Source organism: Protopterus annectens, chromosome 8.part0, assembly GCF_019279795.1.
Source record: "Protopterus annectens isolate FY-2018-M chromosome 8.part0, PAN1.0, whole genome shotgun sequence".
NCBI lineage: Eukaryota > Metazoa > Chordata > Ceratodontiformes > Protopteridae > Protopterus > Protopterus annectens.
The window spans coordinates 655,834,637-655,906,725 of record NC_056741.1 but is presented as its reverse complement, the minus strand read 5'-3'; positions in this window follow the sequence as shown (position 1 = coordinate 655,906,725).

The window sequence follows — 72,089 nt, the reverse complement described above, 5'->3', positions numbered from 1 at the left end:
AATATGCATTACACGAACACTTGTTGCCAAAATTTTTACAATAATAATTTTAAATACCTAAAATTCATATGCATTGATAACAGAATTAGTTTAATAATCCTTACTAGGAAGTATATCACAGCTGTAGTATGAAAAAAATAGGGAATTCAAGTGGGTTTCAAAGCCCCTTTTTCTGTATAGCTAACAAATGCAGCTGAACATTTTTCCTCACCTACAGTTTAATGGAAAGAAATAGTCTGTACTGATATGATATAGCTGTGCAAAATAAATTGTGTGCAGAACTCATTGAAAATGGCATCACCTGTACTAAGCCAGAAGATATAGCAAACCTCCTGGTTAATAAATTCAGCTCCAACTTTACCCCTCTCTCCCCCTCAAACTTCCCTCAGGAAATACCATCAAATATAACTTCCCCTACTATCACTAGGGAACAGGTCCTTAATGTTTTCTCTAAGACCAAGAACACTGCATCAATGGGTCCAGACAATATCCCGGGATGCCTTCTAAATAGCATGAAACATGACCTAGCAGGGCCTCTGGAATTACTATTTAACTGAAGCCTCCAAACAGTCATCATGCCTCATGAATGGAGAACAGCAACAGTCATTCCTCTGCACAAAGGTGGGCCATCTATAGACCCTGGAAACTACAGACCAATAACTCTCACTATTCTTATACGTAAAGCCATGGAAATAATTATCATGGAAATGATCAACAAAAATATAGTAAACCTCCAGACACTGGACCCAACTGAGTTTGGTTTTGTCTAGGGCAGATCATGCCTACTTAACCTGGTGGACTTCTTTGAGAAGATAACCAAAGCAATGGATGAGGGAAAAATGTTTCACACTGCCTACCTTGACAAGGCCAAGGCATTTGACACAATACCCCACCCGGGAATTGTTGACAAACTCAAGAGGTGGATAGCCAACTGGCTCACAGACAGGATCCTGGAAGTTAGAATTGGGGAGTCCACCTCTACATATAGGCCAGTCACAAGTGGAGTCCCTCAGAGATCAGTCCTTGCACTTCTCTGATGCCAAGGCCAATGTCTGTGGTCTCTGGCAGACAAAATTTGCAGATGATTGCAAATTAGGAGCTGTCATTGAATCTCACACTGAAACAAATGTGCTCCAGGAGGGGCTCACACAAACAAAAAACTGGTGTCAGAGCCATGGACTAAAACTAAATGCCAAGAAATGCATAATAGTATCCTTTGAGAAGCCATCCACTTCTGCTAACTATCATATTGTGAACACACCTCTCAGAGTTGACCCAGTAGTCAGGGACGTAGGGACACACATAAATAGTAATCTAGCCTTTGACCATCACAAATCATTCTATGTTGCACAACTTATAAGCAAATGTATGGTATCTAAGTCCAAGGAAGTGATTGTTGCACAGTATTTGGCATTCATCAGACCTATCATTAAGTACAATGTCCGTTTTGGTATGTATGTAACCAGGCATATACAACAATTGGAATGTCCACAGAGGTTACTCATTAAAAGAATCCAGGGTGTACATAAAATGTCCTGTGCAGACCGCCTCAAGGCTCTATCCCTGTATTCTGTCTCCTACAGGCTTTTCAGGGGAGATCTATGCCTGGCATACAGGGCATCGTCAGACCCCACTCTGATGGACCTCCTGCATATGCAGAAAACAAAGAGCACCAGAATTACCCATTCTAAAGATTTAAACATGGCTTGTATGTGATATAAATAGGACCTACTGAAGAGAAAGGTATGTATCCCAGACACTACCCCATCTATGGAACAGGCTCCCCATCCTTATGAAGCAGAGTTCCTCCCTAAACCAATTCAAGTGCAACTTGGACAATTGGATGGGGAATAGGAAATGCATCCCTGGTTTGGTACCTATGTTTCTAATGGACACAGGCAACCTGTAAATGTTTCATCTCCCAAACCCTTGCTTACACTTATCAAGGGTATCAGAACTTGTCAGAGATTTGGAATGTATGGCTAGGCTTAAAAAGGCCATTGTGTTTGTTAGCCTAGTAAACACCTATGAGCCTATGAACTTTGTATTGGAGAAAACTAAACTGCATGTTTGTAGTGTAAACTATTGTAATTGCTTAAAAGAATACTGTACACCCGTATTTATGTTGTTTATCTAAAGTGACAAATGAACCAGTGCAATGAGCCTGTGAAAACAGCAGTTGTAAAGGAAATGGTCTAATAGGTGAGAAAAAATATTACCATGAAACAATAGAGAGGACTTACATTTTTGAAAACACCCTTGTCTACATTAAGATTATTGCAAGATTTGGTACAGAAGCAAACTATTATTAAAATGCAATGCAATAAAATATATTTCTTGATATGCCTTCTACTGTTGAAATAATCTTCAGCTCATCAGAAAAAAATATCACATTACTCATAGGATATTCACAAAGCAACTAGAAACTATAAATGTCATAGTTTTAAAATTATGCATGGCAACTTAACGATTCCTGTAAGTCTGTTTTTTTATTTTTTTTTTAATTAATGCAGTCTCTTCAATGATAAATGCAGCATTAGCATTTAAATGCAGTTCAATGTGCATGTGCATTAGGGAAAAAGGGCATGTTTCTGTAAAAGAAGTGAAGCTCACTATAGAAGCTAAGGCCAAATACTTAAGATTTTGCTGGGATAAATTGATTCCGACTGTGTATTTAAATGTGCCATTCTCAGTGAGCAGGAACAAATTAAGGGTCATATTATAATTTGTAAATGAGATGTATTGTTCTGATTCCCAAATGAACCTGTCAGCAGGATACCTGAACCTACAGAAATGTTAAAGGTTGATAAAAAATGGGGTTTCAAAGTGTAAGTCAAGCATTTGCAAAATAAGCTGTACAATTACTGTGTTAGGCCTGTTGCAAAAGCAACAAAAACAGTGAAGTTGCAAACTTAAGATGATGAAAGGAGGTATGACAAGCATTAATTGAAGAAAACAAAGACTGGCACTTCAGAAAAGCACAAAATATTTCTACATGGGAAGTGAAAACGTCTGTATGTCGTTTTTGTGTGTGTGTGTGTGTGTGTGTGTGTGTGTGTGTGTGTGTGTGTGAGAGTGTGTGTTTGCAAACACTATAACATAACTTCCAACATGTGAAGGAGTGGATGTTGCATTTTTAAAGGGAAAGGCCTGTGCTTATGAAGGTTCAAAGAAATGTACATATATAAATATAAATATAAATAAATATACATGCACACACACAAACATACACATCCTTATTCATGTCTGCTAACCCTGATGCAATCCCTGCTTCTTCCCCTTACACCAAACCTGTAGATAGAATAAGAAAAACCCTTTTCCTACTTTTCCTAACAGAATCATTATTCATACAATGTATATCTACTAATTGCAAAAGGAAATCAAAGGTTTTGCTTTTATGATCAGAGTAGTTTCAACATTTTTTATTTTTGCAGTTAGATAGATTTGATTTGCAGACATTGGTATAGTATATAACAATGTTATCTATATTAATATTTAAGGATATAAACACACACACACACACACACACACACACACACACACACACACACACACACACACACACACATATATCTTTATCTATCTATATATGTATATATATTCTGTATATCATATCTACAGTCCTTCCTCATAAAGCAGAGATGCTGACACAGTAAGCGACAATAATGCCCTACAGGGTGCATGTTATTGTGGAAAATAATGCCCTCCCAGGGGTGTTCTGAGGCGTGATGCCAACAGTGGAGGGGGGTCTATAGCCCTGGAAAGGCATTATTTACACAATAACACACAGCCTGGTGGGCATTATTGCACTTACAGAATTGTCTGCCTGTTACATTGTTTTGTATTTGTTTTTTTATTGCTTTTTTTTTAAGCTACTATAAATATTTTCTGATTTTTTTATGTGAAATAGTTCCTCCGCCTAATGTTTCAAACTTGCTGTACTTCATGTAACTGTTGTTAGAGGAAGTATTTTACAATGGAGTACATTAGTACTATGCATTACTTTGCTTATGCGATAGAATAAAAACTATCCAGAGGCCAAGTAAAAATTAAATTTGCAATTTCATCAGTTTACCATTGCTGTGAAGTTAATGTTATTTTGGGGTAAGTTTTATGCTCCTCAGGTACCACTGACAAAGATTTCAGAAGCTAGTGAGATTCACAGCATTTTGACTAGCTGAATGTTGCCACACAAGCATCAGGAAAAAAAGTGAAAACAGAAAGAAGAGAGTAATAACAAAGTTTAACGTCAGCAAAGGTTTAGTTATGATATAAACCAAACAAATATTCTAATAATCAATATATTGAAAAACATTCAGTAAAAAATGTATTGTAACTCCACCCCTGAAATTAATTCCTCAATAGAGTAATCTGTTCGGAAACATCACTCAGTGACTTATTCATGGTTGTGCAGATGTCATGTTTTGACAAGACCATAAATTGTTTATATAATGAAAATTATCCACAAATCAGTGTTATTTGGGATATATTCGCAATAATAAGAAGCATTTTCCATATTAACAGGGTGGACTGGCAATACCATTTAAACTGTGCCCATCTCCTTTATCTGCTATTTGCCACCATGAAGGAAGTAAACTTGACAGATGAGATAGTCTCACTGTTAGGGAATGCTGCCGCCATACCAGTTTAATGGACAGTTTCTCTTACTGCATCGTATATTTCACAAGTCATTATTTTTATCCTACTCCATGCTGAGCAGCTGATTCTATATTATGGAATTCCACTTTGTCCTTCAGATGGATTAAACATATTGCTCAGCTACCTGATTGCTTTTCTTTCCTGGAAATATACTGGTTGTAAACACTACCATACTGTGCCTGCTGGTCTTAGTACAGAGACACCCTACAGCTTTAGTCTGAGCTAAAGTTCTGGTCAGTCTCATATGAATTCAGTAACAATGAAAATATAAACTGTGCAAAGGTATCAAAATCTGCTGCAGTCACCATTTAATGAAAAAGATATAACTTGTAAGAACTTAATTACATCCTTTGCCGACTATGTTTTATATTGTGAGCTCCTGTACCAACTTTTGAGATGCTCCTTCCAGTATTTGAGTTCACTGTAATATTCAACAGGTCTGAAAAATGCAGTACAGAATATTTTCCTAAAACTGCATCGACTTTATATTCATAGTCATGAACTGTTAACCTTTTCCCCCAAAATTCCTTATGACATTTTACATCATGGATTTTCTATTCTCTGTTTTCTAGCACTTAGGAAGAGATTTGGAATGTATGGCTAGGCTTAAAAAGGCCATTGTGGTTGTTAGCCTATTAAACACCTATGAACCTATGAACTTTGTATTGGAGAAAACTAAACTGCATGTTTGTAGTGTAAACTATTGTAATTGCATAAAAGAATACTGTACACCTGTATTTATGTTGTTTACCTAAAGTGACAATGAACCAGTGCAATGAGCCTGTGAAAACAGCAGTTGTAAAGGAAATGGTCTAATAGGTGAGAAAAAATATTACCATGAAACAATAGAGAGGACTTACATTTTTCAAAACACATCTTTGTCTACATTAAGATTATTGCAAGATTTGGTACAGAAGCAAACTATTATTAAAATGCAATATAATAAAATATATTTCTTGATGTGCCTTCTACTGTTGAAATAATCTTCAGCTTATCAGAAAAAAATATCACATTACTCATAGGATATTCACAAAGCAACTAGAAACTATAAATGTCATAGTTTTAAAATTATGTATGGCAACTTAACAATTCCTGTAAGTCTGTTTTATTTTTTTTTTAATTAACGCAGTCTCTTCAATAATAAATGCAGCATTAGCATTTCAAGGCAGTTCAATGTGCATTAGGGAAAAAAGGGCATGTTTCTGTAAAAGAAGTGAAGCTCACTAAAGAAGCTAAGGCCAAATACTTAAGATTTTGCTGGGATAAACTGATTCCGACTGTGTATTTAAATGTGCCATTCTCAGTGAGCAGGAACAACTGAAGGGTCGTATTATAATCTGTAAATGAGATGTATTATTCTGATTCCCAAATGAACCTGTCAGCAGGATACATGAACCTATAGAAATGTTATAGGTTGACAAAAAATGGGGTTGCAAAGTGTAAGTCAAGCATTTGCAAAATAAGCTGTACAATTACTGTGTTAGGCCTATTGTAAAAGGCAACAAAAACAGTGAAGCTGCAAGCTTAAGATGTTGAAAGGAGATATGACAAGCATTAATTGAAGAAAACAAAGACTGGCACTTCAGAAAAGCACAAAATATTTCTACATGGGAAGTGAAAACGTCTGCATGTCGTTTTTATGTGTGTGTGTATGTGTGTGTGTGTGTGTGTGTGTGTGTGTGTGTGTGTGTGTGTGTGTGTGCGTGTGTGTGTGTGTGTGTGTGTGTGTGTGTGTGTGTGTGTGTGTGTGTGTGTGAGTGTGTGTGTTTGCAAACACTATAACATAACTTCCAACATGTGAAGGAGTGGATGTTGCATTTTTAAATGGATGGCCTGTGCTTATGAAGGTTCAAAGAAATGTACATATATAAATATAAATATAAATAAATATACATGCACACACACAAACATACACATCCTTATTCATGTCTGCTAACCCTGATGCAATCCCTGCCTCTTCCCTTTACATCAAACCTGTAGATAGAATAAGAAAAACCCTTTTCCTACTTTTCCTAACAGAATCATTATTCATACAATGTATATCTACTAATTGCAAAAGGAAATCAAAGGTTTTGCTTTTATGATCAGAGTAGTTTCAACATTTTTTATTTTTGCAGTTAGATAGATTTGATTTGCAGACATTGGTATAGTATATAACAATGTTATCTATATTAATATTTAAGGATATAAACACACACACACACACACACACACACACACACACACACACACACACACACACATATATCTTTATCTATCTATATATGTATATATATTCTGTATATCATATCTACAGTCCTTCCTCATAAAGCAGAGATGCTGACACAGTAAGGGACAATAATGCCCTACAGGGTGCATGTTATTGTGGAAAATAATGCCCTGCCAGGGGTGTTCTGAGGCCTGATGCCACCAGTGGAGGGGGTCTACAGCCCTGGAAGGGCATTATTTACACAATAACACACAGCCTGGTGGGCATTATTGCACTTACAGAATTGTCTGCCTGTTACATTGTTTTGTATTTGTTTTTTTATTGCTTTTTTTTTAAGCTACTATAAATATTTTCTGATTTTTTTATGTGAAATAGTTCCTCCGCCTAATGTTTCAAACTTGCTGTACTTCATGTAACTGTTGTTAGAGGAAGTATTTTACAATGGAGTACATTAGTACTATGCATTACTTTGCTTATGCGATAGAATAAAAACTATCCAGAGGCCAAGTAAAAATTAAATTTGCAATTTCATCTGTTTACCATTGCTGTGAAGTTAATGTTATTTTGGGGTAAGTTTTATGCCCCTCAGGTACCACTGACAAAGATTTCAGAAGCTAGTGAGATTCATAGCATTTTGACTAGCTGAATGTTGCCACACAAGTATCAGGAAAAAAAGTGAAAACAGAAAGAAGAGAGTAATAACAAAGTTTAACATCGGCAAAGGTTTAGTTATGATATAAACCGAACAAATATTCTAATAATCAATATATTGAAAAACATTTAGTAAAAAATGTATTGTAACTCCACCCCTGAAATTAATTCCTCAATAGAGTAATCTGTTCGGAAACATCACTCAGTGACTTATTCATGGTTGTGCAGATGTCATGTTTTGACAAGACCATAAATTGTTTATATAATGAAAATTATCCACAAATCAGTGTTATTTGGGATATATTCGCAATAATAAGAAACGTTTTCCATATTAACAGGGTAGACTGGCAATACCATTTAAACTGTGCCCATCTCCTTTATCTGCTTACTCTATTAGCCACCATGAAGGAAGTAAACTTGACAGATGAGATAGTCTCACTGGGAATGCTGCCACCATACCAGTTTAATGGACAGTTTCTCTTACTGCATCGTATATTTCACAAGTCATTATTTTTATCCTACTCCATGCTGAGCAGCTGATTCTTTATTATGGAATTCCACTTTGTCCTTCAGATGGATTAAACATATTGCTCAGCTGCCTGATCGCTTTTCTTTCCTGGAAATATACTGGTTGTAAACACTACCATACTGTGCCTGCTGGCCTTAGTACAGAGACACACTACAGCTTCAGTCTGGGCTAAAGTCCTGGTCAGTCTCATATAAATTCACTAACACTGAAAAAATAAACCGTGCAAAGGTATCAAAATCTGCTGCAGTCAACAGTTAATGAAAAAGCTATAACTTGTAAGAACTTAATTACATCCTTTGTCGACTATGTTTTATATTGTGAGCTCCTGTACCAACTTTTGAGATGCTCCTTCCAGTATTTGTGTTCACTGTAATATTCTACAGGTCTGAAAAATGCAGTACAGAATATTTTCCTAAAACTGCATCGACTTTATATTGATAGTCATGAACTGTTAACCTTTTCCCCCAGAATTCCTTATGACATTTTACATCATGGATTTTCTATACTCTCTTTTCTAGCACTTAGGAACATATTAAGAAATTTACAGCCATATATAGTAATCATCTTTCTCTCAGAAAAAAAAAAACTAAAAAATGTAAATGTTACTAAAAAAGTATGGGCCAGCTGTAATAACTAAAAGAAACATAATATTGCATCTTTAAAAGATGGGTCACTTTTTTATTATTTTGTTGCAGTATTTATAAAAACTATAAGACCTCACATGTCTTTTAACATTAATTAGACAGTAATGTTTTATAGCAACACATACACTGATGGTCGATAGGGATCACGTGACCCTCCCAATATGTCCATTATGTACTGGAGAAGGTGCAGGGTATGCTTATGTAATAGGTTACCTCTCCACCTTGTAAGCATGGCTTCCTGCCTGTTCCAAAAATTCTTGAGATCATTCACAGTTTTCTGTCATATCTCCAGGAAACCTTCTGTTCTTCCTTTCAGTTAAAAATATGTCCACAACAAGTGGCAGTCAGTAGTCAAGGGTTTGACTCTGCCAGTCACCGTTTACCTAATCCATGTGTCACAGAGCAATTCCATTACCCAGATGCAGTGTGGGACAGTTTGGAACCTGGGCTATGCTCCCCACTCATTTCCTTCACCTCAAGCCTAGCAGCCACCTATGAATCTAAGTAGCAACATGAGGAGTAGAGTGCAATAATTACTGGCATAGAAGGGCAGGAATTACAGGGTCTTAAATCAAAATCAGGCAAGACACAAGGGTGAGGGGCTTACTTCATCTGGTCTTTGGGTGTACTCCAGAGATGGTGGACTAGAGACTACAAAGGTGCATTTTCACCTTTGGGATTAAACAAGGCTAGGCACTAGCAAATCCCAACAGTATTCCCAACCCTGGAAGGTATTATATAAGCAGCAAGACAGACATATCATGCCATCACTTTATATTTTAACTCATCTCATCTTATTCGTATCTCAATATGATATATTATTCACTTCTGTTCATCTCCCATTTCCTTACCTTCAATCCACTGTCACAAACTTTGCCCCGTTCTCTCCTACTCTTTACTTCTTCCTTCTCCCGCTCTTTTGCCTATGTATTAGTTGTACATACTGTAAATTCTGCAGCATTCCTAGAAGTGTTTTTACCAGGCATATGTAAAACATTTACTTTCGTGTAGATATTATTTGTGTTTTTATTAGTATGTATGCTACTTTTATCTATATTGCAAGTTTTGTTATGGCAATTATTTGTTGTATTGTATATACAGAATACACATCACTGCATTTTGCCTTATCCTCCCAGGCTTAACTTGAAAATGGTCCAACAGTTAACAAATAAACATAAAATAAAATAAAAATATATTTTATGAAATGTCTAACTCATACTCTCAAAAGTTGCCCTCTTGTATTGCTGCATCTCTGTTTACAAAATAAGAAAAACACCTGGAATATATCAATTTCATTAAGATACTTAAGTTAATATCACGTTCCCTCTCGAGTCCTACCTTTCTTAGTATTATACATGCTAATCTTTTTGTAGTCCTCTCTCTCTTACTTTTCCCTGTGGTTACTTAAGAATACTGCGCACATTTTTCTTGACTGCCTCTGAAATGATAATGCTTTCCCAATAATTATGCTGCAGAGAGAACTGCAGTTTTACACAGTAATCAAGATGGAGTCAGCTCTGTTACAACGACCACATTTTTGAAGCCAGGGACTTGAGCATCTTGTAGCACATACAGGCTGCCACTCACACTCAAAGTCAACTATGGATTCAGACAAGCAGCCAAGGAGGGGGTAGTAGGACTGCATATCAGGAAGGGGATATAGGTTTAGGGAGGGGTATTTTAGGGTTAGCGTTATGGAGCAGGAATGGAGTTTTGGGTTTAAGGAGAGGGAGGTGAGTTTTAGGGTTATGGAGAGGGAAGGGAGTTTTAAGGTTAGGGAGTGGGAAGGCTGTTTAGGCTTAGGGAGAGGGAAGGGAGTTTTACTGTTAGGAAGTGGGAAGGGGATTTTAGCATTATGGTGTGGGAAGGCAGTCTTATCTTTAGGTCTAGTAGGGTTTAAAGAGTTTTACAGAGTTGGGAAGCTATGGGAGATCAGGCTAGTGGGTGTTAGAGCACTTACTTATCAGATCAAGCGGCAGCGAGCAAATGTGTTGTGAGCTACTAGCACGAGAACATTTGTAGTAGATACATGAAGCCTTATCAACTAAAGCAGGAAATAATGTCTCTTTTTCTAACCATGCTCCTTTATCACAGATGTCCCTATATTCACTAACTCTTTCTTATTACTTCTGAGACCCAAGTTACTTGATATGGCTCCCCAGTTCTTATTCGCCTTTCATAGTTAATACTCCCCTTAGAATATTCATTCTCCTGCCTGAGGTTTCTGCTTTACGGATTGTTACCATGTAGTGTTTTGCATCTGGCATAAACTGTCATGTTTATAGACTTTTTTAATATTGACAATTAATTTCAGATTGCTTCTCTACTTTGTTTTATATATCAAGATCATGTACAATACTGCATGACTGGAGATAAAACTCAAACATTTCGTTGTTGAACATTCTCCTAGGGAACTTAAAAAGATAATGAAAGGGACAAACCTGACCTCCAGTCCTCTTTGTTGCCACAGTGGTGTGAGCATTTCATTTCAGGAAACTGTGTTTACTATACCCACCTCTATCTTGTTGTCTAGCTAAGTGTGTGTTTTTTACTTTTGATGTGAAACCTGAGCCATCAAGTAAATCCAAGCATAGCTGAAACCACTGCTTAATGGTATAGTTAAAATAATACAAATGTGAATTCCTTATTGCTTTTGTTTGATCCCATTACACAGAAGTTATGCCTTGGTTCAAAACTGTCACAACCTGTTATGCGTCCTGTGCTAATAAAAAACAAAACATGTTATTTGTTTCTACTGACCATGACATCTGTTGCAAAATGCTATTAGTTTTTTCCTTTTCTCTTCTTTTTTTTTCTGTGATAATGATGATGGCCTTACTTGTGTGTGCTTCTAGACATCCATTGCAAAAGCTGTTTGTTTCTGTTCTAATATGTATGTTCTTAACTAACTAATCTGAGTTTCATTGATGCAACTTGTTCCTTGTGTCTTTGGCATAGATTATGGCCAAAACTACTAACCTGAATAACAAACTACCTAAATTTATCTCTGATACATTTACAGAAACATATAACGTTATCTGTCTGCCTTAGATAAATCAGCAGTACTTAGCAACACAATCTATATTGCACTGTGACTGCCTCATTTAAATATAGAAGATGAACAAACAATGCAGGTCACAATTTGGGAAATTTTAAAGAAAATGGGATGTAGCAAAAATAACTGTTAACTTTTGATACTTTAAAATATATCCAAAAGCGGGGTCTGTAAAGTAGATTTTAGAGCAGTATAAACTGCCTAGTCATTCTGGTTTTCATTCAATCTAATGCTACATTAATGAAAAATAATCTTTGTGAGGCAACTTATTTAAATTTAAAATGCACACTATATATAGTAATTTGGTAAATATTGATATACATGTAAGGAAACACAAGCGCACACACATACATATATCTCCCTCTCTCTCTCTCTCTAGATATATATTAATACATATATATATATATATATATATATATATATATATATATATATATATATATATATATATGAAATACACACAAAAGTACACAGGGATATAGAGGATTATGGGTAGGTCACCAGTCATAACCTGCTGATTATTGTTCCAGACATGGATGCCAAGAAATGCACTCTCAAGGTGAATTTTGGTATCCATGTCAAGAACACATAATTAAAAGTTATGATCAGAGACCCAATCATAATTCTTTGTAGTGCACGGAGCTTTATCTGATCCGTGTACTACTGGTTAAAGAAAAAAAAGCACTAAATATTTTGCTGGCTTTCAAAGCAATAAAGCACTTAGTGAACACTGTCAGGAAGACAGCGTAACACAGTCTCTTATGTTTACACTTGCCTTGGCATGCCTCTCAAATGTCCAGATTGTTTGCAGAATGTCCAGATTTTTGCCTTTTATGTTTGGTCTTTTCCTCGTAAAATATATGTTTTTCCAACAAATCACTGAAATTGAAGTCACTAAATAATGACATTCATATCAGTTTCACACTTTGTATCCTTCAGAATATCTTGGCAAACATACATTGTGTTATTCTAGCTACTTTAAGCTTATAAGACAAAGTGAGGGACACATTATTGGTACAAAGAGAAGTAAGAAACAAATCTATTTTTATTCTGCCTTTGTCTTTTGCTGGTCAGTGCTGTTAGACTTAAATGCCCAGCTTGAGACTTGACCTTAAATTAAGCAAGAGGTGCTTAACATTTGTAAAGGTCGGGTTACACCATAGTAACTCTTAACTGATTTGTCCTTTTCCAGATATTGGAGCATAATAACCATGCTTCATGCACTACATTTATATGTAATATATATTATATACATCACAAACAAACAAACACACACTCATACAACTATGTGTGTCTGTTGGTGGAGGGGGGTGTCTGTGCTGCATATTGCAAACATGGCTGCCTTATATGTTAAAATGAAACTTGATTTTTGACTTCCAAAAGTAGTGTCAAGTCACACATTGCTGCCCACTTATGTGAAAATGTCTTAAACCTGTAAACAATGTTTGTATTTGTGTGGCATGTAGTTACTTCAGTAACACAATAAATATGCTGCATAGCCTGCTGTGAATACTGCCAAATATGGCAAACCTCACTGAGATGAAGCTACAAATGCAGGGCTAGTTTAAACAGCATTATTACCACATCTTTGATCTCACCTCTAGCTAGCCATCATTTCTGTGCCAGTAAATGACAATTGTTTCCATGACGTAGACTACATCTTACTTTTCTAATGCTTGAACATTGTCACTAAGGTGCACATTAAAATGTGGTGACATTTCAGGCCCTTTTGCAAGTTTCAGTTGTCCTGCTGAAACAGGTGCCTATGTCTGGTGGTTTACCTCTTCCTGTTGCCTTTCATTCTCTTTTATTCAAGTCAAGTTCTGTTCATGCTTAGATGGTAACTTTGCAATGTTGTAGGAAATAAAGCATTAATATGACTTAAATGCAAGTCCATATCTCAACTTGACTTCACAGTCTAAAGAAAAAGAATACGTTATAACAAATAAGTTGAATTTAATGATAAATGGCAGTACTGATTTTAGTGAACAGGAACTGGATTTTTGATTTATAACAAGTTTTATGTTGCTAAGGGTTTTTTTCCTAAGTTCACCAATCTGTTTATTCCATGATTATAATGCAGACAGCAAACATATTCTGAAAAATCACCTTTACTCTTTCTACTTTGAGAATGTGGTATATGCTAATTATTCTTCACATTCCAAAGTCCAGTCTTTAAAGTAAATGCAAGATATTTATACAGTGATGTTTTCAGTGACCTATATAATATAGTGTATTCATTTAAATCTTGTTGAGATGCCTTCAGTAGGAGATATACTATGTTAGAACTAAGAAAAAGCTCATACATACTCTCCTAAGTCTGTCCTTCTTCTTCTTCTTAAGTCCCTCATGTGCAATACATTTCGGCTTATTACATCTAGGGTTGCCTCCTTTTCAAATGGCCAAAGTGGGACATTTTCGGGGCAAACATCAGATTTTACAGGCCAGCACATACCCACAGTCAGTACAAAGGATAGAACTTAACTTTTTTGCCCAAATAAAAACTTATTCTTGTAGCATTTTAGTTGCTTACTCTGTTTCTTATAACATTTAGGTATTTTAGATACAGAATAACTGTTTTATGCAACTATTACATAAAATATAGGGCATAATTATGTCCTACAATCTCAGGACATTTGCCATATTTAATATTTTTTGTCAGGACACAACTGCCCAAAGAGGGACTGTCCCTCGCAAAGTGGGGCAGGTGGTAACCCTAATTACATCTGTTTGTATTTTTATTTTATAATTAGTTTAAGTGACTATAAGATTTATATGTGAATATAAGGTTTAGTCTATTGGAAAGGGGAACTTTGGAACAGGTCATATAGGAAACTTTCTGTTCTTCCATATCACATGCCATGAGATGTCTATGCTAATTAACAGACGTATGGAGATTGTTTCAAAGATACAGAGGCAAGATGGCCATTTGTGCTGCCAGTGATATAGATTCAATGATAAGCCCCAAAGTCTGGCAGCACTAGGTTGGTGTTAGATATGAATCATGTGAGTAAAGGTTCTTTCTCCATTTCTGAAAGTGGGATGGAAAGCCTCACTGTGTGACCTCTAGTGGAAACCAAGGAGATACTGTTCCACTCCTTATCTTTCAAATCTCAAAAGGTAAGGATGCACCTACGAACATGTAAAAGAGTACACACTGCCATTGGCATCACTGCACATTTTTAATGAAATGGGTGGAAGAGACATAACAGTTTTTAGAATATAGCCTCCCTAGGATTAAATATCCCATTTGCAAACAGTTAAATGAGCATACATATAATGGGGGATAATGTTAAGCCACTCTGTTTGAACTGAAAGCTGTCATGCTCCCTGCCGCACAAGTCTTACCGCAGGGAGAATTAATGGGCTAACCAGAATCTTCAGTCAAGAACTATTGGGTTGTAGGATACTGTCCTAACACATGAGATGCATGATTCTCATCACAATGGACTAAATAGGTGAACTGGGCAAATGTAAAGGCAGCATTAAGTTGATTCAGTGGAGTGAAGAAAAACAAAAAAATAAAATAAAATACAAGAAAGTGTAAGACAGAATGGCCACAGTAGAACATTCAACTTATTGTTCACAAAAACACATAGTTCTCCATCTCTAAATCATCTCAATGATCATTTCACTGTTATGAGTTGACTACCATTTGCTTTCACACACAGACTGCCGCCCTATACTCCCACCATGGCAATCACCTCTTATATGAAATCACAAAAAAGAGTGACAGAATAATGGGCACAGTAATGTTTTTCAATTTCTTGATGTTATTCACAGCTGCCCAATCATGATCACAAAAACAAATAAATAAAATGTAAAAAAGAATGGACTGCTGCTCTGGACAGTGTGTGTATTGTTACCACTGTTCCCAGGTATATTTGTCGTCCTACTAGTGTGTATAAAAAATACCTGTAAGAGAAAGAAAATACCTCAGCCAAGCACTGAGATTGGTTATTCTAGACAACTACCTTATATAGGAACAAGACATTCATTCTCTTATAATATCCTTTATGCTAGTCAGGGTTCCAGTACACGCAACCAATCCTGAAATCCAGTATAGAAGCATAAAGTGCTGAATCTAACAAATGAATGTGTAAATGAATCAGGTCCATTGGCTTTATTAGTTAGGTCTGCAGGACATATGCAGCCCATTGGCCAAATGTTTGATTGATAGCCTTAGCACAGTGTACTATACATAGCTATTTACAGTATATGATTACATTCCTAAATATGTATATTCTTAGCAATTTGCTCTGAATGTAAATGTTTCATTGTTATTTGAAAGCATAGATTCCATTCCTTGGTGTGGGGTTTATTAGGTGCCTTTAGTTTTGCTAGGGTACGGGAGGGTGAATACATTTTTTAATGCATGAAATGCAAGTCAAATATCTTCATGCAGGATATGATAAGATGCAGAGTGTAAGATGCTAGTAGTCTGCCGTTGTAAGTCACTGACTTGATTCCCATGATCTTTGCTTGTTAGGAATCTCTGAGATCTTTCAAGCTGAGGAGTATGTTTGGACAAATACATGCCAAAGGGGACATTATATCCATCCCTCATTTGATGACCATGTCTCCACAGTAGCTATTTGATCCAACTAATCTCCAAGGGCATCTCCTCTTGCTCTGAAGAGGTTTTACTAGCCTTATATTCAACATCCATGATGATTAAATGACAGTGAGTAGTTTACATAGTTGCCCAGGTTTCTGATGGCTGATTCAGTTTAGAGGGGTATGTCTTTTATATGATATGAGATAGAGACATTTTATTTCACAAGTAGAACTGCACTACATTTCTTGGCATTTAATTTTAGATTATTGTCTTTACACCAAGAGGAGGGGACCCAACACAGATCCTTGTAGGATTCCACTATTTAACCTTTTACATTCAGAGATGAGCCCATCGACTTTCAGTATATAGGTTCTATCAGTTAGATTTCTATCCAGTGGACAACATAAGCATTTACATTAAAAATTAAAACATTAATAATAATACCTTTGTGAAGAATTGTACCAAAGGACTTAGTCAGGTCAAGGTAGTCAGTAGGCATGGAGTGACAACTGTCCACGGCTTCTGTAACTTTTTCAAAGACTCTCAAGGTTAAGGAGAACAGCTCTGACTCTGCCAAAGCCAAACTATTCAAGGTCCAAGTCTAAGAAATTTCCTGTCTTGATTTATGAGCTCAGAAATTATGTATTCCATAGTGTTGTATATAATATTTGTGAGAATAAGGTGCCTATAGTTATCTGGATCCACGGTAGGGTAACCCTTATGTAATGGCATTGCAGTGGCTGTTCATTACGCATCAGGTACATGACCTTTGGAGAAAATGAGGATGAAAAGGGTAAGCAGAGACTGAGAAAAGCTGTACTTTAAACTGTTAAGCAGACAGCACAGTATGATCTCAGTGTCCATGGAAATGGTATTTTTCACAATGGATAGGGCTGTCAAGACTTGGTCCATGGCAATTTGGAGAGCAGAGAATAGGGTATGGGGGAACAGCTATGTGGGTGGGCAATCTAAAGTTGGTAGTAAATGTATGCACTAGGACATTTACTGTTCCTAGTGGTTTGAAATGCTAGCATGGTTGAGGACAAGCTTAACAAATTGCTGGGTACTACTTTGTATTTTCCTAACATAGGTGAAGTGAGAATTATGGTGGAGGACCTTTGGTAAGGTTGCTTCACTGAGATCATACTTGGCATTTTATTTTCTAATGGCAATCTTGTTATTTTTGCTAACCAAAGTCTGTGCTTTTATAAGGGATTCATGACTTATATAAGTTTATTACAAGAACTTATTCTTAAACCTCCACTATATTTATGGTTGATAGAGACAGACTTATTAATACAACTATTTGGTTGTGAAGAAATTGGAAAAGAAGCCAGCAACTTCAGTAATGGAGTCTATAGTAGGAGGTTTTCTCCGGAATTTTCCTAGACCCTTTATAATAGGTCTGCCCCAAAAAAGCCTAAAGGCAACAGTATTTGTTCAGAGATACCTCAGTTCTAAAAGTGAAATCAACTGATTTGTGACTATGAAAGAAAAGACTCTGGATGAGGTACAGGAAGGAACTATGTTCATGAAGACTGGGTCCAGACTACCTAAACCACTGGCGGAATAGTTGGCAATTTACTTCAGAGAATTAGCATTAACAAGGTATATAAAATATTAGGCTTATTTGTTATTGGTGGTATAACTTTCTCAGCTCGTTACTGGCAGTTAATCATCTAAGATAATAATAGTGAGCTTGATGAGCATTTTTCCAAATGTATTCAAACAGTTATCATGGTCAGCACTGGACATGGAAGGTGACCTATACCTAGTGATGATATGATACTTAGCTTTTTTTACTGCAATTTGGACAGAGAGGTATCCTAGATTCATGAAATAATGAGGTCTCAGATAGAGATACCACTCCTCTAAATTTCCAATGGGCATGAAGGTATGATAGACACTACAACCAGATATAGAGGAAGTACTTTCACTTCACTAAAATCAAACTTTTGGAATTACACATATATAGATGCACTCAAGTTGTAAGAGCACCTCAAGTTCTGGCATCGTTTTGTTAAGGTCACTGGCATTGACTAGAAACACCTTAAAGTGGTCCACTTTTGAATTTTCTTCACTAGAATGAACAAGAGATGGGCTTAGCCTGAATAAAAGGTACTGTGGGGTAGCAAAAGTTTTGGACATAATGCAAAAGCCCTCGTGCAGAAGGTACAGGTCACCCTTGGCAAAGGTGGAAGCACTGCCAGTCTTTTTACCCATCTTGACACATACTGAGTCCCAAAAGAATTACAACAGATACTCAGCCAGTTGTCAAAGCCAATTATCTCATCTATCAACTTTGACATATTTCTTGGTGATGGCAAGTACTCCAGTGTATTCCTGCCTTGGACACATGCATAGCTAGCTCCATGACATCTTTCTGAAACTCCAACTGGGTAGAACGTATAAGATCATTCACATCCACATGAGCAAACACCAAATCATAATGCTATTACCAGGCCAGAGGAACCTAAGAGGCTCTATTACCTCATGAACCCTGACACCTGGCACATCCAGCTTACAGTCACCCTGTTCTTGCCCAGCTGGGTGATGGTAGAGCCATGAGTCTAACTACAGAGTCACCAACCAGTAATACATTATCCTGGTATGATACAGACCTTGTGGACCTTCTCAGTTTAGGTTCACTGCCTTGGTAATTCTTGGGTGTATTTGTATTGTATAGAGGAGTGGATGGAGGTGGTATATGTCAGGTGGTAGGATGCTGCAGAGGAGGTTTAGCTGATTTCTTTATAACTTTGATACATGTTATGGCAGTGGTGATGGACTGATGCTGTTTGACTGTAATCTTACATGACAGACTGGTCTACAATGCAAGTGGATATTTTTGTCTCTAAAGACTGTATTTGTATATGTATAATAGGTGGTCTGTAAGCATGAGATATTGTTTAGGAGTACTATGTACTATTGTGTTGGATACAGAAAGGGTTAGGGTAGTCTGGGATCCCATGCTGACAGAAGTAGCTGCATAGTCAAGATATGCTGAGTTATGCCAGTTGGATTAGAAATTGAAATTGTATAGGTTAACCGCAAATTAAAGATAACCAACACTCAATGCAGTAGTGATGCAATTTATCAGTATAACCAAAGATAAACAGCACTGAGTGCAGTAACGCTAAGAAAAATGAGTCCCTCAGAAGTAAGGTCTGGATACTAGCAATAAAGTTACTTCTGTCAAACAGAGATTCATTTTCAGAAAGCAGCGATCAGAAAACAGTTGACAAAACAGTGCAATATATTCAAATGCAGTGTAGGAATGTAACACCCAGTAGCATCTTGATGCAGTAATGTAACATAGTTACAATCAGCACAACAATGTAGCAGTCAAATAACAATTAGGTAAATCAGTGTGACATACAGCAACAAACAATGCATCAGAAGAAGAATCAGTTTGAAGCAGAAATGCTGTAAACAGCAACTTAGTTTAATAAGTAACAATATGATGTACAGTGCATTGGTACTAAGCAGTAAGCAATGCTCAGAATTACAGTGCAGCAATCAGTAATTTGGCATAACAAACAGGAGAGCAGTAGTGCCAAATGCAATGACTTACTTAAAGTGACACCAGCAATGTAACAGCAACTCAATCAGCAGTTAAGAAAAACAAGGTAACAATCATCCCAATGGATAATCACTCTCTGTAATAAAGGACCAAATCTACAATCATGAATCCAATGATACAAGCTTATGTAGTAGATTGTCACTATAATGTGTATAAGATGGAATAGGAGATAGTTTACATCAGAATATGGACCACACCAAATACAGATTTACTGAACAGGAACCAGGATACAATATGATAAGTGCAGTAAGGCTTACCTTGTGTGGATGAACTAGGTAAGTAAAGAATTTATCTACTGACTTCTGCACAGTGCAGTCCTACATCACATTTTGCATAGCACAGCTGGTTGGAATCAATATCCCTACAGCATTGGTTACCTTCTTTTCCAGATGCTATGTGGTATTGCAATTTGAGGCTCACTATCAATAAAGGTACCCATCTATGCAACACTAATTTACTTGCAGTAAAAAAAGTAAAAGCAATCAGCTAATGAGGAGTGAAGACCATCTATCAGCAAAAAAAAAAATGGATAGAAAGTATACTAGCCAAGCTTGCTCTCACTGGGAGTTGGAGGTACGCAACAACAAAACAAGTGGATCAATTAAACCTGGTCCCCAAGCTGATCTAGTTAGTAACACTGTGGCCCTACTGAGACTGGTACGTTGACTTGAGTAGACTTTTCAAGGGTTTTTTTTTTTTTACTGGGATATAATAATACGCAAATTCAAATTGCCAAATGGTATGGAAGTGATCATTTATCCTCGTCTTTTTAAGGATCTGATTTTATACCCACATTGGTATGTGCAGTATACCACTCAATTACCTCCAGAACTGCTATTGGTCATCTAGCTTCTTATGGCTGATAATTTGGTCATATATTTCTCATGCAGCACAGAGTCATCCAGTTTTTTTGATACAAGGCTTGGATACCAGCAGTCATCAATTTTGAATTACTGTGCTGCATGTTATTTGGTTCTCCTAAACTTCGTTGTCTAACATTTGCTGTAGACCATTTGTGAAGCATTTCTTAAGTTATTTATATGTATTTCTAAGTGCCATAATTACATCTCAAGCTCCTGTTTACTGCAATCAGTTCTTTCCATTACTCCATAATGTTTTGGGCGATAAAATGGAAGAACAAATGTACAAATAATGACTGAGATGTGTATTTCATCTCACTGGTATTAGAACCGTAAAGCGCATCCCACAGTACTCCCATGACCTCCCAACCTCTTAGCTCAAGAATCAGAGACAAATACTAAAATCATGAATAGATTTAAAATCTTTCTCTTAATATTTAGAAAATTGCATTAGCAAACAACTTCAGAAGGACATAACGTATAAAACTCACTTGTCTGTCATTATTTAGTGACTACAATCCACAACAATTTGCCAGAAAGCCACAACTTTTACAAGGAACACACCAAAATAATTCTCAGCTTCTTTACTTAATAATTTTGTACAAAGCCAAAAATAATGGGGGTGACGCATTTTAAATACCATCTCATTTTATCAGTTTATTAACCAGATAAACCCACAGGAAAAAGTGACCCATTTCAGGGATGAGCAAGTGTACCATCATGTAATTTGTTCACAGTCACACAGTCGGCAGATGGACATGAGAGGATTCTAACACTGTACTTTCAACTGCAGAAAGCAGTTTGTGAACAGTTCAGACCCTTAAGGACAAGGCACCACTAATTTGCTTAAAAGGTTAACAGAACACAACATGTGTTGTATAAAAATGCATTTTTTTCAACAAAGAGAACCATGAAACTGTAATGACTGAAACTGACTAACTGTAATCCTTAGCAATTACCCAAAAAAAATATAACAAAAAAATAAAAAGAAGTTTGGCAATTGGCATGAAGGATTAAGATTTCAGGTTTTGCCTTCTCTAGTTTAGGGTATAGATTTCGATTCTTTCTACCTCCATTTGCCTACTCTGTGACTCTGAGCAATTCACTTAACCAGATAGTGCACTTTTTGTTATAAAATGTCATTTCCAATTATAAAAATCCTGACTGGACCATTACTTCTAATTAATGACTGGAATTTTCTTACCATACTAGTAATGACCTTAGTGTTTGGCGCACACACACACACACACACACACACACACACACACACACACACACACACACACACACACACACACACACACACACACCTTGTCAAAGTCTGTCAACTCAACTTGCAATACATAAGAAAAGTGAATACATGCAATCCTGTTTTGCATTTTGTTCTAGAAGTTTTTGAAAATGTATATAAAAAAGCAGGATTACATTTCTGTTCCAGCAAATTATAAGTACATTTAATGAAGCAGGCTTTCTTATGGAAATTGAATAGAACTCATGTTCTCCTACTACATCAAGAACCAAGGTTAGTAACTGGATTTAGTTTATTGACATCCTACTTTACTAGCCATATTTCTACCTTCTCCCTCAAATGTTGCAGTCCTCTATAACCTTGCATGGTAAATATTGCAAAGCACAAAAATTATGTAACAGACACAGAATATCTCTCTATACTATTCTGAAACAGAAACACATAGCAAGACACAGTAGTTGTGATACATGATTATAATGTGAAGGATAATATGAAATTGGCATTATATAGTTCTTTCTCATTTCAAAATGTATAAGCTGAACTTAATAGTGGAATTACTAAAAAGGGACATAACTTTATTATACGCATTGCTTCTGTCCTCTGACATTATATATGGACATTTTGTTTACCTCTGTAATGCTATAATACACAAAGACCTTGAAACAAAGTCTCTTTTGCATTTGGATCTTTGTAGAAAAAGCATGACAAAGCCTGCATCCTATTATCTTGTTTCTTTTACTGGTTGACAACTTCCAGCTTATCTCATGTCATATAAGCTGCCTGACATGTAGTAATAACAGTTTTATGTATCCAAATGTCCTCTAACTCATCAAACTAACAATGCTATGACAATCAACCATGAAAATAATTAAGCTGCAATGTATACGTTATGACACTCAACCAGGAAAATAACTTATCTACCATGTATAACTTCTGGGAAGGTGTGTTTAATTCTAAATATCATTGTCTATTCTATTCATCTCAAAAGGTTATGCCTTCAGATCTTGAGCAGTCTCTTTTAACACGTCAAGAAGTGTTTGCTGAATGATATACTAGACAATAGCTCTGTGCCTGAAATAAGGGTAAATGTGAGTCATGCATTTCTATTACTTATTACAACATGTGGGCTTTGCTATCTTGGCCAGCAAAACAAGATGCTAATGTGAAGCAAAACAACAGTAAAACACAAAAACAGTCAGAGGTCATCATCACACTGATGCATTAATCACATTTCTTCTTTTAATCACTGCTGTCAACTGATTATATGAAATGGGTACATTCACTTAGTGGTTTTAAAAGGTGTCACTATTAAACTGGCTTATAAACTGACACATAATATTGTAATCACCCTGTCACATTAAGATAAACAGGCTGTTCTCAGCTATGTGAGTACATGACTTTCTTGATTCTTCTAACAAGAACGTCCTTAAAAAATAATCACAAATAAAGCCAAGCCAGTGTACTACACAAAACATATCTAATCATATATAGAAGAGACCCTGAGGTAGAATTATTGTCACTCCCTGATATTTGTCTCATCCCTTTTATAGTGTCCTACTCCATGTCCTAGCATACTGCAGAATAAAATCACTGATGTAATCTGTAACCTTCCATTACCACATAGCAACAAAAAGAACACATGGCATAGGTACCTGGAGTCATTTGCATGTACCAGACATGTACAAGTACATATCTGACTGTATTCTTATCTTCGGCTTTTTATTTCTTAATTGTGCAACTGAAAATTATGCAGATTATTAACTTCAGGCATATCCAGTCAGTTTAAAAAGTAAAATACAATAACGGTAGTAAAATAAATATATAAATAAATAAAAATCGCCCATGCGTTCATTTACTTGTTTGTCCATTCATTCATTTAGTCATTCTTTTAGTTATTTTTGCCAGTTGGGTAAGCGATTTGACCCTTGAATTTTTTTTCCCCATGATTAAGTGAAATTTGAATAAAAGAAGTAACAGTATTTCATGTGGCTGTTTAAAAAGACCAGAGCTGTTTACAAAAAATAACGTGACTTTTAAGTACTCACAAAATTAATCCCTTTATTGCGTAACCAAAGAAAAGAACAGCAAATAAAAGGAAAATCAGTACTAAAATACTAGAGTCCTGTGCCATGCATTAAGTTGCTTGTTATTTTATGTGAATCAAACAGGATGATGGTGACAGAAAGAAAGAAAGAAAGAAAGAAAGAAAGAAAGAAAGAAAGAAAGAAAGAAAGAAAGAAAAAGAAAGGGGAGTAATTAGAAAGTTGACTGTTCAAGTGAGGAAGGAATTGCATTTTACTTTATGAATTAAGGAGATCTTTTTTAACTTAATATAGAATTGATTTTCATATGGGAAGGCTCTGATGTGTGTGTTTCAAACTTGGGGGATTAAAAATACAAAAGGCTTTTCTGACATATATTAGTTTGTCACTGAAAAATAACTTAGGGGCACAGACTGACAGTAAATGTTTATAGAGCTGGAGGCTAAAAATAAGTGTGACTGAAAAGGAGGCGATTCATGTAGTTAAAAAAGAAGTCTGAGGATAACTATCTGTATGACCTGGATGTAATGTAGTCCATAGATGTGTTGCATTGCTGACTGTTATTAGGAGGTTTTGCAAACCTTATTCACTTCTTATGGTTCATACCTTATTTGTAAAAGTAGTTTGTGATTATAAGAAAAGATGACCCCATAGGCAGCTAATCATTTATTTTTTATTGACCAGGTTAATCCCACTAGGCATGGCCTGCTTTCAGTGGAGATCTGAGGTGGCATTTATACTAAGGACAATTTAGACAGGAAATCAAGAAAATCCCATACTCTTTTCTATAAGTGCCATGGAATCTTTAATACCCACCTGTGCTCCCACCACTTCAACTAGATGGAACCTTGGCAAAGCATCTCAGCTTAAGGATGGCACCTAAGAAATCTAATATATCCCACCTTATGCTATCCTACAGTATAAGTATTTGGACATAAATCCAAACAAGTAGTACAGGCACAGAATGTCCAAACAGGTAGTATAGGCACAGAATGCATGGCTTCCTGAGACAGTAAAGTTGAGAGTGCTACTTAGCGGCTCATTGTCCCACATGCTGTTTTGTTGAGCATACTAATATGAGATGTCAGGCTGAAATAGAGGAGCCCGTCTATAAACCACTGTATTTGGACAACTCAGTGAATTCACAGAAACTGAACACAAGACAAGTAGCATACTAAATGACAGCATGTTTTCAAGCATCTTCATAAACAGGTTTGTCAACATTTAAGTCTATAAAATTGCATCTGTTATAATTGCTTTTCTTTACATGTTTTTAAGAACTCTTATGCTTTATTCCCCCTTCCTGGAAATATTTTAATGAGGTATCCATTTGTCATTCCATATCATTATTTTCCTGGATACAGTACTGGACAATAACCTCAAACAATGTAACAGCTGTTATTATGAATCAGAAACAAGTAGCACATGTCTAACCATCAGTCATATACACATTATAAAACTAGACTCTGCTAGCTGCCTGCATTAAGATTATTCCAAACACATTGTGATATCATTTGTAGTTGACAATGAAAAAAAATTAATTAGGTTTGGGTGGCCTTATCTGTTTTTTGACTAGGATCACCAGGGTGCCAAAGGAAAATTCCATGTAAAGACTTGTATCCCCCAATCCTTTGTGTATAGTCTTTGCATCCCTACATGAGGCAAAAATACACACTGTCACACTTGCATTTTAGCTGTCACCAGGAGCCGTTCTTTAAAGTACCCAAAATCCAACCAAAGGATAATGAACATACAACTTCCCAACGCCTACCTTATGTCAATGATATACTTTTGTTATTATTATCAGACCATTAATGTCCTTATTTTGATATAGTAGATGTTAGTATCTTTGAAAGTTAGTGAGACAAAGTGAGTTCTGCTGTGAGAGGGAGGTGCAGAGATGACAACAAAGATGGTCACATGTAGAATAGCTTGTGCCTGGATAATAATATGGGAGAGGAGTAGGGTAACAGGACAATGAGAATTCAGTGATGAATGAAACAGCAGATGTGTTAAACGTTGCAGTAAATTGTGGTGAAGTTTGGAGTGGAAGACAGGAATGAGAGGGCTAAATGAAAATATAACAGTTAGTAGCCAGGAGCAGACAGGTATGAGTTTGCATGTTCTCCCTGTGTTCGCGTGGGTTTCCTCTGGGTACGGTTTCCTCCCACATTCCAAAGACATGCATCTGGAGCATTTCTCCCTGGGCTTCCGCTGAAAACAGGCTCTGTGGAACCTAGTTGGACTTTCCCGGTCAACAAATGATAAATAAAAAAAAAAAAAAAAAAATGAGTGTGTGTGTGTGTGTGTGTGTGTGTGTGTGTGTGTGTGTGTGTGTGTGTGTGTGTGTGTGTGTGTGTGTGTGAAATGAATAATGTAAATCACTAGCAGACAAAATATTTTGCTAAAAGAAGGAGAAGTAGGTATTGGGTCTGTTTACATATTTACTTAGGTAAAAGGGTTAAAATAATTAACAAAGCTAAGAAAGGAGCCAGCAGCATATGAGAGGAGTTGAAGGAGAAGGAGCAGTGTAAGTGAGTTCTGAGATACAAAAACAGCAAACGGATGTAAGGGGCCTGATTATATGTGAAAGCTAAAAATAAAAGCAATATTCTTGGGTGCTATATGAAATGTGGGAAACCTGCAGATCATAGTAGGATATGTAAAAGTAGAACCTGGGTGATCTGATACAGGCAAATGATAAATATATTACATTAGAGGATAGAGTTGAGGAGGTCAGGTTCAAGTCACCAGTATGCACTTTAGTGCATGCAAGAAAGGTTGGTCATGGTGCTCCTACCAAAGAAGCAAAAATAAAAGATAATAGCATAGAGCATAGAGACAGATCACACCTAAAGACCACTTAAATAAAGAAGAGGAAGGCATTGTGAACTTAGGAAAAGAGGAGGTGAGGGAAGCATGGAATGAGTTGAAGGAAGAGGTAGATCCTGATATACCAAGAGTGGAGGAGGAAAGACAAAGTATGGACAGACTCACACCCAGACAGATGATGGAGGCACCACTAATAATAAGTTAGTTGATAAAAACTGGCCAGGCACTCTCAGTAAGTGTAGACCATTTTGCTGGGGAGGGGGAATCCACACAAATTATGTTTCCTTATCTGTGCTTTGTCTTCATTCTGTATTCCATATACATTCACCACGTAAGATGATAATCAGACCAGGAATGATAAGGAGGAGAATGCTGCAGTGGGACTGATGTTACATGGGAGAAAGATATGACATGTAGTCCGGATTCCGGCGTGAAGCTCGCGAGACATTTGCCTGCGAGCTACATTGCCGAAACCAAACGGCTGCATCAGCACTTTGCCATAGTGCAAAGTGCCTGAACAGCACAGCCGCTGCCACTATAATCTATGGACGAGCAGCTGCAGCTGTACGGGCTGTGTAACGCATTCCTTCTTCCCGTGCAAGGAATGCATTTATTTAATTATTTATTTATTGTGATGTCAGACTGACATACATCCATGTAGTCCACATAAAGAAGGGAAAATGCAGATGGGGGGAATCAGTATAGGCTACATGACCATTTTTGACCAGATACATGTCACGGCACAATGCACACATGGCCAAAAACAGTTTTAGATTCAGTAAATTCTATGTAGTGGCACATACTCACCAACAAACACGGAAACTTCTGTGGCATGCAAATTACAGCATAGGTAGCTGAATTATATGCTAATGAAGCAAATCAACATGGTAAAGTGATTCAACAAGCTGTAAAGCAACTATGTAGATTCCATGCTCATGTTGCCCATGTATTCAAAAGTTTTCTGAATACAGCCACGAAAAGGAGACTACATGGAAACAAGCAAGTAAATGTCCATGCATTTGTACAGAACAGAACCTACCATGTAACTCCACACACACATTATGACATTATCAGACAGGTTGGATGCTAGAAAATTATATTAACAATAGTAACAATTCCTTTTTAAGTGCCATGATATAAATGCAGCTTTGCACCCCACCCCCAAATGAACAATGTACTAGTAACTAATGTAGACAGCTAAAAGTGTAAACTCCATGAAACATAGAACTCAAAACCTGCATTCCTCTGTGCAGACATATAATTCAGTAATATCCTCTCTTGACTGTACAACATTAGCTTCCCTTCAGTTTCCCTGCCTACAAGGTTGCCAACCATGTAGATTCAGGGCTGTCAACATGCTGAAGATGCAAATGGTGTCAAAACTCATTAGAATTCCTGAATCCCAAAAACTTGTAACTGTGTAGGAATGTTCACTTCATGTAGGCACTTTCACAGTGTTCATGTTGAAAGCATGGCAACAGTGAATGATGACCGCAGGGGTGTGTGTCAGGTTACTCTAACAGAGGTGTACATGTAGGTCTGTGAAGTTTAAAAGTGCATGTAAGCAGTGCACAATTCACGTTTCATTTCATCCTCTATATTGTTTGTTAAAATGACTAATTTCTGTCTGCTTTAAATTAAAATTAAATTTTTAATTGTTGTCCTTGTTTGTGCAATGAGGTGCTTAGTGCAACCATGGAAAATGGAGGAATGAATGGCAGGTTTCTCAGTGCTTGTCACATACCAAGTCCTGTGGCAGCATCTGTATGTGTAAGGCTAGAGTATAGAAGGTCCTGGGTTTTTGTACGGGGTCTGTAGCTTTCCCTTCACTTTTTCACCTGCATGTTTGCTTGATATCACAGGCACAGACAAAAGTAATAACAAGATCACCTGTGTTCACTTTATTTCAGCGTCAGAGCTCTCAGCGGCTCATAGGTGCGCATCATGCACTTATGCCCAGCAATGCAGTTAATATATTAAGTAAAGTAGCAGATCTTTTCCACAGGTGGTAATTACAGCATAAGTAGATGATTTTCAGAATGGTGGAGCTATTCAACAAGGTATAAAGCATCCGTGCAGCCTACAGTCTGGTTTTGCCTGCATACTTCAACACCATGGGAGTAGAGATAAAGAAATTCTAGGCCTGAAATAAAATTGTCTCAACTGCTGCATTTGCATAGTAGGTCTTAAACTTAGAAAGTATTATTTAATAATATTGTGGCATATCCTTGTATGTCTTACACTTGGTGCAGTAATGAAATAAATATTGGTGGATTTGTACTGAAAGTACCTTAACATGTGACAACAGACACTTATTCTACTTATATGTGTCCATTACTAAGTTTTTTTCTTATTCTTCTTGTTTTTCATTGCATTTTTACTTGATGTATCACATAAAGCAAATAGCATAAGCAGGTAATGGTTGTGTTTATCTGGTTTGGGCAGTGTGGACCACCTACAACGCAGATAGCCAAAACTGGTAACTGGATATGTTCAATTAATGCCCTTGGCCATCACAAAATCTCAGCGTGGATTGTACTGGGTTTTAGTGTATGTTGTGCAGCCTTTCTTTTACTGCTGTGACACTGCAGTTTACAGCAATGAAGTGCAGCATAGACATCCTCAACATTCTTGTGGCAACAGGTGTAGGACTACCACCCACATGGTGCCAAGTTTGAATGCACTATATTCCATATAGTATTATTGTTACTGATGGAGTAATCTATGTATTATTACATTTATGATCACATGTATGACTGAGGTATACTGTGTAGTATAGTCCTGTAAATGTATTCCTGCTATCTTGACCGACATGGCTTTACCTTTTGCAAAAAACAAATACTCATCTGCCTATACATGAACTTTATTGTCAATTTCCTTTGTATGACATAAAACTACATGTAGAAACATTGCAAAATAAGGGCACATTCTAAGCATACATTATATATTCACAATACATACATGTGTTGCCCCCACCTCCCAAGCAGTACAACACTGGTGCCTCAGTATTTTTTTTACACACATATATCAACCATGTTACAAAGTGTAATATATAATGTTGTGTGCTCCCTCATGGACAGGATCAGTCAGTGGTGCTGACAACCTTGCTCTCCTAAACTCAAACATCCAACTATGCTCAATAAGGGTATTTGTGTTTTTACACAGCAAGGCTTCTACATACCTACGACACAATCTACAGTTAGGCTACTGGCCTCATATGAACCAATGAATCTATGTGCCTATGTAGGCTTCCCATCCTGTTGCCCCACACATGGCCTGCTGATGTCATCTAACATACATTCACCTGCAGCCATGTAAAAGTCAGGCTTGCGCCATGGTGCTTGCATAAAGTAATTAGTTCTGCAGTCTGTGTATATAGGTAGAGGTTCTGTTCTCTATGCAGTGTGTGTGTGTGTGTGTGTGTGTGTGTGTCTGTGTGTGTGTGTGTGTGTGTGTGTGTGTGTGTGTGTGTGTGTGTGTGTGTGTCCAGTCAGAACAGCAAGTGTGTCTGCTGCAGTACTGCCTTAATCCCTAAGTTGACAACATTTTGATACTTCCACTTGCCTACACATCCATTTCAGGCAGGCCTCCTACCTTCCTCTCTCCAACATGCACTACTGATGTAATCCACTATAAGCTGACCTGCAGCCAGGTAAAAGTCAGACTTGTGCCATGGCATCTGCATAATTACTGTGTTCTGTAGTCTGTGCACTTAGGTAGGGGTTCTGTGCTCATTGCAACCAACTTGATGTGTGTGTGTCTCTACTTAGCAGAGCAGATGTGCTGTCCTACAGTTACTTCTCCAATTGAATGTTTGCTAGTATTTTGATACTTCCACAAGCCTACACATCCATTTCAGGCCAGCCTCCCAAACAATTGTCTCTCACATAGCCTGCCAATGCCATCCACTATGAAGGCACGTACACTCAAGTAAGCAGTATTTTATGTAGAGTTGTCTTGCTTCACATATCCATAGTTCTAGTACACATCCATGCAGTGTTTTACTAGACTGGCTATAATTTTATCCATCCACTCAATATCTTTTATTTGGCATTTTGATCCATGCATTTATTTTATTTTTGAGGAGGTTCTATGTTATGTATGATACCCCCCCCGATACATTTCTTGATACACATTGATATTTTTGATTTGCATTAATTTATTTTAGATTTTGAGAGAGACATGGTTCTATGGGTATGATACCCCCACGATACATTTCTTTTGATACACATTGATCAGCTGAGACATTTGAATGACTTGATGTTTGGGTCCACAGATATTTGATTTTCATGTTTCATCATCTTGATTGAATGACGACTTGTTTCTGCAGATATTAGGGTTAGGTATTTCAGACAAGTTCAAGGGAACGAATATGAGGCATGATTTTTTGTTTATATGCATTTTGTTACAGTTTTATGCAATATGATTTAGGATATGTTTGCATTCGTAGTTCATGTTCTATGCTTAGGTGATTGTTTAATTAGTTGAACATTCTTTGGGAGAGAGTGTGGTGTTTTTTAGGTATATAAGCATTGCATTTTAGATGGTTTTGTGTAAAGGATCTGAAGGATTAAAGAACACTTTGTTTTATCCATTTATTGTGGTGGTCCGTTCCAGTTTGTCTACAGTGAGCCATCCACTATAAGTTGACCTTCAGTCATACAAAAGTTAGACTTGCACTGTGATGACTGCATAAAATACTGCATTTTGTAGTCTGTACATTTAGATAGGCAGGGGTTCTGTTCTCACTGCAGTTAACTGGGTGTATGTGCATCTCTACTCAGCAGAATAGACATGGTATCCTACAGTTACTTCTCCAATTGCATGGTTTGCTAGTCTTTTGATACTTGCACAAGCCTACACATCCATTTCATGCAGCCCTCTCAATCTCTTGTCTCTCACATGGCCTGCTGATGTCATCCACTATAAGCTGACCAGCAGGCATGCAAAAGACAACCTTGTGTAATGGTGCTTGTGTAAAGGACTGTGTTTTGTGGTCTGTGCACCTTAGGTAGAGGTTATTTTCTTGCTGCAGTCAACTGGATGCACGTGTGCATGTGTGTGTGTGTGTGTGTGTGTGTGTGTGTGTGTGTGTGTGTGTGTGTGTGTGTGTGTGTGTGTGTGTGTGTGTGTGTGTGTGTGTGTGCTGTTACTTGACATTATAGAGAGTCTTTTACACCAGCATGTGGGATACTGTTATCACCATATGCTCAGCAGGCAATGCTGATGTAATCAGCTATATCAGATTATTGCATATGCAGGCATCCCATCAAGGCAGGACCAGTCACTCTCCTGGGGCCGAGGCAGATGTCACCTTAGGCTCATAAGACGTTACTAGGCTATTGGCTCTAGGGTCTTTATAAGCCTAACCATGGTATACCATTGCTCCCTTATTGACCAAGTTGTATAGACTATATTTGGAGTGCAAGTCTATGATTAGCACCAACTGCCCTTATCCAACAGGGACATGGGTGACACACCTGGGGTGAATTTATGGTTTCCCTTCCAGTTGGCTAAGTTATGCTTAAATAGGGTTACATGTATTGGGATTTTCTTCCTGAGGAGTGGCAATCTCTGGAACACATATCTGTCTCTGCAGCATGTCCTGTTAATGTCACAGGCTAGTTTAAGATCCTTAGAGTGAGTGAATTTTTGTCCCATATGACCTGTGGATGTGCAGCATTTCCATTAGGGCAGACACTGAGACTACTCAGTTGGCCAAGCACAAGACACCTTTCAGCAGCCTATAAGACACAGAGTAAAGTGACAGGGCCTTCAGTCTGTCCATGAATGTCATGTGTTGCAAGCCCTGAATTTTCCTGCTGCGAAACCTCTGAGGTCTCTCCAGCTGCTGCAGGTGTCTGGTGAGGTACATACAGAAGGAAGCATTGCACTCTATTAGTGGTGTGAGAAGGGATGAGTACAGGGGAGTTATAACATCCTTAGCTCAGGATATGATGCCCTTAAATATGAGATGTGCAACACAGAAGACCTTCCTTACCACTCTGGGCACATGGTGATTGAAGTTAAGGTTGCTATCAACCTGTGTTCCCAAATGTCTCACTATAGGTTTTGAGCTAAGGGGGTACTGTTGATATTGTAATTTGCAGGAACTCCCTCTTTTCCAAAAGGGATGATAATGCATTATTTTCTTATTTTGAATCTGTGGCTTAGGCACCAATCATTTGTCTGTGTAAGCCCTTTTTGTAGTATGTCAACATCATTGGGGGACTCAATGATTGCATCCAGTTTGCATTCATCGACGAATATAGTAAGCCACATGCCATCTATTACCCCTGGACTTCTGAGAAATACATTCCAAACAGTAAGGGGCCAGCACAGATCCTTGTGGTATACCAGTAGTAACTGGTCTGCTGGTAGAGGTGGAATCCCCATCTTTGACTGTATGTGTTCTGTCGGTGATCTAGTTGGCTATCCATCTAGTGACATATAGGTTAATTCTCAGTTTTTTAACTTCTTCAAATCTTTTGGATTTCTAATAACATGATGGGAATGGAACCCATTCCTAAGTCAAAGTATGATTAATGTTCATGAAATTAGTACTGTTTCTATCTTTGATATCAGCCAGAAGTGCTCTCCTCAGCACCAGCAATGTGCCCAATAATGATTCCTTCTGCAATTCGTATGGAGTTACATGTATCAGTAACATATCTAAATACAATTGTAAATTCTCTTTTTTATAAGACCTATTGCTCCTACTACTACTGGAACTGTCTGGGTATCTTTCTTTCACATTGCTCATTCCATGGCATTCATTTTTTCATTGCTATTTCCCACTTTTAATTTCTCCAATTATTTTGGGTTTCTAATACCATGACAGGAATGGACCCCATTCCTAAGCCAAAGTATGAGCAACGTTCATGAAATTAGTATTGTTTCAATCTTTGATGTCAGCCAGTAGTGCTCTTTGCAGCACCCACAATGTGCCAGGGAAAACTCTGTCTGCAGTTCATTTACATGGATTGGTAACATATCTAAGTATGATTGTAAATTCTTTTTATAAGACCCGTTGCTCCTACTAGTATTGGAACTGTCTGGGTATCTTTCTTCCACATTGCTCTCATTTCTGCCTGCAAATCCTGATATTTTATGACTCTGTGCCTCTCTGTAAGCAAGACACTGTAGTCACTGGGTGTGGCGATTTCAATGATCAATGCTACTCTTGTCTTCTTTTCTTGGACCACTATATCTGGTTTTCTAGCATCTGCCTTTTGAACTGTTGGTAATGGATGATCCCATGTGAAGTAGACTCCTTCATTTTCTATGATGCTTTATGGCTCATGTTTCCAATGTTTTTCGGCCACTTCAATACCATAATGTTCGCACAATCCTCAGTGCAACAGTCTTGCCACATTATTATGCCTTTCAAAATACACTCCTGCTGACATTAGTATGTCACAACCAGCAGCGAGGTGTGTAACTGTTTCCAATTTGGTTTTACAAAACCTACATTTGTCTGTTTCTGCCATATGTTCAATGGACTTTATAAACCAATGTGTACACAGCCCACTATCTTGGGCCGCCAATATTAACCTTTCATCTCTTGGTTTATATTTGCCCCTCCTTAACCATTCCTGTGTTCATTCCTGATCAACACGAGGTTCTTCCAGAAGTTTTTTATACTTGCAACTATATTTATTCGTTTTCCATATTCCTTGCCTTCTCATCTGATCCTTTACCTTGTATTCTTTATTTTGTTTTTTGGCACATTCAGTTGCTGCCTGATTTTTATCTACCTCTGGTTTGATTTCCATTCCTGCTTGATGCTGATAAGCTTCTGCTGGATTAAGCAGAGAAGTCATCTTAGATTTATTCTCCTCGTGTTTTACTTCCACTATGTTTGGGTCTTGTGAGGTCAGCAGATATGTGTGGAGTCCCACAATTGCAGATCTATATGTATAATCAATTTCAAGGAGGCCCATCCCTCTTTCAGATTGCGGAATATGTAATCCTGGTATACACTGATTTTTATAAGTCATTTGGTGAGCATGAAGAATCCTTCTTGTTTTCCTATCTAATTTAACCAACACATTTTGGGGACAATCAGTCACTCCAAAAGTGTAAGTTAGGCCAGGAAGAGCAAATTGGTTTATAGCTTGAATGTTGTTCCTAGATGTCAGTGCTGTTTTCAGGATTAATTTAAGTCTTCTGAAGTACTCCCTACTAAGTTTTTTGCATTTGTTCATGTTTTATTGTTGATCCTTCATCAGTTCCCAAGTATTTATATACTCCTTCTTGCTCAAGTTCTTTTATATCACATTCTTGTCCCAAACTGATGTTTTCCTGGCATTGCAGTTTTCTTCCTTTAACGGTTGCTTTTGCACATTTATCAAGACCAAATGATATTCTTATATCATCTGAAAAAGTTTTTACAACTTGCAGTTTTGCTTTCAGTTCATCTGATGAGCTATACAGTTTTAAAATCATTGACAAAGAAGATGAGAAGTCTTTACACTTTGTTGTTTTCTAGGAGCCAGATTATAGCCCTGACCTAAGCTGTTGAGTAAGCAGCTTAATGGATTAAGGGCATGGCAGAATAGTAACGGTAAGAGAGAGTCACCCTGGAATATTCCCCATTTGAAATGCTATCCCTGGGACAACAATTTGTCTTTTATCATGTAAAGTGGTCTGCCACTGTTTCATAGTCATTGTAATGTAATCAATCAGTGTGTGGTGTATCTTATACTTTTTTAAGCACACTTTTATCCATGAATGATGGATATTATCAAATGCTTTTTTGTAGTCAATCCATGCCATATTTAGATTCTTCCCTTTTTTCAGTTCTCCACTAAGACTTTATTTAACAACAAATGATCCTTTGTTTCATATGACTTTCCTTTATTGCCCTTTTGTTCTACTGCCATAATTGAGTTTTCTTCTAAATGACTATAAACTCTGTTGGCATCAAGTTATTGTTCTATAATTTTTAGGGTAGCTTGTAGGTTCACTCTTAAGTAGGAACATTGTTTTTCCTGTTGTTAGGCAGGTTGGTGTCTGTTCTGGGTGTGCATATAAATAGTTCATACTCATGGCTAAATCTTCGTGCAAAGATGTTAATACTTTTAACCAGAAGTTAGGTACTGTATCTGGGCCTGGGGTTTTCCAATTAGAGGCTTTTCTTAACTTTGTTTCAATCTCTCTAGCTGTTACTTCATCCCATTCCTTATCATGTACCTTTAAACTTCTTATTCTTTTTTTTTACTTCTTCCATTTAGCATCTTTGTTATGTTCCACAGGATCTTTATAGATACATCTCCAAAATGTATCTATTTCTTCTCTTTTTGGGAGTCTTTCAATTCCTTATATCTTATTTCCCAGTTCTCTATAAAACCTTTTTGGGTCCTCAATCTTCTTCTTCTTCTTTCAGCTTTTCCCGGTTAGGGGTCGCCACAACGGATCATCTGTCCGCTCATGATTGGCAGTGGAGTTTTATGGTGTTGAGTTGCCAGCCCAGTGCCCAACCTTCCACAGAAGGCACACACACACACACACACACACACACACACACACACACACACACACACACACACACACACACACACACACACACTCACACCTAGGGCCAGTTTAGAGTGTCCAATCCATCTACTGCATGTCTTTGGGATGTGGGAGGAAACCGGAGCACCCAGAGGAAACCCACACGACCACAGGGAGGACATGCAGACTCCACACAAAAGGCACCCCAGCTGAGAATTGAACCGGAGAACCTCTTGCTGTGAGGTGGCAATGCTAACTGCTGCACCACCGTGGCCACCCTTTTTGGGTCCTCAATAAATTGCTTATTTTACACTTTTCCTTTATATTTATCTTCATATCTTCTACGTTTTTCTGCCTGTGCTGAAATGTTTAGTTTATTTGCAATAGTGTATGATAGATCCTAGTTTGTTCTAATATTGCACATTGCTTTTATCACATCTGTCTTTCTTAGTATTTTTGTTCACCTGTTCCCTCTTCTATAGTTTTCTAACAGTGACACCTTGTGTTAATTGCTTTATAATTTTCTCTATTCGATATTTCCATAATAGTATTTGATTTCTCCCCTTCCTTTCCCTCACTACCCTGTGTTCTTGTGGTAGAACTTTATTATTTATTAATTTAGCTCCACAATAATATTTCCTGTTTACTTTTGTTATATCACATGGATCTCTATGAACAGTCCTAATTACTGTGTTCATTTGTTTTTTCAGACTTCTGACCTCTTAGGTTTTATTAACCTTCTGCAGTCTACTTCTTTCATTGATCTTGATACATCTGTCCATGTCTATTAAATCAAGCAGTTCTTCTCTTAGCTCATTTTCTTCCAAACTGAGGGCACATCCCTTGTTTGCCAATTCCTGCAGGCATTCTATAGAAGGTTCTATAGCATCTTCTTGGACACAGCCTCAGCAATTTCATCCTGTGCTGTCCATTGCTCTATCATGGGAACTCACTGGTCTATCACTCCTCAACATTAACTGCATCACAGTTTCCTGTTCCTTCCCTTGCTGTCTGGCTTCAAGTGAATGTTTATACATGAGGGAAAGGCAGTCCATACAGCCTACCTCGATCTGGCGAAGGCCTTCGATACAATACCCCACTCGGGTATCATTGAAAAACTCATCAGCTTAAATGTTAACCCATACATCACAAGATGGGTTGCAAACTGGCTGAGTGACAGAACCCACAGGGTCAGAGTTGCTGGCGCCATGTCAGACTCAAAGCCTGTCACAAGTGGTGTACCACAGGGCTCAGTCCTGGGCCCACTCTTGTTTGGCATCTACTTTTCCAGTACAAGCAAACACAGGAGGTTATGGCTGACAAAGTTTGCAGATGACTGCAAACTGGGCGCCATAGTAGAAAACACATCTGACACAGATATCCTTCAGAAGGGTCTCACAGAAATGGATAACTGGTGCCAGAGCCATGGCCTAAAGTTAAATGCCAAAAATGCATAGTCATACCCTTCGAAAAACAAGGTTACCCTAGCTACCAAATAGGTGGCAATCCACTGAGCACAGAAGAAGTTATCAGAGACCTGGGGACCCAGGTTGATAGTAGTCTGTCATTCGACACCCATGTAGCTAAAGTAGTTAGGAAGACCTTTTACATTGCCCACCTTATCATGAAGGGATTCTCATCTAGATCAAGGGAGGTCATAGTCTCCTATACTCATCACTCATCAGACCAATGATTGAGTACAATGCCCCATTCGAATGTATCTGACCCGACACTTGCAGCAGCTGGAGAGGCCACAAAGTTCCTCACCAAAAGGATAAAGGGTCTCAAACATCTGTCCTATGCTGCCCGACTGAAAGAACTCCAGCTCTATTCAGTAACACCGCTTGCTCAGAGGTGACCTTTGTCTAACATACAAGGCCATGTCAAACCCCGATTTGTTGAATATGCTTCACCTCAAAAACTCTTGATCCGTCAGAGCCACAAGGGCGGGGGTCTTAAACTCCGACACGGCTATTAATAGGACGTGCTGGAGGGATAGATTCATCACCCAAAGACTCCTATGCTGTGGAATAAAATCCCGGTATATGTGAGGCAGAGCACCTCGCTGGCCTTGTTCAAGAGAAATCTTGACCAATGGATGGGAGATCGCAGATATACCCCAGGGATTACCTCAGTGTCACTGCTCAACAGAGGCACAGCAAAATAATGGGTATAGTTCCCCATACTAAAGGGGTGGCGTAAGCCACAAAACTATGGGCTAGGCTTGTAAATGCCCTCGGGCAGATAGCCTAGTATGAACCTATGAACCTATGAACCTATGAACCTATGAACCTATACTGGTTTCCTGTGGAAGGCTCCAAATTATTTTCATATGACACCTGAACAATTTACTCCTGTTCCACTGGTTTCCCCTTAATTTGGATATCCATTAGTCTATCCTGTTGTGGTGCTTTCTGAATTAGATTTTCTACACTACGTTATATCACATGGATCTCTATAAACAGTTCTAATTACTGTGTTCATTAGTTTTATCAGACTTCTGACCTTTTGGGTTTTATTAGCCTTCTGCAGTCTATTTCTTTCATTGAGCTTGATATCTCTGTCCATGTCAATTAACCCAAGCAATTCTTCTCTTAGCTCATTTTCTTCCAAACTGAGGGCACATCCCTTGTTTTCCAATTCCTGCAGGAATTCTTATAGAAGGTTCTATAGCATATTTTTGTGACACAGTCTCATCAATTTCATCCTGTGCCATCCATTGCTCTATCATATGGGAACTCACTGGCCTATCACTCCTCAACATTAACTGCATCAGTTTCCTGTTCCTTCCCTTGCTGTCTACCTTCAAGTGAATGTTTATATTGGTTTCCTGTGGAAGGCTCCAAATTATCTTAATATGGCACCTGACCAATTGCTTCCTGTTCCACTGGTTTCCCCTTAACTTGGATATCAGTTACTCTATCCTGTTGTGGTACTTTCTGAATTAGATGTTCTACACTAAATCCTTCACTTTCCAGGTACTCCATAACCTCAAGTTTCCATTTCTTTAACTTCTCCATTACTAATCTCCTTTTCTACCTTTCCTCTTTGTCTTCTTATTTTTTGTATTGTAAAGTTTTCCATGTGTAGATTCCTTTGTCTGTATTTCTCTTCAAATATCTTTGGTGCTGCTCTTTTTGTATTGGTTAAATTGGCTTTCTTCTCTGCATAAATATTACGCCATATTAAATCACTTTTTCTTTCCCATGTCCATATTTCTTTTTCAGATGTTTCCTGATATTCCTGTTTCTCCCTGCTTTGGGGACTCACTCCATCCTGCTGTGTTGTAAACTGCGTTAGACTTTCTGCATCAAATCCTTCACTTTGCAAGCACTCCACAACTTCAACTTCTATTTTTTTAACTTCTACTTTACTGATCTTCTTTTCTACTTTCCATCTTTGTGACATTATTTTTTTATTGTGAAATTTTCCATATCTGGATGCCTTTGCTTGTGTTTCTCTTCAAATATCTTTGAAGCTGCCTTCTTTACATTGATTAATTTGGCTTTCTTGTTTGTTTGTTTGTCTTTTTGGCTTTTCCCGGTTAGGGGTCGCCACAGCGGAATTCCAGTCCGCTAAAGATTGGCAGTTGATTTTTTTGGTGCCGAGTTGCCAGCCCGACGCCCAACCTTCAGTGAAGGCACGCCCATTCACGCATGTCTTTCGGAGGCCACTCGACTGTGGGGAGGACATGCTTTCTAATTTGCATAAATATTTCACCATATCAAATCTCTCTTTCTTTCCCATGTCCATATTTCTTTTTTATACTTTTCAAATATCTCTTGGTTTTGTTGTTTATATTTTTGCACTTTCTCAGATGCTTCTTTTTCCAAGCAGATCAAGATTTCCCGATCTGTATACTGTTTCTCACAAATCTGTTGTATTAATGAACACAATTTTTCATTTGAAGTTTCTGACAGTTTTTCTTGCGGAAGTATTTTTCTTTCCTCTAATTTCTCTCTTAATCATTTTGTATATCTTGTGTCTGGAAATTCTGGGCTTTTTGCATAATGGTAACAATGCATAATTTCTTTCTTATCCTCAATAGTCCACTTTATCATCTTTATGGCCCTTCTTTTGCCTATCAGTTTTTGTGATTTTTGTGGACTGCTACTTCCTTCTACAACAGGGGGGGCATCCTCCCCCTGGGCCTGGCCTAGCCCCATGGTAGGAATGTTTCCATATTTTGAGGATTCTACACTGTCATCTTTTCCAGTCATGGCATCAGTGTGCCTACCAGGATTGGGGACTTTTTTATCCTGGGTCTTGTGCACCCAGCTATCTTTTTTAGTTGTTGATGCACTTCTGTCCATGATATATGCTATACAAAAACAGTCTATATATAAGTGTCGCCTTGGTTAGATTTTGTGAAAACAGGGTCCACCTCATGATGGTACTCACCAAGACCTGAGGATGAATTCATTTTCAGCACTACTACTCTCCTTTGCTTGCTGACTTTTCAACTCTCTATTTGGACCCCATTTTTTCAGCTATGTGAGTTTCTCAATGATGCCGAAGTGGGGGATTTTGTCAAAATCTCTTCTGACAACCTTATAGGTTCATAGGTAGGTACTAGGCTATCGGCCCTAGGGCCTATACAAGCCTAGCCAAAAAGGTACCCTGGCATTCGACACTCAAGAAAATTATTTTCTTGTGCCCCTGTCGAGCAGAGCCACAGAGGTGATCCCCTGGGTGAATTTCCTATTTCCCATCCAATCATCAAGATTTTTCTTCAAGAGTGCTAATGAGGAGCTTTGTTTGATATAGATAGGTAGTTTGTTTCAAAATATGGGAAGTCTCTGAGACAGGAATCTATCCCTCCAGCATGTTCTGTTTATTGTGATGACAATGTTTAGGTCCCTAGAGCATGTAGCTCGGAGGCATTGGGATTTCTTTAAGTGGAGCATGCCCAACAGCTCTGGGTTTGACATAGCTTTGTATGTTATGCGACGGAGTAAAGCTGGAGTTTTTTGAGACAGTCTGCGTAGGGCATTTGTTTGAGGCCAGTAATCCTCTTTGTGAGGTATTTCTGTGGCCTTTCTAGTTGTTGTAGATGTCTTGTGAGGTACATATGAAAAGGGGTGTTGTACTCTATAATGGGTCTAATGAGTGATGAGTAGAGGGGAACAATGACCTCTTTTTTCCTGGATGAGAAACCTTTTGGGATGAGGTGTGCCACATAGAAGAATTCCTGACTTCTGTGGTGATGTGATTATCAAAGGAGAGACTACTGTCCACCTGTGTCCTAAGGTCTCTTATCACACTTTCAGTGTTAGGCAGACTACCACCTATGTGGTAGCTCATGGGTACAGAGTTTTTACCAAAGGGGATGACAATTCACTTTTTGGCATTGAGCTTGAGGCCATGGCTTTGACACCAGGCATCTGTCTCAGTGAGGCCCTTTTGTAGGATGTCCACATTGATAGGAGTTTCAGTTATGGCTCCTAGTTTGTAGTTATCTGTCAACTTTGTTAGCCAAAGACCTTCTGTGTTAGCCTGTACTTCAGAAAAGTAGATACCAAACAGGAGAGGACCCAGGAATGAACCCTGTGGTACTCCACTTGTCACTGGTCTGAAGTTGGATTTGGAGTCTGCTACTTTCACAGTGTAGGTTCTGTCAGCGAGCCAGTTGGCAACCCATCTTGTGACATAGGGATTTATACCTAGTTTAGTGAGGTTTATCTATAATTTCAGAGTGGGGGGATGGTGTCAAAAGCCTTGGCGAGATCTAGATAGGCTGTGTGAACCACCTTACCCTCATCTATGGCTTTGGTGACTGCTTCAAAGAAGTCAAGTCAGTCTTAGGAGACATGATCTGCCTTTTACAAACCTGAACTGGATGGGGTCCAGAGCTTGGAGATTACCATTGTCTTTGTTTATAAGTTCCATGATGATACGTTCCATGGCCTTGCAGACCAGGCTCGTTAGGCTAATGGGGTGGTAGTTCCTGGGGTCCATGGTGGCTCCCCCTTTGTGGAGTGGGATAACCGTCACTGTGCACCATTCAGTGGGCACAAAGCCTGAGGTGAGGCTATGAGTGAACACGGTGCTGAGGTGGGGTGCCAGTTCATTCTGTAGTTCATGTAGAATGCAGCCTGGGATGTTGTCAAGTCCCATGGATACTGTGTTCTTGGCTTTAGAGAGTGTGGTTTTTACCTGTACAGCAATGATTACAGGAACGTTGTATTCTTCTGGTATAGAGATGGGCCCTTTAGGGGGTGGGGGGGTAAAGTTAGCACTGAACCTATCTGCCAAGATGTTGGCAATATCAGTTGTTTCTGTATATTTAGTGCCATTGTGCTGTAACTCAGAGCAGATCTGAGTGTTGCCATTGAGACTCTTGACATAGCTATAGAATGATTTGTGGTTGTCTTTAGAATCCGTGGCGATTTTGTTTTCATAACTAGGTTTGGAGGATTTTATGAGGGATCTCAGCTTCTTACTGAGGCTGACCAGGGAGTTCTTCCAGTCATGGGATTTTACTCTTTTTTGCAACAGTTTCTTTCTTCTGTTGTAGAGTTTGTTTATGGCAGGGGACCACCAGACTGGCTTCCTTTTTTTGGAGGATAGCATCTTGGTTCTGTTAGGGATAGCACGATCCATGCACTCGTGTAAGTGCCTATAAAGTGCATTTGTGCAGGATTCAGCAGTCGTACATCTATTGTCCATCTGCATGGGTGTTGTGAAGTTTACCACTTCTGTCTTAAGAAGCGTGAAGTTGACTTTGGAGAAATTTTTACGGTGGTTTCCCTAATGGGAGTGGGGGTGGGATGTGGATGTCTAGGCTGATTAGCTTGTGATCGGATTGGACCAACGAGGAATTGACCTCTGGTGTGGAACACCAGTCGCCCATGTTGGTAATGACCAGGTCTAGGATACTGTTGCCCCTGGTGGGTGTGTGGATAAGTTGATCCAAGGCATTGGAATTTATGAATTCCAGAAAACGTTGAGCAAAAGAGTTGGTGCATGAGTAGTTTTCCAAGTTAATGGTGGGGTAGTTGAAATTGCCCATTATTAGGGTATAGGGTTGTACCCTAATATTTTCCAGTTGTATCAAGAAATGAGGAGTGGAAATCCTGGGCCATGGTGGGGGATCTGTAGCAAGTTACAATTTGAATTGCAGTCTTGCCCAGAGTTAGTTGCATTTGGATAATCTCGGATACATTATGCTGAACAACTAGCCTGGAGGTGTTGGTATCCTTAATGAATATGGACACGCCTCCACCTTTAGTGTTTCGGTACAAGTTAGGTGGAATCCCCCCTCTTTCTTAAACTAGCTGCTCACTCAATAGCCTACCTCATCTCTATCTTGATTAATGGATCTATTCAAGAATACGCCATCCCACTACAGACCTATTGCTATTCTCTCTCCACTATCTAAACTCCTTGAAAAATCCATTCATAGACAGCTTATTAAGTACCTTCTAGATAATAATCTCCTAACCCCTATGCAACATGGCTTCAGACCCCATCATAGTACATCTACTGCCCTACTGTCCTTTACTCAAACCATTGCTGAAGCCATGGACAAAAATGTACTGGTTTCTTGCCTCTTTCTTGACCTTTCCAAAGCATTTGATATCATATCACACTCCAAAATTCTTGATAAACTATCACAACTCAACTTATCTCCCTCTAATATTTAATGGTTCACTAGCTATCTCACTAATAGACAACAATCGGTAAGATGGCAGGCTACCTGCTCCCCTTACTTACCAATCTAAACTGGGGTGCCTTAAGGTTTAATTCTTGGCCTTGTACTCTTTAATATTTTCACAAATCAACTGCATACTTCCTGTACAGCATCCTCCCTGACACAATATGTGGACGACTCTATCTTTATTACCTGTTCTGACAGTTTCTCTGACCTCCTCTCTAGTACTCAACATAGCTTCCTATCTGTAGAAAAATGGCTAACCAACAACCAACTGATTCTAAATCCTAAAAAACAAAGCTACTACTCTTTTTTTCCAAAACCCCTCTTTAACCTCAAAACAACCTTCACCATTTCTTCTCTCAACAATACCATTACAACATGACCCACATACTAAACTTCTTGGTGTTATTATCGATGACCAATTAAAATTTGATACCCATATTCAGCACTGTATCAAAAAGAACTATCAAAAACTCGGCCTACTTTACAGACATAAAAATATACCTAGCCCTTGACTCTAGCAGAAGCTAGCTCAGGCCTTCCTCGTTCCATGTCTACTTTATGCCTCCCCCATATTTTCACATCTACAGTCTCTATCATTTTGGCTAAACTATGTCAATCATACTACTATAGTGATGCAAGATTTGCTACTAACCAACCCTACAAATCTCATCACTGCCATGCACTAAAACAACTCCAGTGGCTTGACTTCTGCCAGCACCTGCTTCACACCCAGCTACAAAAGACTCATATTCTACTCATAAAACCCCTTTCCTGTCCTGCTCTGTCCTCACTAATATCGCATTATACCCCTCCCATAACTCTCCACAGCTCTGATCAGCTCCTTCTGGACAACTATATACCAAAAAAAACACTGGTAAACTTCTTTGCAAATACAGTATTTCCCATGCAGGGAACAAGCTCCCCCTTAACATCCTAATCATTTCAAACATAAATCTCTTTAAATCCAAACTTAAAACTTTTCTTCTAAATACCAACACCTATCACTGCAATGATCCCACTTAAATCCCACCTTACTACCCCCTCACACTTTTAACACCTACCTATTGCAAGTGTCCTATCTCATTTGGATCTCTTTCTCTTTTTGTTGATTAAAAAAAATCTAACTTTTGTACTGCATGTTATGCACATTATTGTAATGTCTATGTAAACTTCATTCTCAGGCCTTTTGTAAATTTCTAATGTTCTCATGTAAAGCACATTATTTTAATTTTTGCATAAAACCTCATTGTCAGATGTTTTTCATTTTTGTAACTTTGTAATAACTGTCTGGAGCTTTTCTCCTTGGGTCTCCACTGAAAATGTGCCACTGGCTCAGTTGGACTAACCCAGTTAACAAATGACAAATAAATAAATAAATAAAAGCCTTGGCTAAGTCAAGATAAGCTGTATGTAGTGGTTTGCCTTGATTCAAGGATTTGGTGATATTCTCAAAGAAATCCACCAGGTGTAATAAGCATGAGCTACACTTAACAAAGTCAAACTGTATCAGGTCAAGGGTTTGAAGGCCACCTATGTTTTTGTTGATAAGGTCCATGAAGATTCTCTTCTTGCACAATAATTCTTTAAAGAAAAGAAATTGAGAAGACAGGAAAGTGATTAAATGAGGAACAAGCGGGGGAAGAACAAAGTGAAAGGAAGGCAGGAATGTGCAGAAAGGATGTAGGAAGGAACCATAGCTATCCATTTCTTCAAGAATAAAACATGAACCTATATGCAAAATATTAGCTGAATTTGGACTGTCACCTCCAGAGAGATGAGTAACCACAACACAATCTGTTGTATAGGGAAATTAATCAAATCAAGTGTGTCATGAAGACACGTGTGTGAAGTGGAGAGCTATGTATGGAACAATTTTTTTTTCTTTTTTTTTCTTTTTTGAGAGACAGAGGAATGTCGGGGAAGGGATGTAGGGATGCTTGGGTTATGCAAGTTGTGCAGATGAGGAAGCAATTGCAAAAAGACAAGACAAACAAGACAAGAGACAGGGACAGTGAAGGACACAAGAGGTGGGTGAACACCATGGTTGGGTAGAGGGTGGGAAATCTAGGTCCTATGCACATACAGGCAGTAAACAGTGAGAATCTAGTCCTCTTCCATTGGACTGTCATCACTTTCAACTCACAGCAATGCTTGCTGCAGTGCCCAACATCTGTGTCTCCTATGTGTACTCTGAATGAGGGTGGAGAGCAGGCACTCCATCAGGTCTAGGTATGCACCTGCAGTGTGGTGCACAATCCTGCGCAACATCTCTGGCAGTTCTTGTCAGCTGATAAACTCACCACCTCCACCACTGCTCCCAGAGAGAGCCACAGGCCTGTCCTCCAGCGCAAAACTACCTGAGGGGCTGGGTAGTGCAGAGGTGGCAGAGGGGTTGCTACCAGGTTGTGCACCACACATGGTGGGCAGCAGTGCTGTAGCCAGTGGAGTGGGGGCAAGAGGATCCCATGGGATAGGCCTACCCTGCTGTGCTGTGGAAAAAAATAAAAATAAAAAAATTAAAAAAACAGCGAGTAAACGGTTGTGGTAGGAGAAAAAAGGGAGAACATTAGTAACTTCTTATGTGACATACAAAGCATTGATACAATTAATTAACTCTATTCTGTTACCTTTACTTTTAACACTACAAACTCCTAACAAATTTCTTCATTACTTTTAAGACTACCCAGTAGAGATTGCAGCCACCAGTCCTTGATGTGTACATATATTGCACATATGCATGTTCCAATTATACTGAACATATACAGTTTACAGAAGGCCATTTGTGTCACTGGTTTAGAGGTATGAAGTTACATTGCAATAATGATAAAAATCTAACAGTATTGTATATTTGGGAAGTGTGTTTTTTGAACCTTAAACCGATGACTACTCTCTAATACTGTACTGCTATTTTGTCCTATGGACTATTGCATTCATACTTTCCGTTTACAGTTTAGATATGCATGTTTACTGTTATTTGAAAATATGGCACCATTGCTTTGTGTTACAGGCTAAGGCATGTATAATTTATTTTGCAGTTGAGATATGCATGCTGAATTTGATACAGATATGCTAAATACCAAGTAAGCGGTCCTTAACTTTTAATGCTATTAAATTACTATACAAATTATTATTATTAAAATACTATTTATACAGGACTGTTCTGATGCATACATACCACATTGTTCTAACATCCTTAACAAATGGGCGGCATGGGACCTGACATTTGAGGCTTGCTCCATAGTAGATGTGGAGAAAACAGAACAGAACACCATTATGAATACCAGTCTTGACTACATTCAGCTTTTAACTCTTACAATTACTCACTGAAATTGATACTTACACATCTCCGGGGCAACACCTGTACTAAATTCCCCAATCCAATGGTCGAGGGTAACCCACTTCCACCTCCAGAGGTCATCAAAGTGATGCCTGCATTGCTTGCCAGTGCAGGGGATACCTGTAGGATTGGTCAAAGCCCTGGCAATACTATTCCAGGTTTCAGACTTGTATTCTGAGCCTGAATAGTCACACTACAGTAACTGGGGCCCATGCTACTTAACTGTCCAGATTTTTGCAGAATGCCCAGAGGGTTGCGTCATATTTTTTGGCTGTTCCTTGTGTGAAGAAATTGAAAACACTGTAATCTGTTTTAGCATGTCTGGCAGGAGATTTGTGACTATTCTTAGATTTACTTGTATTGTACGGCAACATGCCTAATTGTGAAAATGTAAATAAGTTTTTAAATGTTGAGTATTTTGCTGTTTAAACAGAATGTTTAAAGAATCTGTCACTGCTTTGATACATTTCTAACTGTGGATGTTGGAGAGTTACATTCTAAAGTACAAACTGTAGAGAATTAACTGAACAGTGAAAGATGTCATTAGAATGTTCTTGGTTGCTTATTTAAACAGCTGATTGATTGAAAGTGAATTGTTTTTAAATTGCCGACTGTTATATTTTGAAATTAGACATTTGAGATTGCAGTATGTCAAGTGAGCAGTCAATGGACAACAAGAAAAGAGAACTCACCTAGAAAAATGTAAGCTTGCCTTGGCCTTGCTATTATATGTTAGAGTAGATCAGGGACAGTATTCTTTAGTTAGATCAGGAAAGCTTAGTTAATAAGTTTTTTCTAGAATAATGGACTTCTATCCTGCAGTTTGATTTTACTTTTCTGGTAATTGAATTCTGATCTTTATTGAGAGATATTGCTTTACAAACTTGTAATTATTTTACTTAGTATTAAATGTTTTTCATTACATTACATTATGGCTGGAAACCAGTGTTTTTCTTTAGAGATTAGAGTGTCCTTCTACATGTTTGATACTCTCCAGGTCACCTTGAAGGCCTGGTTGTTCTGGTCATAGCAATCATTTATCTTGATAATTCATTTTCATAATTGCACACCCCTTTAGAAGGGCATGCAGACACTATGATTGGTGGCAGTATTTCTGCATTATTTTATTATTTTGTGAAAGAGACACAGCTGGAAATATGTGTCAGACTTTCCTAGAAGTGTTTGGATGTGTGAGATTTAAATTTACTTTGAGTGTGAGTGTATCAGAGGTCTTAAACTGGGACACTTTGCTCTGAAGTGTGTAATATGAAAATACATTTGGGTGGACAGAGTGATATACAGTCCAGTCCCAGAAAATAGAGCATGTTCCTGTTGTGCTGTTAGGGGTAAATTGTGAAATATTGCTTCTGTTTAAGTGACAGTCTCATAGTGGAGTCAGTAGTGAGGACTAAAGCTCCTTAGTTACCGACTCATATAAGATAGTAAGGGGCATCATTTAATTGTTGGCAGTCTGGTGAGGTATTGGCAGGATGTCACACCTTGTAAAATGTGTGGCTTACTGGGAAATCACTGAAGGTTGAAGTCATTACATAATAACATACATTTCAGTTTTGTACTTCATATCCTTCAGAAAATGCATGCTAACACAAATTATACCTAATTTCTATGGTTATCAGAACAATATACTAAATCTGTCCTTATTTTTCCCTTTGTTCCTCCATTAGTTTAGTGTCTGTCCAGATTTCTTGCACTAAAAGGTTGGGTGGTATGATCTGCATTCAAACTACAGGTTTTATGGCCAGCAACACTGGTGTAAGCCATGAAACCACACTTATGCTCTCTGTGCATCATTAATATTCATGGCGCAATGCCATGATTTGCCTTGTGATAAGCAATATCACTTACGTGGAAACACTCCATGTAAGCTCTGAGCTGAAACTACACAGAGTTTTCTGAATCCAAACCAGAATCTAGAAAAGGTAGGACTAATATGATTTGTTTGGTGGAAAGGAGATAAAAGAACCAGAATGTTGCTTTCATATGGACAAGTTGTTTCTCTTATGGACAAAATATTTAACTGGTATATTGGTTTGTTAGGGGAAACATTACTAAACAGTTTTATATGAGTTATGGAAAGGATTCAGGCCAATAAAAAGACATTTAAGGAATACAAGTCAGTGGAAATTCAGTATTACGATATGTGTATTTCGTTTTGATTGTAAATCATGAGGAGGTAGTATGAGTTTTAATGTGAGAATTAAGATAGTTCACATGCTCAATATAAATTAAAATACAGATGTGCTTTAAGAAATTGTGAAATTAAACAGAAATGTGTATTCACTACTACTATAAGCTTAATATTTAATGCAAGTTTACTGCAGTTTCAGAGTCAGTGTTTTCTGGAATGTGGCAAATAAATTGCGACCTTTTGAGAGGTGGGAATATCTTGCTTAGTCCATCAGTTTATAACATGTAGATATACGTTATAGATAGCATATGCTTTAGAAATGTTACTGTAATGGAAGGGAAGGGTAGTATGCCTTACAAGCAGAATTATGCCTTAGATACTAATACAGTAACAACTAAGAAATGTTTATTACAGCAGACCCAATCCACCCAAATCATAAGCAAAAATATGGGATATAGGGGAAATAAGTGAAGATGAGGAGATCACTACATTTTGTGATCAATATAACATTTTGGATATAGAGGAGGACAGGTGTTAGGGTAAGAGGAATAGATAGAGAGATAGGGAGGGAGAGAGAGAAAGAATCCAATAAATCAGAAGTGAGAAAGAACATTCACGAAGCAATACCCAAGTGGTTATCGGGAATGATGATGAATAGTGACTTTGACCTTTCATGTCCAGGTGGGGTGGGTGCATTACTTTACCCCAGTGGTATGTACAAAGACTCATGGGGCCTAGCTCAAGAGAGGCAGATAGTAGATCATTTGAGTGGAGGGAGTTTAAAGAGTAAGGAGTTGTAATGTTTGTAGGGGTAAATAACCTAAACAAATGAGAGAACAAGTTTTACATAGAATCAAGAGCAGGAAATCTGGTTATAGTTTGTCTTTGGGGTTTAAAGCTATTAAGAAGAGAGGTAGGGAAGATGTAAATAAAGGATACAGGGTTAGATGATTATGTTCAAAGAAGAACAGAAAGAGGAAAAGGAGTAGGGATAATGGTGAGGGATGGAGGAGATTGGCAATGGGACAATAACATAATAGGGGCAAATGGCAGAGATCCTTCAAGGATAGAAAAGTTGTTAAGAAATCATATTATGGCTTAAATGCTGATAAAGAAGAAGAAAATATGAGATGTTTAGTAACAACAGGAACAAGTAGGACACAGAAAAGTGAAACAGTTAAAGTAACAAAAGAGGGGGGTATAACTTGAATGCAGGTGACATGAACAGCACAGTAATAAAAAAGGTAATGAAGAATGAGGGCAATAAAAAGATTAAAAAAACTTATGGGATGAAGTATGGAGAGGCAAACAGCAAGAACAAAGAGGGTAGCACATGATGATGGCAAAAACAAAATATGCAAAGAGTAATACTTCAGATAATATAAACTTGTTTAAGTTTTAAAATATATACTATAATGCTCATATAGGGAAAAATTCAATAATGCTACAAAGTAATACATTATATATATATATATATATATATATATATATATATATATATGGTTTCCTATGAAACCATCGAATTTACACTACATCGAAAATGAGAAGATCGGGACTTCTATATTGCAATTGCAAACCATCGAAAATGGAAATCGTCGACTTCCAAAGCGTCGAAAATGAAATGTCACAGCACTTGTGTATGTTTAACGGGTCCCCTTCTAAAGACCGAACCGCCGATTCCCCAACGCAGAAATCACCGACGCCAGATAACCGACAGGTACGTATACCGATAGGGTGATTCGCCGACAGCGGAAAGACCGACAAGGGTAATGTGTGATCGCGACCCGGTAAGTGTGCGACAGTGACGGAGGTAGGAGTGGTCAGGTAAGTGAGTTCGGGTTAGGGTGCAGGTAGGTGAAGTGTGCGTTAGTGTCGGAGCTTGGGCTAGGGGTGGGTAAGTGAGTTAGGGTTAGGGTGCAGGTAGGTGAAGTGTGCGTTAGTGTCGGAGCTTGGGCTAGGGGTGGGTAAGTGAGTTAGGGTTAGGGTGCAGGTAGGTGAAGTGTGCGTTAGTGTCGGAGCTTGGGCTAGGGGTGGGTAAGTGTGTTAGGGTTAGGGTGCAGGTAGGTGAAGTGTGCGATAGTGTCGGACCTTAGGGTTAGGGTTTGGGTCAGGGCTAGTGTGTATGCTATGTAGTGTAGTGTGTTGTTTACGTTCCGTGTGTCGGTGTTATGGTGTTCGGTGTTTCGTGTTGTCTGTATTTATAACTTCTCTCCTGTATGTTCTGCACTTTCCATGTAGTCGATGTTTTAAATGTCAACGATTTCTGTTTTCGCTGTTATGTACTTTCGATGGTCTAGTCTCGATGTAGTCATTCTCGATGTAGTGTAAATTCGATGGTTTCATAGGAAACCATATATATATATATATATATATATATATATATATATATATATATATATATATATATATATATATATATATATATATATATATATATATATATATATGTATAGGTGTATATCCATTCCTCAAAAAACTTTACTGGAAAATCTCACCCACACTCTGCCACAACTTGCTGTGAGGGAAGGGTTAGTTTGCTTTTGCTTTCTTGTATTTTGCATTACCTTATTGCCTTCTTTTTTGTGTACTGTGATTTGTTTTCTTTACACTGTGTTTTTATTTGTATTCTGCTTTTAATTGCATATTAAAACTAGGAAAGAGACCACCCCGGTGGTTTTGTGATCTTAAACACAACTGTCTTTCTAGTTGCCTGTCCCTTAGGTTAATTTGACCACATATCTCTTCCTTCGTCCCTGTCATTGGCTGTTGTGAGTAAGCGCAAAATGATCATTTTGTGAAATCACTCCCCTTCAACTATTTAAATGTATTGGCTATCCCACTGTATTCCATTGAACAAGCATAAAAAGTGCCCACCCCCTTTCAGTCTATCTTGCTGTTTTAAAATTAGTGGCTGTCCACTTAGACAGCTGAAGCTTGTTACCCCCTTTTTCATATCTAACTGTTTAGTGCACACAGCAGTGCTTAGGATATTAACCCATTTATTTTTTATCTGAACTTTAAACATCTATTGCAAGACCACCAGTTATTGGAGATCCCACATTCTGCCTCTCAGTAGTCATCTTGGGACTGGTGCTTCTGTTTTTACCTGGTGACAGAAGGAGGACAGGGACATTATTTCCTGGAGACTGATGATCACCGGAAAGCCTAATAACTGCTTCAAAAGTAACAGCTTGGAATTCCTGCTCATTTTCTGCTGTTGGTGAGAGAAGGAGCAGAGTGCATTGATTCCTGACTGTTTCTGGTTGGGCAGTGAGTGTCTGTGTTTGATGTTCCTGTTTGGTCTGGTTGCTATTCAAGGCATCTATCAGCAAAAGGATAAAGCAAGCATACAGATCCTTGCATCATCTGGGCAGGACTGCGGATCACCAAACAGGCTGTGGCCTGCTTCTCATCTTGGGATTGGTGCTAATGGTTTGCTTCTGGTGAAAGAAGCAAAAGAGCATTGTATCCCAGCAGAGTGAAGCTGTGGACAGAACAACACTAGTAGTAGCCTGGCAGTGGCCATTCATGCAACTCCCCTCTTTTCATCATTCTTGACAAGATAATTATTTGTTTTCAGTAAGTACTGTTTGATTTATTTCTAACTTCATAATATCTGCCTAAATACTTCATCTTTAAATTTTCAGGGTCTACTTATTAGTTTCCCGTTGAAAGTGTTTGGCAGTGCCAGATATAAACACAGACACCCTGAATGCCATTTTTCCTGTAAAAGCATGATTGAAATTTCACCAGTACCTAGTTACACACAAAACAACTAGTTTGTAGTGACAAGCACTGTCCCAAGATCTGAAAACTGGATACTCCTGCCATTGCTTTATATTTTCACTCCAACTGTCTAATCAATAAAAAGGTCTGTTGCCATGGATATGAACTTTCCCACTATCTCCATTAACAGCTTGGTGGATATGGGCATCCTGAGGCAATGCAGAAATTGTCTCATGTTTACTGACAGCCAGTTAATTCTCAGACAAACTGATATGGTATGTAAGAGATGTATTTACACAATGTCACTGGAGGCAAAGCTCTCACATAAAAGCACTCCTAATATCAATAAGGTTGTCAGTAGTACACACACTACACCCATCCATACCTCTCAACCTTGGAACATCAAAAAGCTGGACAAGGCCCATGAAAAATAGGCACAAATCTGTATGCTGTTTAACATAAAATTTGCATACATAATTATGCAACCCCGCCCACTCCGGTGGAATTGTGGGATACCAACTTTCCTGCAAACTGAAGAACAGACAACCACAATATGGCACCAGAGTCTCCCTGCAGCCATTCCAATGTCCCATTACCTGGCTATTTTGTCCCATTTACCATAAACACTAATGTGTGCATACTGCTTTACTTCTACAATGATTATTTGTATTTTATTTTTACACTTTACAGCACAATGCACAAACACCAATAGACATCTGTTAAACAAAGCAATACTGTCTCACAATGAAAATAGACTTGGCATTAAAACTTCTCTGCCCTTGAAACTCGCATTCATTAAAATAGTATTGAAACCTACATCACATCCATATAAAATGCATCATGCCAGTGGTGGATAAAGATTACCTTTGGGTTGTTTTCAAATCACTGGCCCCTTGCTTGCACACAAAACAAGAAACATACATGTGTTCTTTGATACACCTTCCTGACTTTAGTAAATTATATTCTGTGTATAATACAGCATACTTTTTAGACAGAGCATATTTTAAATTTATTATTTGAACCTTTTTTTCAGTAGGCAATGAAACGAAATGCATGAAACAGTAATGACAAAACTGCCCAATTCAGAACATTTCCATCATAAAAGTCTACTTACACACACACACACACACACACACACACACACACACACACACACACACACACACACACACACAATATACATATAAAAATAGAATGACAGTAGTATAAAGCATAGGCATCTTGCAGAGCTTCTTGCACTCATTTTCAATTTACATTTTTTTGGGGGGGGTGGGGCAAAAAGGCCAAAAACCAGGGACACATTTTAAACATTGCATATAATTTTGTAAAGTTGCTAGAATAAAATGCTGTATTACCACCATGCATTTCACTGCTAAGTCTTGAACACATGACTGTGCACTACAGTCAGAACAATATACCACTATGCCAAATCAGCAGCTTGTTTCCCAAAACTTTCCCCAAATTAGGTACAATTTTCAAATACTGATCTTAAACACAAAAAATTGCTAGAATAAAAGGTTTTTGTTACCATCTATTTTCTGAAAAATATGAAGTCTGAAATTCAAATGCCTGTCATTAATCAATAAATTCAACCTTCAGTAAATTGTCACAAACATCCTGAAACCACAGAGTTTATGGGGAACAGAACAATAAATTCACAAGTGGTGGCTAGGGACATTAGGCTCTTTTTATCCTATACCCAGGGTACAGGGTTTGAGCCTGAGTACCTCTAGCCACCAGGTGTATTATAAAGGGGGCATTTTCACACACACACACACACCTTACCTGAGTCCTCTCCAAGCTGATGTTAAACGGGTTCTATAAATCATATTTTTCTTTCTGTGGATAGTCTAAATATTAATAGTGCATATGACAAATGGACAGCACTTGAAGAAATAACCCCCCCCCCCAAAATTGTGATAGATGAGTCTTGGTTTCTAGAAGTTTCCTGGATATTGCTATTAATCTCCTCTAATTACATGTACTTCTTAGATGATGGATGAAGAAAATGTGGTGGTATTTTAACTTAAGTCCCATATCCTTCTCTAATTATTAAAAGTGAACCCACCTGAACAATTATTTATTTATTAGGGGGGGACAAAAAACTGAATGTTGCCACTGTTGATATAACTCATCCAACCATAGTTCATATTCTGGTGGATGCACTTCAAAATATCTAGTCATGTACTAAAAAACAATAAACTTGTTATATGTAGTAACATTAAAGTCAGTTAGAACTCTGCACTCAAACAATTTTACTTCTCTTATGGATCAGTTTAATCTTTCTCAAATGGTCAAAGAGGGGACCAGAATGAATCCCACTAATAAAAGCTTTTCAGTAAGAGACATCATTATTACCAACATACCAAACAAACTTTCACATTTACAATTTTTATCAAAGTATCTCAGTGCTATTCTGTCTTACTGGTCTTTAAAAACAATTAAGCTGGCACCTAAGCAAGTTGTTAGACATTTACTTCCTAACAACACTAACAATAAAAACTAAAATTTAATAATGTGCAATATATATATATATATATATATATATATATATATATATATATATATACACACACACACCACACACACACACACACACACACACACACACACAATTCCCAAGTGCAAGAAATGGGTCGTTATTAAGTCCCAAACTTGCTGATAAATGCAAGAAATGGACTGTTATTAAGTCCCAAACGTGCTGATAAATGCAAACGGCTGTTAAGTCCCTCCAAGCCGAACAAACAAAATGAGTGCTATACGCTTTCCCGGCTGTTACTGAGTGCTGTAAAAGCCGATTTCCAAGCTAAACAAACAAAACAACTGCTATAAGCATTCCCAGCTGTTACTGAGTGAAGTAAAAGCCTGTTCACTCACTTTTGTAGCCGGAAGCTCAATTCCGACTGGCTGATAGCCTTGACGGAGCTGACGCCATCGTGCACATGATGACATCAGCTCCGAAAGGGCCGAAATTCGAAGATGGGAAAAACATAAAGACAAAAATCGGAATTGAATGGATGCCACTCTGGAATCGTGGCACCCCTTCATTTGGACCCCAAAACTCGGTAAAACCGAGTAAATCAGTATGGTTGGGAGGTATGCACCCATCACACACAATTTAAACAGATATACAGACCCACATATGCTGAGGCACTTAAATATAACCTTCTTAAACCCCAATGACCTCCTAGATGAAGTACGCATAACAAATACCCTCAGCAGCCCCAAATGCAGTCTTCCAAAGCAACACCCACATCAACACATACAGCCACATCTCATGGAGCCTCTACTTCTAAGCCTATAAGGCAAGCCATCAAACAATCCAACATTTTGGTCATTGAAGACTTCATCATAAGACACACTGATATCCCTCTCACCAGGCTGAGTAAGGAGAAAGTCACAATCAGTTGCTTATCAGGGGCTAGGATCCACCACATTATGTATGCATTCAGGTCATTGGACCACAAGTACCAGTATGACTCAGTCATAGTCCACGTGGATGCAAATGACCTGAGACGTACTTCCATAGTCTATATGAAAAGTGACATCATGGAGCTCTCGGGATATGCGTCCCAGGCTGGTATATAGCATTGAGCAGCATTTTACCTTCTTCATGGATGATGCCACAATATGAACAAAGCATGACTAAGTTTAAAAACTGGCTTAGATTCTGGTGTCATTCTAATGGGGTGCAATATTTGTCAGCATGGAAAGAGATGGTCAATAGATTGTGCTGCTTTGCCTGGGATATTCTGTACCTCTCCCCTCTAGGCTTTCAAATATTACCTAAAACGATGTCTTATCCCACAGAGCCTTTTTTAGGCAATGCCAAACTAAAAGTACTTCTGACATAGAAAATCAAAACCAAGAAAATCTAAAGCTATTACTGTTCAGTGCTAGGAATTTAAACAAAAACCTCCACTCCCTAGAAGCTCTCTTCACCATAGAGAATGTTAACATCTGTGAGGTCACTGAGACATGATTTAAAGCCATGGAGAGCACACCAGTAGTGCAAGGTTATAATGCCTTCCACACATTTAGACCAGCTACTACACAGACAGGGACTAAAGGTTGAGATGTCTTGATTTACATAAAAAATAAATACACCTCGTGGCTGGTCAAACAAGCCAATGCACTTGAGCTGCTCCATGTTCAAATCGCCATCAGCAAAATACAATACCACTGCCTTGCAAGCTATATGTCCCCCTCTATGATCCAGGAAATCCATACCATGTATTTAACCTTATTGGAAACACTCACCATCCAACCCAATACCATATTCATGAGTGACTTTCATTGCACACTATTAACTGGGAATCCTACACAACACCAAATGTACAGACAATGTAGAAAGCAAACCTGCTGCTGCCACCCAAGCTGAAGTAAAATTGTTGAAATTGTTAAAATCAGTTCCTTTATTAACAAAGTAAAACGTAATCCTACTGCTGCTGTCTGGATAAGCGTTTTCGGTTGTTGAACCTTTATCAAATCCTAAAGAAAAAAGCAGCTTCCTTTCATTTAAAAAGAGCTTCCTGCAGCTCCTTCATTCAATCAACCAATAAAGTTTTGGTGTATGGACACACCTCTCATTCAGAGTGCATGTTCTATTTACTTAGTGTTAGCTAAAAGCTTGGAGTTAATCACATGCTCCATAGGACCAGTATGCACCCAAAGCATATTTTTAAAATATAGTGGAGAATCAAGTGAAACATATATCAAAACTATGCACTAAAGATGAAGTTTTTGAAAAAGAAAAGGAAAGGCTTATTGATAACTTTATGGAAAGAGGATATAATAAAGATGAGGTCATAAAAAGCATGAATAGCACACCAGACTTACAAACTGGCAAAGGAAGACCATATTTTTCCCATTGGTTGAGTAAAGAAAAAGATGAGAAGAATAAGAAGGAAAACAAGATGAGATTTTGTCTTACATGTAGCAGTGACAATGCATTCATACTAGAGACCATAAAAAAGAACTGGTCTGTTTTGACTTCAGATGAGAACCTTAGGAGAATTGTAGGGGAGACACCCAGTTTTTCCTTTAAGAATAGGAAAAATCTGAAAAGGCTCTTATGCCATGGGAATCGTCAAACTTGGACACAGAACATTCACGCATGAACAAAGTAGGCACCTATAAATGTGTTTTTTGTAAAGCATGTCAACATATTAAAACGGATAATTTATTTATACGTCCAACATCTAAGAAGGAATACAGGTTCAAAGGGTTTGCGAATTGCAGGAGCAAAAATGTGATTTATATTGCTCAGTGCCAACACTGCCCAGCCTTCTATGTGGGGAAAACAAATAGAATGTTCAAGGAGCATCTCCTGAGACACTGTCAGGACATTAGAAATCAAGTAAATACGAATGCTCTATATGGTCATATTAAAGTCAATGGAGACCATACTTTTAAATTTATGGTCGTAAGCAGGCTAGTAGAAACAATACAAGGCGGGGATCTGACTAACAATACCGAAACTGAGGAAACAAAATGGATTATGAACCTTAGAGCAGACCACAAACCTGGATTAAATGAAATTGTACCGCTCAAACCCATCTTGAAAGGAAGGGCTGTAAAGAAATAATGCACATGCATCAATCCTGTGTTATTTCACTTTAAAAACTCCAAGCTTTTAGCTAACACAAAGTAAATAGAACATGCACTCTGAATGAGAGGTGTGTCCATACACCAAAATTTTATTGGTTGATTGAATGAATGAGCTGCAGGAAACTCTTTTTAAATGAAAGGAAGCTGCTTTTTTCTTTAGGATTTGATAAAGGTTCAACAACCGAAAGCGCTTATCCAGACAGCAGCAGCAGGATTACGTTTTACTTTGTTAATAAAGGAACTGATTTTAACAATTTCAACTTCAGCTTGGATGGCAGCAGCAGGTTTGCTTTCTACATTTACTTGGTTTCCATGCGTACTGCCTTTAGTGATGAGCTCAGTGAATCTTTTTGTTTCAAATGTATAGACAAAGAGATTCCTGGATTTTGTAAACACAAACTCCCTGGACCAAATTGTCAATACACCAACCAGGGGTGCAACCATACAGGATCTCGTCTTCACTAATATGGGAGAGTGCTGCACATTACCCCCTACTGTAGTATCTTGCCTGGTAAGGTCAGACCACAAAATAGTCTAATTTGAAGTAAAAATAAAAACTAGACTCCCAGATAAACCTGGAATATTCAGGAACTACTCTAAGGCTACTCTAAGGTTCTGCTATTAAGTGATAATCCGGCAAAATTTCAAGCCCCCATAAATCCTGAGAATACTGTTGCCTATGCAGAACTGTTCACAGAAACCCTATACAAGCATGTTAATAGCTGCACAGACACAGTTGTACCCACCAGGAAGAAGTACAGAACTAACTCAAAAAACAAGCCACCCTGCTGGAATCACAAAATCAATAGACTATATAACAGAAAGAAGAAAATCATGGCGAAAATTAGGAGGTGCAGCACCCAGCAGGATAAAAGCACTCTCATCAAACTAAACAAACAAGTCAGAGGACAAATAAAGTCTACCAAGGACAAGGACAACCATAAGGCATTCTTTAGCAATGTCCACAGCCTCAAAGGCAATACACAAATGTGTGCAGAGCTCATTGTAAATTGAGACACCTATACTGAGCCAGAAGATATAGCAAACCTACTGGCCAATAAATTTAGCTTCAACCTTCCCCCTCTCTCCACCTCAACCTTCCCTCAGGAAATACCACCAAATATAACTCCCCCTACTATCACTAGGTAACAGGTCCTTAATACTGTCTCTAAGGCCAAGAACACTGCATCAGTGGGCCAGACAATCTCCCAGGATGCCTTCTGAATAGCATAAAACATGACCTATCAGGCTCTATGGAATTGCTATTTAAATATAGTCTCCAAACAGCCTTTGTGCCTCATGAATGGAGATCAGCAAAAGTCTCCTCTCTGTACAATGGTGGGGTATCTATTGAACCTGGAAACTACAGACCCATAAGTCTCACTAGTCTTATATGCAAAGCCATGGAAAGAATTATCATGGAAATGATCAAGATTGATATATTAAACTTCCAGACATGGGGCTCAACCGAGTTTGGTTTTGTCAAGGGCAGGTCATACCTACTCACCCTGGTGGACTTCTTTGAAAAAGTCATCAAAGCAATTGATGAGTGCAAAATAGTTCACACTGCCTACCTTGACCTGGCCAAGGCATTTGACATAATACCCCACTTCAGCATTTAGGTACAAATGCATATATCACCCAGTGGATAGCCAACTGGCTCACAGACAGGACCCAAAAAGTTAGACTTGGGGAGTCCACCTCTACAAAGAGGACAGTTACAAGTGGAGTCCCTCAGGCATCAGTCCTTGGACAACTCCATTGTGGCATTTATTCTCTGAAGTCAAGGCCAATGTCAGTGGTCTCTGGCTGACTAAATTTGCAGATGATTGCAAATTAGGAGCTGTCATTGAATCCCACACACTGACACAAATGTTCTCCAGGAAGGGCTGACACAGACAAACAGCTGTTGTCAGTGCCATGGACTAAAACTAAATGTCGAGAATTGTGTAATAGTATTCTTTGGGAAGTCATTCTCCCTGGTAACTATCATATTGACAACATACCCCTTAGAGCTGATCCATTTGTTACGGACTTAGAGACACACGTAAACAGTAATCTGCCTTTGACTATCACATGTCTACAGTAGTGAGGACATTATTCTATGTTGCTCAACTTATAAAGAAAGGTATGGTATCTAGGTCCAAGGAAGTCATTCTTCCACTAGATTCATCATATCTATCATTGAGTACAATGCCCCCTTTGATATGTAGCTAACCAGGCATATCCATCAATTTGAACGTCCACAGAGGTTCTTCACTAAAAGAATACAGGGTATAAGTAAAATTTCCTATATAGACTGCTTCAAGGCCCTATCCCTGTATTCTGTCTCCTACAGGCTGTCTAGGGGAGATCTATGCCTGGCATACAGGACATTGTCAGACCCCACTCTGATGGACCACCTGCAAATCCACAAAACAACCAGCACCAGAATTATCCACTATAAAGAATTAAACCATGCCTGTGATATAAATAGAACCTTCTGGAGAGAAAGGTAATGTATCCCAGCAACTACCCCATCTCTGCAATATACTCCCCATCCATGTGAAGCAGAGATCCTCCCTAATCCAATTGAAGTGTAACCTGAACACTTGGATGGGGAATAGGAAATTCATCTCTGGTTTGGCACTTATGTCTCTAATGGACAGAGGCAACCTGTAAATGGTTTGTCTCCCAAGCTCCTGATTGTAAATGTTTCATCACCCAAGCCCCTACTTACACTTATCAAGGGTACCAAAACTTGTCATGAACCTATTAACCTATGAACTTATATCGAACTGCAAGAAATTGAGTGCAAATGCTCAGGAACTGGCATATCAGAAAAAAATTACTTAAAACATTTCTTTTTGAAAAGAGCCAAGGCCCCCCTGCACACCCACACCCCCTGCTAATTATATGTACCAACACCGAGATCATAGTATGGCGGGGATAAGGGAAAATTCCCTTTTCTTCACTGTCTCACTATATTGTTTAGAAATAAAAATTTGGTGTATGTAAACAGCTGATTTTTGATTTGACAATAACATTCAACAAAAAAAACATGAAAAGGGTAATGTTTAATAAAGCTCCTTAGTGACCTAGATTATAGTAATTTCACCAAAGACACAGACCAGCATGGCTTTACAATAAGATCTGTCCTTACAAACTTGGCAGAATTCTATGACTTAATAATTATAGCTTTAGATATGGGCCTATCAGCTTGGGTGATCATTTTAGATCTTGTGAAAACCTTTTGACAAATTATCTCATTACCCTATATACAAGGTTTTAATTTATCACTTTAACCCATGCTTAATTAGGTGGACATATAGCTGGCTTATTGAATGTACTTAGTGTGTTACTATACACAGTGTAAGTTCCAGCAACCTAGCTACATTCATGTATGTTCCCCAAATATCAGTTCTCAGACCCTTTTTGTGAAAAATTAGTTTCTGCTACATTGCTAAACTGCAATTCATGTTGTATTTATAAAAATGCTGGTGACAACAAGCTGCATTTCCTGTTATATAAAGACACAAATGTAATTAAAATCATTTAAAAGATCGTACAACCTTGACAAGAACTGTAGGTTTATAAGTCAGTACAAGCAAATGTACTTTAGTGATTTTCTAAAAATTGCAGCCAAGTTCTCAAATAATTCTAGATGGCTTAATACTTAAAGAAGTATGTGACTACAAAGATCTTGGAATTACAATGAATTACAATAACAAACAAAATACCATTCAAGAAGATTGTAGCTGACATTAGAAGTAAGGCCTTAAGAAATACAAAAGTCATAGTGAAGTCTATTTGCCTAAGGAATGAATGGAACATTGCTCAATTGTACACAACTTATTTAAGACCTTTAGTGAAATATAATAACTCATTTTGCATTTATTCTAAAGGCCAGATGTGACTCATCTAGTGTATCTAAATAAGATAATGAGGTTTGGGTTTTCATTTAAGTAGTTTATTACGCACAAATACATCTGGCTAGAGAACTGGAACATTAAATTTGAACTAACTGACTGACTGACTGACTGACTGACTGCTACACACTTGCTTTCACTCTGGCTGCTCACTCAAAATGTCATTCTTGCTTGCACGTTCTCAGTACTTCTATGCACGTGCCCATAGACTGGAATGCTTCTTAAAGGTACAAACACCCAATCTAATCTTCATCCTCGCTCTTTGACTAGTCTGTCAAGCAAATTGAAAATGACAATTGAATAGGCATGCAAATTATACAGACATATATAAACAAAATAATCATGTCCAGGTTGCCGTGTATCTGGGATTAGTAATATAATAATTAGAACTGGGTTTAAAAATGGGGACAGTCACTGGGGAATGTTCTACTTCAGAATTTTCAGGGACACTTTCGGAAAAAGGAACAGATGATGAAATTTTCTCTGGAACAGGAATACTGGACAAATCACTCTGAGAATTAGAGTCTCCATTACAGGCCAGATGCTGTAACACTGGCTCGGATACTGGTAGTAAATGTTTCTGATTCCAACTAAATTCCATCCCTTGTGATTCCACAATGTACAATCTCAATTCTTCACACAAATGTTTTACAAAGTGTCAGAACCATGGACTTATGCTCAATGCCAAAAAATTTGTCATCATCCCCTTTGGGAAAAAAACATGAATTATCATCAGTCCAATGAACACAGAAGGTGTTATAAGAGATCTGGGAACACAGGTTGACAGGAACCTCTCTTTTGATCACCACATTGCCACTGTGGTCAGAAAGTCCTTCTATGTGGCACATCTCATTACTAAGGGTTTTGCATCCAGGAAGAAAGAAGTCATTGTCTCCCTCTACTCTTCCCTCATTATGCCAGTCATCGAGTACAATGCCTCATTTGGCATGTACCTCACTAGACACCTGCAACAACTGGAGAGGCTGCAAAAGTACCTCACAAATAGGATCCTAGGCCTTAAACACTTGTCCTATATGGACAGACTCAAAAAATTCCAACTATTCTTTGTATCATATCGCCTACTTAGAGGCGATCTCTGCTTGACTTACAAAGCCATATCTGACCCAGCTCTGTTAGAAATGATACATCTAAAGAAATCCCAATCCTTCTCCACCACATGCTTCAGAGACCTCAACCTCATTACCACAATTAACAGAACATGCTGAAGGGACAGGTTCATAACCCACAGACTGCCTATGCTATTGAACAGACTTCCCATACATGTCAATGAGAGCACCTCGCTGACCCTCTTCAAGAGAAATCTTGATGAGTGGACGGGAAATGAAAAATTCACCCCAGGGATAACTCCAGTGGCTCTACTTGACAGAGGCACTGGGAGCTCAGGTCAGGTGGCACTATGCCAGGGTAATTCTATGGCTAGGCTTGTAAAGGCCCCAGGGCCATTAGCCTAGTGTATACCTATGAACCTATGAACAAGTCCAATTCTGTCAACTATTTTTGCTGTCTCTATCCTCACTATCTCTCCTTCTTTTAACAGATTCAGAGGTTTGCTGATTTTGTCATAGCAGGACTTTTGGGACAAACATTTCTTTAGGAGTTGAGCTATTACTGCTTTGTTGTTTTTATCACTCTGAATCAACAAATTCTTATTGACTGGTAGTGTGGTTTGGGTTTGTCTTGACATAAGTCTCTAAGCAGGTGAACCAAGTAAATTATCATGAGGAATGTTTTTGAGATTAAGCAAGTTTAGGAAAATGTCGGTATTGTCTCATTTGGATTTCCCTAACAGATGTTTTGCAGTTTGAGTTGCACATTCAGCCAAACCATTTGATTGTGGGTATTCAGGACTACAAGTAACATGAACAAAGTCCCATGTTTCAGCAGATTTTTTGAACCGCTGACTTGTAAACTGTCAGAAATGACTTTGTGTGGACTACCATGGAGAGAAAAATGTCTCTTTAACTTCACAATGAAAGTACTGCAAGTTAGGTTAGGAAGAAAGTCAATCTCAAACCAATTTGAATAAGAGTCTACTAACACCAAATAATGTTGACCATTCCACTCAAAAATATCTGTAGCTACTGTCAACCAAGGTAGTTCTGGAACCTATCTTAACTGAAGTGTTTTTTTTTTTTTGTTGATGCGGTTTAGTACTATTACAAACAGAACAACAAGAAAGTATCTTCTCAATATCTTTTGACATAGTAGGCCAAAACACTAGTCCTCACCCTCCTTTTGGTAGAATCAGTTCCTGGATGGTCACGATGCATTATTTTAATATACTCTTGTTGGACGAATGTTGGAACTATCACTGTTGGACCTTTCGTGATGATACCATCTTCCGTCAAAATCTTGTCTCTGTAAGAAAAATACTGCTATACATCAGCTGGTAAACAAGATTGCTTTGACAGCCGTCCTTGACTGGTAAAGTGGTTGAGCTTCTGAAGAACTGGATCTGAAGCTGTATGAGTTCTAAGCTCATCAAAATGTGTGAAAGAAAAATGTTTCACTTCCACTACTTCAAAAATCAGGTTTCTCATTATCATGCTGTTCAGTGTTTTTTTGGGTGATCAGGATAAAGTACCAGCAAGATAAAGAAGTTTGCCTTTTGTGTAAACAAGTTAGGTTGAAATTATACTTTTTCAATTTGAGCATCATGCATTGCAGTCTTACAGAAGCTGTGTTCATTGGCTTTTTCAAAATAGTGACCAAAGGTTGGTGGTCAGTTTCTGTTTGGATAGATTGGCCATAAATATAATAATGGAACTTTTCAAACATGCAAACACAATTGCCCAAAGCTCATTCTCGATTTGCACATACTGCATCTTAGTTTGGGTTAGAGTTCTTGACGCATAGGCTACTGGTCTACCCTTTTGAAGAATGACTGCACCAAGACCAAACTTTGAAGCAACACAGGAAAGAGTTACAGGTTTGTAAACATCATAGTATCTTAAGATGGGTGGACTGGCAATTTTCTGTTTCAGGACATCAAATGCTCTTTGGTGTTGTTTTGACTAGGACCAGGTTATATCTTTGCATGTCAGCCCTCTTACTGCTGCTGTAAGTTGACTCAAATCTGGAATAAACTTGCCTTAATAGTTGACCATGCCAAGAAAACGCTGTAAGGCTTGGGCATTGTCTGGAGCTGGCATCTCAAGAATTGCTGTTTGCTTGGAAGGATCTGCTCATAAGCCTGAATGAGTAAACAAATGACCCATATAAGTAACTTCTTTTAGCTTGAATTTACATTTCTGAGGATGCAGTTTAAGATTCACTTCACGAGCACATTTAAGAACTTTCCTGAGGTTTCTATCATGTTCGAGTTTACCACTGCCTCCTACAAGAATATCATCTACTATTATAGCACATGGATAGCCAGAAAAAATTTGGCCCATCACACGTTGAAAGACTTCACTGGCAGAATTTATTCCAAATGGCATTCTCAAAAATCCATACCTTCCAAATGGTGTACTAAAAGTGGTTAGCAATGAAGATTTTCGATCAAGCAAAATGTGCCAAAATGAACTTTTTGCATCTAAGACAGAAAAAAGCAGTGGCATTTGGCATGACGGCAGCAACTGTTTTGACTGTATGCATTTGATGATGAGGTTGTTTTACTGTTTTGTTCAAATCTCGTGGATCAATATATATTATAATATCATCTGAGCTTTTCTTATGAGCTACTACCATGGAAGATATCCATTCAGTTGGTTCTTCTACTGGGCAAATTAATCCTATCTGCACCATTCTGTCTATCTCAGCTTTGATTCTGTGCTGCATAGCTACTGGAACTTTCTAGGCTGGTCTTATGACTGGGCTTACCTCATGGTCTAACTTCATGGAGTACACAACTGGGAGTTTGTCTAGTTTGTCTTTGAAAATATCAGCATAGTCAATAAAAAATGGTTTGGGCAAAATTTTAACTGTTATCATTCATGCTTGCATGGTGGACGTCTTTATTAAATGAAAGCAGTCCCATTTTCAAACTGTCCTTGAGGCCTAATAATGACTGCATGTGTCTCTTGACTACATAAAACTGCAAGTCATAGCTGTTCCCAACAGAATAATATGAAAGCACTACTGAGCTTTCAGTTTGAATTTCTTCACCACCATAATCAACAAGCTTCACATACATTGCCAGATCAAGTTTCTCACCAGCTTTTACTCTAGCAAACACATCTGTTGAATACACTGTACTATGAATCAGTATCATCTTTGAGCTCTACAGAGCTCCCATTAATCCTAACAGTACAAAATACTTCACTCTTTGCTCACAAATCTATTGCATTGACTGTTTCTCAAAGCACAGATACACTATCAACATAAAAAGTAGGGTTATAGCTTTCTAACTGATCAGGTTGCCTCTTTGAATACTCTCTTTTAATAACAAATGTGTCCCTTTAGATTTATAGAGCCTTTTGAAATGATTCCACTTTTCACATGCGTGGTACTGCTGACCAAAAGCTAAGCACTTTTCTCATTTGAGTTCATGATTTCCACCACAATTATGACAGTTGACTATGAGGTTTGTCACAGGTTTTGCTGAGTCACCCCTGTGCTTTACTGCATGAGACCTGGGTTTTATAGGAACCATGGGTTTTGCTAGGGAGGCCCAGGGTGTGGTCTTGCCCATAGACCTGTATCTCTTAACCTTGTGCTGCATACTATCAACATTAACACAGGAAAAAGCTGCTTGTGTGCCTTTCTCATTTGTAAGCATGTGCTTTTCTGTGAGCTCATATATCTGACGAAATCTCTATGGCCTTATTCAAAGTTAAATCACTGTCTCAAAGCAAAATCTTTCTCACTGCATCATCTGTAATACCACACACAAGTCTGTCTTTTATCAACTCATCTCTCAGATAAAGGTGTGGCGATACACATATCTTGCCAACTCATATGCCAACCTTGTGATGGCATATTGGCAAAGCCACCTCTAGAGACAGGAGAAAGAAGTTGTTGAATCCTATACTAATACTAACAATTGACGGCAATATATAATATCAGCTAGAATTAAATTGCTATTATATTTAGATGATGTTGATTCCCTATGATTAGTGGGTGATAGACCTGCTATTTATTAGAAGAACAATCCATTTATTATTAGAACGCTACATATGCTATGTTGTTAAAAGCATAAGATTACTTCCACAAAAGGAAGGGTACCTAAAAAGTAGGGAGTTGCAATCAATGTAACTTTATTGGCGATGTCTAATGTGTTTATACATCCTGATAGCAATATTAAATATGAGTCTTTATTACTGAACTCTAATAGGTTCAGGGAATGTTATATGACTAATATTATGCAGAGGAATGCCAGAGTGTCTATGTAGGAAAAACAAAAAGAACTCTGAGAGAGCTATGCAGAGAGAACAGAGTTATGCATACAGAAGAAAATGAGAACATGCCTAAAAAAGATTGAAACAAATGAATGAAATTCTACAATGACTTTCAGTTTCATGGTCATTCTATCGGGGCAGGCAAAACTGAAAGATTATTCAAATATCAACAATACCACAGAGAAAGAAGAGATAAAATGGATCAGAAAGCAGAGATACCACAGCGGCATGGGCTTAATGACAAATTGTCAAGGGAGCCCTTCTTAATGGATAGGCCATTCAGACGCCTAAGATAGCATTTTCAGATAGGCCATATATTTTTATATTAAGATATTTATATATTTGTATTTCTTATATTATTGCCATGATGTATCCACATCTAGCATAAGTATACGACAAAAAGACTTGTATATACATTTTAGCCCCCATATTCTATACAATTATATATACATATATATTTATATAATCTATTACACTATATATATTATTTTTTATATTTTTAATTTTTTTTATATATTTTTATTTTTTTTTATAGTTTTATCTATGTGCATAGTGTATTTATATGTTTATTGGATATATGTTTATTTATATGTTTTATTTAATATATTTTTACTGAATTTTTTTATTCAAATTTTAAAAATCTCTATATCTTTATAAATCTCTATATGGAATATATTAGATGTCCTAGAGAAGTTTTTCATGTGACTACTTCTTCACTTCTCATTGGGCTTTTTTTGGTTGTATGTTTTATTGGCTATGATCTAGTATTTAAGCAGAGCAAGTATCTTTGTTTTTTATTAAAGTCTGAAGAAGCTGCTCTGAGCAACAGCAACAGCTTTACTGTTTTCAGTAATAAAGAAGTTTATTCATTTTGGTTTGAGTTCCTGGTTGAGACTTCATCTCTCAGATCACCAAATCTGCACATTTTAGCCTTGTTTTGCAAATCAGTTATATATGCTGCAAAAGCTTCACCAGGCTTTTGATCTCTTGTGTAAAATATGTGCCTTTCCATTGTAACATTCATTGGGGATTGCACATTTCTGTAAATTTACATTTTAAGCACTCAGGGTCTTCCCGCATTTCAGCCTGTACCACAATATGGTGGTTTTCCCCCCTGCCCTGCAAACACAGCAGGTGCATACACAAATGAACACTCTTTTTCAATGGCTTCTGAACCAGCCAAATTAAGCAGAATAAATGCCTTTGCATGTGTATCTTTGTCAGAAAAAGCAGCCTGTATGAAAATATTGTACTCTTGCTCAAACATTCTTCAATTTTCAGCAACATTATTATCAAACACAAGTGGGCTTGGTTTGTGAAATCCATCTCTTATGCCAACAAATTGCCCTTATAATTATGTTCAAACATACACCAGGTACTTGTAATAATATTCAAATGCACAACAATCTCTTTGAAATCATTATACTGTAATACTGTACACACTGCCAGTACTTTGCATACTTCTGATACTGTGAATAGTTTTAGTTAATGCAAAAAATCACATTTTATGCAATTCACAAGTTATTTTAAACGTTTTCATAAGTATTTTGAATATTTCTATCAATATGTTGCAGTTTCAAAATTTTGTTTAATTAGAAATTAATTTTGAACACGGCACTCGTCTGCCGTATCTAAATAAGACAATGATGCTTGGGTGTTTGTTTAAGTAGTTTATTATACACAAACACATCTGGATGAAGGACTGGAACATTAAGCTTAAATTAACTAATTAACTGATTCACTGCTACACACATATATGCTTTCACTCTGGCTGCTCACTCAAAATGGCACTCTCGCTTGCTCATGCTCAGTACTTATATGCATGTGCCCATAGACTGGAATGCTTCTTAAAGGTACAACACACACTCTTGAGCTACACCAGTTACAAAAATTAAAATCATTTCAGAGGTGCTTTACAAAACACATTCCATCATTAAGGGAATTCAGTTTTAAAGCCTGATGTTCTGAACTAAACATATTTGCTATTCATGATAAGTATTATCATGGTCAGAAATTCTGGCATACAAAGATTTAAGTGATGAATTACTTCAGGCAACATTCAGACTAGCTGTCTATTCACATCTAATCACACATACATTTGACATTAATTTTTGTACGCATTAAACCATACAACTCAAAAAAGCAAATATATTACTCAGTACCTTCCAAGACTTTGGAATAAACTGCCTGTTACTGTATGTTACTCAGGAAAATGATCACAGTTTATGAAAAACACCCTAAGGCATAAACACTGGCATTTACAACTTATGAACATAGAATATGCTGATTGTTATACTGAAAATGTTTCAAATTGGTGTGTTTTATTTGCCAGTAAAATGATGTAGAGAAAAAGAAAATCAATTATCCTATAAAGTTAGTCTGGGTTTCAACTTAGCAGGCAAAACTATTGCCTAAGCATTCTCAATAAATGAGGGATTTCTCCTTCAGTATGTTTCTTGTACTACAAAATCACTGCTACTTCTTGCCCAGACCAAATATCACATTGCTGCTTCATTAGTAAGAATAAATGTTATCAGAAGAGAAAATACTGCTTCAAATTTTCTGTTTACACACATAATTACAAACTTACACTTCCTGAAACATTATGAGATATATGTGAATTATTCATAAAAAAAAAAACTCATCTTTAAATGACAATATTAATTAGATTCCATGTTTTATAATATCATGTTATTTCCTGTCTCACATCCTTCATAAAACCATTCACTCCCTTCCCTTCACTTCCAGGCATGACATAATAAATGAAAGTACTACTTACAAGGAGCACAACTTTTTCTTAGCCTCTGACCATGAGGCCCAAAAAACACAAAAACTTAAGAATGCCTGCATTGCCAGTCCTGTGATATATGCATGTATTGACAGATGTCAATATATGGTTATAAAGCTACATACAACATGGCCAGCCAACCTTATTAGAATTAATTCTGCATTGCCTTGACACTCAGCCCCCAGAATGGGATAGCCAGACATGGCCATTTACCTCTATCCTCAGTGTCTATCTCTTGGTCACTAGTTGTTTCCAATTCCTCTGGGTCACATTCCCACTCCACACAGATGGTGCTTTCGTATTTTAAATTGGATTTTATAAGTCACAATGAAGACAGTAACTGTTAGCCTTGTTGATATGTTGAAACATCTGCATTCAGTGGTGAAGGGAGTATAATTCAAATGTATTTAAGCAAAAGTATCTGGGTGTGACTGATTTCCCAGAAGATAAACTATGGCTGGGGATTATAGTGGCATATTTTATATTTTACTTTAGCCACCCATTTAGAAGAGCATATTGCAGGAGCTACAACACCAATTCACTATCACTCCATCTTTTTAACTCTGGTTGTTTTACATGAAATGAATACAGTGAGGTTTCACACAATGAAATCAGCACTGCATACCATAGCATAGACTTGTTTTTGGAGGGCATTTTTGTAACTTTCAATTTACCTTTGACCACTAGGGAATTTCTAGAAGTGAACAAGCCTAGGATTCCAGGGATCCTTGGAATTTCTAAGGTCCTTAAGTCAGTCTCTGCCCTCTCCTTGAGACCCATTGTAGCAACTGCTGGGTCTAAGACTGAACATCTGGCCAAATGTGCAGACTTTAAGCTCAAGCCATTCCCTGCTGACACACAGCATATATTAAAGGACTCTTGGCACTTCCTAGAGATTATTTCTAATGTTACATTTATGCTAGAAGCCTTTTTGTCACCACTGACATTAAAGATGTATTTATCGTAATCCCCACAAGAATGGGCTAAATTGGTTTCACCGAGCCATGGTCATGAACACTAATATGAGTAACACAGAGATCAACTTAATTCTTCAATGCATGGAACTGGTGATGGCCAACAACTTTGCATATTACAAAGGTGAATATTACAAGCAGCACAGAGGTATGGCAATGGGGGAAGCTTCAGCACCCATTTTCATGAATATGGTGTTGTGGTTTGGGA